The sequence below is a fragment of the Gastrolobium bilobum genome, unplaced genomic scaffold (assembly GCF_033153095.1).
Source record: "Gastrolobium bilobum isolate Gb01-03AN ecotype WA unplaced genomic scaffold, APGP_CSIRO_Gbil_v1 utg78613, whole genome shotgun sequence".
Classification (NCBI taxonomy): Eukaryota; Viridiplantae; Streptophyta; class Magnoliopsida; order Fabales; family Fabaceae; genus Gastrolobium; species Gastrolobium bilobum.
The window spans coordinates 27,077-93,679 of record NW_026899788.1 but is presented as its reverse complement, the minus strand read 5'-3'; the positions used below and the strand labels follow the sequence as shown (position 1 = coordinate 93,679).

The following is a 66,603-nucleotide window of genomic DNA, read 5'->3' as shown; positions in this document are numbered from 1 at the left end:
ATAAATATTTCAATAATGTTGATTTTGAAAAAAGTGGATATATACATCAATATGTTATGTGCAAGAATGAAAATAGGGAGTTAGAAATGAATATGCCCCTTTTGTGTCTTAAAATGGTTAATCCTAAATTGGATGAGTCTAGTTCTACAAATCAACAGGTTATTCTATCAAGGTGTGTGATCAAAGTGTAGGTGTTGTGTGTGGAAGGAGCATACAAACCTTCACATAAACCTAAAACTACCCAATCTGCAGAACAATTGAAGAAAAACAATACAATTATGTCAAAAAGTCCTATACCCTAAGATTGAAACCAATTATCACATCTTTCACATACATATCAAAATATAAGAAACAGGGATTTACAACAATAAAATTAGAGAAGGAAAGCGAAACAAAATAACAAATGAAAAGGGAGTAAAACAAATATATAAAAGCTATTAATAAATTGTACAATTAATTAAAACAGGTCTGACTCTCTAAAGTCCCCAGTAGGTCTGACTCTCTAAAGTCCCCAGTGGAGTCACCATCTGTAACGACTTGAAATTTTAAAGAATTAAAAACAATGGAGTCGCCACCAATTTTATTTACATTGGAAAAATTGGAAAAGCTTTATTTGCAAACTGGTCTTTAAAATTATAGATCAAAGGTTCAAGAGTCTAATTATGCACAGGGAAGGGTGAAAACTTAATCCCACTGCACCCCTGACACATCCGTTTAAAAACGGTTACCTTAAATTAATTATGCGAATTATTAATAACTTTTAAAAATATTTGTTTTATCCCTTAAAAAAAGAAAATATGATTGATTAGGAAGTAAGAAGACTAAATTATTAAAATTTTATTTTAGCTTGACGGAAATGGTTCCGCTCCGACGTATCCTCTGGTGCAGTGAGGAATTCAAAGCTACGTCGTTCTTAAATAAAATATTTATGTGTTGGCTAATTTTAATTTTTGAAAACAATTTTAAAGAAATTGATTTGAAAGTTTTGGATTTAAAGGTTTAGGATTACCAAGCTTTAAAATAATCTGAAATGATAATCGCAGGATTAACAAGTTGTCTCAACTCAGCTAATACTTTATTATGGTAAATAAGTAAATTTTATTTTAGCTCGACGGAAAAAACTCCGCTCCAACGTATCCTCCGGTACAGTGAGGAATTCAAAGCTACGTCGTTCTTATAAAAATATTTATGCATTGGTTAAAACTATTATTTTTAATGAAAACTTTAGTTTTAGAAAATTCATTAAATTTAATTATTTTGAATCATCGAGCTATCGCGGTTAAAATGAGTCTTAACGAAGTGCGCGAAGTTGACAAGCCATCGCGGCTAAACTACCCATTTGACAGACGAGATCTGCATTATTATTTTCGTCACTTATAATTTTACAAAAAAACTGATTATCGAATCACCAAACCGTCCCGGTTAAAATGATCCTAGACGAAGCAAATGGGATTGACAAGCCGTCACGGCTAAATTACCCCCCCTTATTTTGATTTTAAGGTTAAATTGGTATAAAAGCAAGATATGAAAACTTTAAAGAGTTACGAATCATCAAGCCATCACGGTTAAAATGATCCCTAACCGAACGCACAGGATTAACAAGCCGTCACGGAAAAATCATCCTTATGCGTAATTTTAATGTTATCGTATGTTTTAAATTGATATAAAAATATGATAAATTTAATGAGTTCCAGATCATCAAGCCGTCACGGTTAAAATTAGGGCTGGCAAAATGGGCTGAGCCCGCCCCGCCTGCCAAATGGGGCGGGGTGGGTTCAGTTTCTCAACCCACCAGCCCGCCTAACCCGCCCCACCAAACCCATCAGCCCGCTGGGCTCGGCCCGCCAAACCCTTTTTTTTTATATTATCCAAATCAAATAAGATCAAATTATCAAAACATTTTTTTCATACACGCAAATAATCAGGCACCTGGTTATTTTTGCAAGGATGGTCACCGCTGAATGTAACTAATTTTTATTATTCAAATAGAGTAATGTATTTGAGTTTGACTTTTATTTTGTTCTTAATGGTTTCTCATATATACCTTTAGAATTTTTGTTGGACTTTCATATGCACATTAGGATTTTATGCAGATTTTTTTATGAATTTTTTTTATATTTTTAAGAATTTTTTATGCAGAATTTTATATTTTATATTTATTTTTATGAATTTTTTTATTTTAGGCGGGTTGGCCCGTAGCCCGCCAGCCCACTCATAAAACGGGCCGGGTTGCTCAATTCAGCCTATTTTGTCAAAACGGGCCGGGGTGGGCCAACCCATTTTCAGCGGGCCAGTGGCGAGCCGGGGCGGGCCAACCCATATTGCCAGCCCTAGTTAAAATGATTCGGAATGAAACATAAGGGATTGACAAGCCGTCACGGCTAAATTACCTTTACATACTAAAATGATTTCGTTGTTGTTGCTTGTATTGTTATAAAGCTTATGATAAATTCTATTAAATTTTGAACCCTCAAATGTAATCCTTCTATTAAAATAAATTAATTTTCTTTACCTCCCAAATTTTATACCAAATAATAACAACAGTGACGGCGTTTAAAACTAGAGTAGACATTGATTTGAACAATTAAATAGTATTAGTCTACGTAATCAAAAAAGAGAATTTCTATTAACAGCGGAAAGTATTGAAGCATTCATTCTTTGATTGAAAAACTGAAAAGATACATTGAGATTAGCTGATTTATATATCAGCTAGTTACTGTACAATCAACGAAAGAAAAGAACTGAAATAAGCTAACTAATAAACTAACATAACGGTTAACTAACTTATAAATTAACTAACTTATTAATTAACTACAATCTGTTATAACAGAAAGAGAAACTAATAAATCCACGTCAGTGTTTTAGTCTCCTTATATTTTAATACCCCCTGTCAAGTTGGAAGGCAAATGTCCATGAGCCCCAACTTGGAAATAATCGAATGAAAAGGAGTAGGATGTAAGGCCTTGGTCATCACGTCAGCTAACTGGTCCTTGGTGGAAACCGGCAGCAGATGAACCAATCCATTAGTGATCTTTTCGCGGATTATATGACAATCCATTTCAATATGTTTGCTCCTCTCATGGAAACTGGGATTGTGTGCCAAATATATTGCAGATTGGCTATCACAATACACAGAGGATGGTTTGGATGTAGGAACATAAAGATCATGCAACAAGTAGTTCACCCATTGAATTTCACAAGCCATGCTAGCAAGAGCACGATATTCTGCCTCGGTAGAGGATCTTGAGATAGTTGTCTGCTTTTTCGATCTCCAAGTAACAAGAGCTGCGCCAAGGAAAACACATAAACCAGAAACTGATTTGCGGGTATCAACACAGCAACCTCAATCAGCATCAGCAAAACCAGAGAGGGAAAGGTCATTGGTGCTAGGAAAGAATAACCCCTTACTTGGAGAACCTTTAATATAACGAAGAATCCGTTGAGCAGCCTGCATATGAACATCCATTGGGTTGGATACATATTGGGTTGGATACATATCAAGATTAGGACTCTGGTCAGTGTTAAAGATAAGGACTCTAGTCAATTATCCTCGATAAGGAATCTGTTCCACTTTTCTTCATGAAGACTCTGGTCCAGTGTTCTTCACAAGAACTTTGGTCTTTTATTCTCCATAAAGACTATGGTCCAGTGTCAAGATTAGGACTCTGATGCCGAATGCACATAGAAAAGGTGGCTAAATAGAAAGTTAGGATTTTATAAAAGAGTAACCCTGTAGTTTTCAATTATAATTAGCAAAACAGCAAAATTCAACTCCTACAATAAGAGTGTTAAACACCTTTTTATAGACTAATTACAAATTGATTTAAAATCTAAAATTCAAAATCCTGAAATAAATATAACAATAACTACATCTAATATATATATATATATATATATATATATATATATATATATATAATCAATTATTCAAAACACGTCCCAAATCTTAGATCTCAAATCATGCCAAATTTGTTGCTTTCTTTTTCTTGCAAACAAATCACAATCATATTTATTACTTCCTTTTAACTTGGATTTGATCGTAATTTTTTATATTTCAATTTTCTGCTTTTTTAAACATTCAGGTCATACTTATTGGAACATGATTTTGGCTAACTCCAAACTTTTTGAATCAATAGTTGAACCATATTTTATGAGCCAACTGTAAGTGCATCGGACTGATCTGATATAGCAATCCAAGATAAGGACTCTAGTTTATGGTTCTAAGACTGAGGTCCAATGTCCACGATAAGGACTTTGGTCAAATATCCTTGAAAAGGACTATAGTCTAGTGAACTCCATAAGAATTTTGATCCAGTGTCAGGATCAAGACTCTGGTCCATTGTCCAAGATAAGGACTCTCTTCTAGGGAATTTTCTTCTGTAAATCGGATGTACCCACTTGGGTATATCTTTTTTCCAAATAAAGTAAGTTTTCTTCTCATTTAAACCCACAGTTTCATTTTTATTCCATCCTTATCTCAATTTTTTTGCTTTTTTGGGACCGATGCATGGTGCATCGGTAGCACCAAAAGTTTACTCCTCTTCTAGGGTCCTCGATAAAGACTATGAACTGATTTGTCATAAATATCATGGAGAATAAAATTTAAAGTAATTGAATATTACTCTATAAATTATACAAATTTGCCTCTATTTTTTTAAATAATTTAGCGTGATTGGATTTTGGTTAATGTGACAATAAAGATAGCTATTAACTGAAAGTAATTTAATGAAAAAATATGATATTTTCCATGTGCGAATTTTTTTCAAAAATTTATCGCGTTAAAATAATTTATAAAATAAAGAGATGCATTTGTATGATTCGTGAAGAAGCACATTGAAATTACTTGTAAAAACTAAAAATGCAATTAAATTTTTGAAAATTATTTTCAGTTTATGTCTTACCCCTAAAATTAATTAATATCCATTAATTGCATGCATGGATCAATTGATAAGGAGTTGTTATAACTAATTAAAATCATCACTGTTCCTCACCCAAGTGCACTTGTTTCCCACAATCCCTTCACACCAAACAACACAGTAGATTCATAAACATTTACACTAGCATAGCAAGCTCAAAACGAGAGACAGAGAGAAAGATAGAGGAACAGGAAGTTACATCGTGATGCAAGAGAAAGCGAAATTAAAATGATCCCGTATACACCTGCAGGTTTGATTTGACTCCAAATCGAACCATAAGGTGACTAGATTTTCCTAGGGTTTATCGATTCTCCATCAGAGAAATTTTCAGAAGAAATGCTAAGCTAGAATAAAAAGAACGAAAAAACTTCGAAGATGTGATTGCTAAGAATGGAGATTTGAAGAAAGATGAAATAAATTAAGAAATGAAAAAAATGAAAAAAAATGAAAACTGCTCAATTAAATTGAAGAGTGAAAAAAAAAAATGAAAGAGATGAGTTTTTATGTTTTTGGTTTTACTTAGGTCACAAAGCATTTTTTTCTGGGGTAATTTGAGAGGTTAAAAAACAAGAAGTAAAGTGAAGGATATTTTTGTAATTTTAAGATGATTTCATTAAATGTGGCAAAACATATGTAGCTAAAGACAGCTTTTCTTGTAGTGATGGATCAATTGATAAGGAGTTGTTATAACTAATTAGGAGTCTTGAGTTCGAATATCTGATAATGCAACTATGTTAAAACTTGGTTAAGAATCTTTTGTATAATCAACATCAACAACACCTTTATCCCAAATTAATTGGGGTCGGTGGTAGATGAACTCATATGAAAGATACAAAACGGTTGAAAAAAAGTAAAAAAAGTAAATAAATAAAAAAAAATAAAAAAAAAAATAAAATAAAATAAAATAAAATATATATAAAAATATATGTATATATAAATAAATAAAAGTAAAAAAGAAAGGGACAAGAAGAAGTGGGGGGAATGAAGGGGAAAAGGACTAAAAAGGGACCATCTGAAACATAGGAATAACAGCGGGTCTAACTCTCCACCATACTTATAGCTTTTCTCCATTTCGTTCTAAGACATACTGTCCGCCAATCTATATCACACTCCATTAAATCTTGTTTTACTACCTTCCCCCAAGTAAGCTTCGACCTACCTCTGCCTCTTTTTGTGTTTAGCTCTTAGCAACAAACTTCTGTTCTTACAGGAGCATCCATGGGCCTTCTCATCACGTGTCCAAACCACCTCAATCTATGTTCTCTCATCTTCTCGGCTACCGGTACTACTCCGACTTTTCATCGAATATCTTCATTTCTTATCTTATCCATCCTTGTGTAACCACACATCCACCTTAACATCCTCATCTCTGCTACTCCCATCTTATGCTCATGTTGCCTATGTGCTGGCCAGCATTCCGCTCCATATAGCATTGCCGGTCTTACTGCCGTTTTATAGAATTTTCCTTTTAACTTTAGGGGAATTTTGCGGTCACACAAAAATGGAGATGCACTGCGTCATTTCATCCACCCTGCTCTGATTCTGTGATTTATATCCTCATCAATCTCTCCACCTTTTTATAAAATGGAGCCCAAGTATTTAAAAGCATCTTTTTTGGGTACCTCTTGACCTTTTAGATGCACGGGCTCTTGGTCCCCATCTCGTACCAGAGAAAACTCACACTTCAGATACTCAGTCTTGCTTCGACTTAATGTGAATCCTTTGGATTCCAATGTGCTTCTCCACAATTCAAGTTTTCTATTAACACCCTCCTTGCTCTCACCAATAAGCACAATATCGTCTGCAAAAAGCATACACCATGGCACTTCCTCTTGAATATCTTTTGTTAGTTCATCCATAACTAAGGCAAAGAGGTAAGGACTTAGAGCCGACCCTTGATGTACACCTTCCGTGATAGGAAAATAACTTGATGATCCGTTACAAGCTTTTACACATGTAGTAGCCCCATCATACATATCCTTGATTGCCTTTACATACTTTAATGGAACCTTTTTCTTCTCCAGAACCCACCATAAAAATTTTGTATAATATAAAAAAAAAATGTCCGTTCTTTTTTTTTGGGTAAACAAAAAAGTCTATTTTTTTCTTTAATTATTAATCGGTGAGTATATCCTGGCTTTGAAAATATTATCAGTAAATACCTTCTTGTAATTAAAAATATTTATATTATTGTATTTTATAATTAACACTATTTTTTTCATAAACACAATTTAAGTGAATGATGTAATTCAAATTTTTTTCCATTTTTTTCATGTCCAAATTTAAGTTTGATTCATATAGAACAGAATTACATCCATTTTTAAAAAAATTCAATCGCATTAAATTTACTAAGAAATCCAATCATATTTTTGCATTAAATTACTTTCTGTTAATAGCCGTAATTATTTTCCAAAATCTATCGCATTAAATTATTTGTAAAATAAAGCGGTACATTAGAATGATTCATAGAATAAAAAATTAAATTAATATTAATTTTATTCCCGTTATCATAGATGACAAATCAAATTTCAGAGATTTTAGTGAGATGAGTGAATTATATGGTGAGGGATGCTAGGCTTTTGACCCTTTTGCCCCTAATTAAATAATTAATAACCAATTTGCCCCTCCCCCAGAACTTTCCACCATCCTGCCCGCATTTAGTCGATTAAGTTGCACTTTTAATCGACTAAATGGGGTAAACTCAGAAATCATGAAACGCGAATTTTAGTCGACTAAAAACTCACCTTAATCGACTACATTGTTTGCACTTTTAGTCGACTAAGCACATTATTTAGTCGACTAAATGTCGCAGATCAGGTTTTTAAAAAAACCCCCCATTTCGCAAAGGGGGTTATTTTCAAACCCTAATCGACTAAATCGCTCCATTCCGTCCCCTCTCTCCAACCAAGTCCGAATCTCAACCCTTGAAGGTGCGATTGAAGCTTCCTTGGTTCACACTTGCGAAATCGACATTTAGGTAACGTATTCTGACTTGCATTTGGTTTTAAGTTTAGTTTTTTTTTTGTTTTCTCCATGCATTTGATTTCTGTTTGCGGTTTTGTGGATTTAGGTTAGGGGTAGGGTGCTAAGTTTGATGTGAGGGTTAGGGTTAGGGTTAATGGGATGCCTTAGGCTTAGGCTTAGGGTTATGTTAGGGTTAGGGTTAGGGTTAGGGTTTTTGTTCTGTTTTGTTTGGGTTGTAGTGTTAGGGCAAGGAATGGGTTTTTGTGATGTGCTAGGGTTAGGGTTAGGGTTAGGGTTAGGGTTAGGGTTTCTATTTTCTGTTTTATTTTAGGATTAGGTTTTGTTTTTTATATTGAATTTTAAATTTTTTGATATTGTTATTGTTCATTGATTTTTGTTTCCACTTGCATTGTAGGTACAATTGTTCCATGGCTGGCCGTAGAAGATCGTCTAGCACTGGAAATGAGAGGCGACAGAAGCTACGACAAGACCGTCCATCTTCGTCAAGGCCACAAGAGGAAGACCCCGCTGCTGTCGACCTCCCATTCAGATACTTGTTCAAGAATAACCCGGTGGTTCATGAATCTTTTGTCCGTGACTTTGTTAACCGACCGATTTGTGGGGCCAAATAACTTGATACAGCCTTTTTTGAACAAGAAGGTTTTAACATTGTGAGGTGGTTGGAGGAATCACATCTTAGGACCTTGGCTGAACTGTCGTGTTCATATTCTGAGATGCATGTACGGGCCTTCTACCATAACCTCAGCTACCATCAGGGTGAGCTGAGGTCTAGGGTCTGCGGGGTGGAGATCATCATGACGGCTCCGGTATGGTTGGAGTTACTGGGGTATGACTTTGATTCTGCGCAGACTATGGAATATGACACAAACAGCGGGACCATACTTCCAGGATATACACGCGGTGATGCCGTGCAGGAGCAGAGAAGAGTCTGTGGGCAACACATTGCCTATACGGTGGGGTTGCTTACTGTGGAGTCTCGCATACTACACTATGTCATCACCCACATTCTGTTTCCGCGAGCGTTCAATCATTCCAGGGTGTTGGAGCATGACATTCCCATCATGTGGGCTATCCGACATGGTACTTCGGTGAACTGGAGGCACTACATCTATTGGATGATGTATAAGGCCAAACACAAGGGTGCACTTCCATTTGCTTGTCTTGTTCAGAGGATATTGGAGCATTTTGATGTTCCCATGGGTAATGTGACCTTGAAGAAGACCACAGGGTATAATCATAAGTTTGGAAAACGTCTACTGGAGCAATGCAAGATGACAAAGAACCCCCAAACAGGAGTGTGGCAGTTCACAGGTGCGGCTGATGTTGAGGTTCCTGATGTTGCTCCAGTTGTAGACATGGTTGAGCCCGAGGTGGAGGATGATGATGACGATGATGATGAGGGTGACCAGCAGGAGATAGCTGAGCCTGAGGGTGGGTTTTCATTACGTGATGTCATGAAGGGCATAAACGCCACGCTGAAGAAAATAGGAAAAATGGCGCTGAAACACAAAAAATGGAGGAAGAGTCACGTGCAGAAGGGAAATGAAAGATTTAGACATATACAGGGACGGTTCAAGGGTGTTGAATATATGCTTGCTCGTATAGAGCTTGGACGAGGACAACAGATTGAGGATGTTGCAGGGCAGGGGGCTGATGTGTCAGATGAGGATGACGAGGAGACGGCGTCCGAGGAGGATGAGGATTAGATTTAGGGTTTATGTTTCTATTTTACGTCTGTAGTGTATGTTGTTATGTAATTGACTTCGGTCTTCCTATTTGACATTTGTAGTTTATGTAATATTATGGTTATGAAATGAACTATTTGATGTTCCCATCATGTTGTGAACCGTTTACGTAATTATTGCTGTTTTCTTGTTTACCAAATGAAGGAACAAATATATTTTACCTTCTTGTTTTCAATTTGTGTCTAATCACAGTCCAACGGGTCTAAAATGTCCAATGAAATTCAGAACAGGTGCTCATAACAGAGTTAAATGAAGAACACAAGTTTCGGATACCCTAACCTACGGGTGGCAATACGGGTCAACCCGACACGAAACTACACGACACGTTTTTGACCCGTACACTATTTGACACGACCCTGACACGATATGTCCCTGTGCTTTGTAAAAAAAAAGAAACCACATGGATTTATGTGATAAAAAACATACCCTTTTACAAACCATAGAGGAATATGTGATAAGAAAAAAATCACAGGGGCATAAATGATTCTAAAGTAAACCAAAGGGCTATTGGTGAACTTTTCCCTAAAAAAAATCAATCAATCTTACTCTTTTTTTTTTTTTCGGTAGAGATCTGTAACACCCTCTCTTGTAGGCCTCCAAGAGAGTTGTTTGGTAAGCGGAATTAGAGTTCTTTAATAGTATTTTAGAGACTGAAAAAAATTCGCTTTTACCTTGCCAATTAAAACCAAAGAGGGGATCTGGTTAATTACAAAAATCAGAGTACACAAAATTTCTTAAACTTATTAAAAATATAAATTTCCTGATAGACCTTACTGTCTTTAAAAATTCGTATAAAATCCAGTTCAACGATTCAAAAATATATTCTTTGTAATCTGGAAACTAGACATCTGGGGCTTCACGTTCATATAAAATAATAGTGATTTGGAGTTCGTTTTCCCCTTGAAACATAACTCGCAAAATAAGAGAGAAAATAGTGGAAATATCACAAATGTCCTAGCTGGTAAAATTCATAATAAATCGATCTTTCAGAATTTCTTTGCAAGGTTTATATATAATGAAACTAGACACCTGGGGCTACGCGTGCATATAAATTATAAGAAAATCGGAGGTCCGTAGCCTCAGTACGACAACTTACAAAGTGCTCGCAAAGACATTTCAAAACTCAGCATTTAGATAACATGTCAAAATCCTTTTCGCAAACGTTTCAACATCTGTTTCCAAAATACTGGCTGGTCATAAAATCGTAATGCAATAATAAAATCATAGTTCACAGTACTAAAAGCTTCTCAATTTCATACAGTCATCCATAAAATATCACATCAATAGCAGCATGCCCAAACAGTAGAAGCCAACAGCAAATATCCAAGTCCTCAAAAGCTTTTACGTCCTCCTGCCATTTTGTAAAAATAGCAGCCCCAAAGGGGTGAGAGAAAATCCCAGTAGTGTGGCAACAAAACCATAATGCAACAATATTAACTAGGCATAAAATCATAAATAGTCACTTCAAACATTTAATCCTTTTCATCATATATCATAACGCGTATATAACGCCCTTTTTCCTTTACGCTCATAGCACCGTCGTGCGCGTAGCATCACAGTGGGTATTCCTAATGGCTCCCATGAAGGTGAATCCCACTGTGGAACCTATGCGGACTGAAGCCAAGTATCCCCTCTCCTGGTACCAGGCATGCCTATATGATGCATGCTCAGTCACATGTCCTCAATACAAATATATTTATATATATATATATATATATATATATATTCAAGATGTCATGAATCACGTATACATGTCATGTTATGCAATCGCACCCAACAGAAAAATGTATTATGATGTAAAATGCATGCATATATCATATCATCCTTTCATATTCTTACCATTGGCTCATCATCATCATAACATACATAGAACAAATGTGAGCAACACATTACAATTCCATACACTAGCCAATAGTCACATTAGGTAATACCGCCTACACATACCTCACCCGTCACAATTTATTTTTACCAGGCAGCAGCGGATACTCCCAAGTTTCAAGAGTTTTTCGCACCTAATATACAGCGCAACAAAAAATCAGAATACGTCCCATTCATTCCTATCAATTATTGACAATTTCTTTCATGCTTAAAATGCTTCTACACCCATTCGGCCATTAGAGTCCCTTCCCAAAAATATTCTGGTTTCACTTTATCCTTTACCAACGTCTTACAGCAAGGATTCTCAAGTTTCCAGAACAAGGCAGAATCGGTTTTATCAAGGCCAAACATAAATAATAACTTACTTCAAAACTCTATTACTCCAATTATTATGCGCTACAAGGGACCTGTGCATGCTGTCCTATTAAATTAAAAGGGAACTAATTACACAACAAGACTCATCAAAACATAACGGGTTTATCCTACAAAGGGCTCATGATATTTATTAGAAACTTTATTTTAACAAGGCCAAGGGTGTGTGATGGAAATCTAACAACATGCTGAATATCAACTTGGAATAGAGTTTATCTTATATCAAAGTTTTCCAAATCAGAATTTAATTCAATAAAACCAAACCATTAAAGATAGTTCATTCCAACACATCTACTTCATAAAGGTGCGCTAAAAAACCTAAGCATATTGTCCTTATTTTTTGACTCATGAAAATTCAAGTTACACCAACTATAACCAAGCAGTCCTACGATTATTAGAGATCATTTCCTAATTTGTTTTCACGTTTGCAAGTCAAGGTCCAAAGGTTTACAATGACAGAATCAAAAAGTGATAGAATAAATGGAAGGTTACATCCTAAGTGTGCATGACATTTTGAACGGAGTAGGGAGAATGGTTTTGTGCTTACCTCTCTCAAGCACCCAAGGAAAACCGAATAAGACAAGGAGCAACACCTCAATCCCTTAGCTCCACTAAAACGGCAAGCTTCACTCCTCAAGCTCTAAAAATATGATGCAGCCGAGCAAGAGAAGAGAGACAAAATGACGTTCCAGACTCTAGTATTTCCACGAGGAGCTCCACGGTTTTGAGGCAGAATATAGGGAGGAGATGAGACGTTATTGCTTGGTGTTCACTCTCTGTTGTGTCACGGTTTAAGGGGGATGAGGGCGACGACAAGGTTCAGTTTGTTTAGGGGGGAAAGGAAAATGATGAAGTGGTTCAATCTTTACCTCCCAAAGCAATTCTTTCACCTATGGTTCTGGGCATGCACGCTGAATTGGTGAGGATGTGAGGTCTACAAGGTTGATTTAAAACCCAACAACAATCAGAAAATACTTAGACTTCTATCTCTCACTTGGGCGCACAAAGGTGCAAAGGTGTGGTGGCAATTCTGCCCAATATTAAGACATGCAATCTGACTTCTAAGAGCTGGTTGGATGCATGTAAGGAAGGCTGAGTACACAAGGCTAAACTCTCAAGAAATCATATTCCTTTCAGCTCATTTTATGCGCAAGGTAGGTCTAAAGGAGAGGGAACTGTCATGAGGGTTCAAGGCCAATGGGATAACATGCAATAAGGTTGCCCTCCCCTCATTGGTTGCATGGGGAGGCAAGGAAAGAAAAAACTGACTTGTAAGTCCTCAACAGCCACCCAAGATCAGAATTCTGCACCTTCTAGGCGCACATGTGGCTGCAGAATAGGGTGAGGGCTGCCATGTGTTGATCACCACTCAATCAAAAGCTGCCTTGTGGAGATTCTAAGATGAGATAAGGATATGAAGAAACTTGGGCTGAACCTAAAATTCTCCTAAACCTCCCTTTAGGGCCGTCGGCCAACCCATGAGTTTGAGCCCAAAATGTTCTAATCCAATAGCCTACTAATTCAAAACCCAAGTCACTAATTTATGATTTCCCCAAGCCCTTGAAACACTAACGTCTTCTAATTATTATTAGGCATTTTATACTTTACTATCAAATTATTCATATATTTTTCATAAGGCTTCACATGCTTAAATTAAATATTCACCATAGCTATAATTCAACTATTTTCCTAGCGCAATATTAATTCCATTCCTAGTAACCATATAGTTCAAAAACCAAACACATATATTCTATGTAATTCGAATCTTCACACATGCCTTCTTATACCTTAAAGTATATTATGTGTTTTCCTTAGTTACGTGGGATGTTACAAGATCAATCAATCTTACTCTGTTTTAAAAGTATTAATACAAAATTTTAGTGGGGTATAATTTAGGGATTTTTCATTTTAAATGTGTTATTATTGACCCAATTGTGACTAACTTAGATTTGTTAGATTAATCACATTTTCACACGCTTTTATAGTCTCTTAAGCGGTGTGAATTGAGAGTAAACTTTCTGTACAACGGGTTTACATACACCCTGATTAAATGAGAAAAGTTTGTGGGACATAGAGAAGAATATATATATATAAAGGTTAAAATGAAAAAAAAATACCTATTTTAATAAATAGGTGTAGCGAACTATATTAAAAAAATTTCCGGGATCTGATCCTATGTGATGGAGGAAATGTGATAAAATTGTTATATATAATTGTAATCATTCTTCTATGATGTAAGTGCTTGGTCTTATAAAATGACATTTAATACATGTTTATGCATGATTTTAATTAATTTTATATATTTTTTATCAATATTCAATACTTGTTTATGGATGTGTTTAATTAACATTTAAAGCGTCTCACATTCTACAGCAAAAACTAATTTCAAGGGCGGTTTCTTGGAGTCGGTTATACGAAAAGCCGCTGATTTTAAAACTTTATTTTCTAGAAACAATCAAGTAATTAGAAATAGGGGTTTGATTTTCTCATGTCAAAATGAGAATTCAATTCTGTGAGACTCGTGTAGTAGAAAAAATTATATCTAGAACCCATGTTAACACGGAAATCGAAGAGTGTCTAAGAAAATTTAAATCTCATGTTAGAGAATTATAAAACCCTGAAATAATGATAAGAATAATGCATTCCACATTGAAACTCTAAACCATTCCCAACGCAGAAGACTAACTTTGTTTCTTTTAACACACATTGCAAACAGATCTGAAAGGCCATTCAAATACAATGACTATTGTCTTCGTTTCCATCATCTCACGTTTCCAGATCTGAAAAAAAATTATTTTATACTCTCAATCACACAGATCTGAAAGGTATGCATTGGAGACTCTCTCCGTCGTGAAGAATGTGGGTGTCTCTTTATATCTATCTTTCTCTTTTTCGTTGTTTTTCGTAGACAAAATGCTTGTAAAAATGTCTTATTCATTTGTTAATTTTCACACAGTATCACCATCAATGGCACCATCGTATGTCACCGCCGTGCAGGTCGACAATGTGACTTTCCCTCCCACCGTCAAGGTTCCGTCCTCCGCCAACAGCTTCTTCCTTGGTGGCGCAGGGGTCAGGGGCCTGCAAATCAAGGACAATTTCGTCAAGTTCACCGCCATTGGGGTTTACCTTCAGGTACTGTACTCTCTTGACTCTTCTTTTCGGTCATGCCTATTTTGGTAAATTTCATCATCACCGACGAATAAGTGCCTATTTAGGTAATGTGCCCCTGAAATCTATTTAGAATGGCTCTAAATAAGAATGGCTCTTTTTTAGTGCAGTAATAAGGTTCGTATTTTTTTATTAAGTAGAGAATTTAATGTTAAGTTGAAGTGGAACAAGGTCAAAACCATTAGGCTTTAAGAAATTATAACATATATTTCTTTTTTTTTTTCTTATCTCACGCTTAAGGTTGGACACCTGTGTTTCCAAACCATGAAAGTTCACTCAGGTAATGATATATTTCGTGAAGTTAAAGAGTGTTAATGAATGTCAAAAGAATACCTGCCTTGAAATAATTTTGGATTGTTTTTGAAATGACATTTTTTGACCATAAATATAATTGATTAGTAAAGCAAAATCAGGTAATGATAATTCATACTTCAAAAATAAAATAAAAATGAGGGTGTTTATTGAAAAGAAAAACCAAAAGAGGAAAAAGTGAGGGAACTTCATTTTACTCTTTGTGTCACTCTAAAAATTATCAAGATTACTTTAATTTGGAGATTATAACCACCCATCATGAGGGTTGTTTTTGGACTGACTAATCCGTATTGCAATCTAGCTTCTAGAAGTAGGCATGCTGTAAAATGACAATTGGGTTAAATTTTCTGGGTACTAGTAACAACTCATTGGGTTAATTTTTTTTCAATTATATGGGTCAGATATTATGGAAGATGTTTGAATTTAATAATGGTAATGTGAACATATAAACTCGACAAATTACAAGTCTATAGGGTGAGGAAAAGTACTAGTCAATAGTCATATAGTGCATGAGTTTTGTTAGAAGTCAAAAACCAGAAATGTCTTTCGAAACTGCAGTATCAATCGATGTTGGATTGGGGATGATATTTTTCATATGGGGAATGAATATTTGCAGCTTTAAAAAAGTAAAAGGGTGAAACATATATGAACATCATTAAAAGCTGAGAGTACTCAAAGAATTTGGATTGGTCAATTTGATAAAGAGCAACAACGCCCATGTACTTGTGAAATTAACACCATTTCCATTTTATTGATTTGTCATGATTATTTGTTCATGAAAAAGAGCAACGTACGTAACACAGGTTTTGGCTTATCTTAAGAAGATAGATAGGATTATAAAATTATAGGAGTTAGGCCATTTCCATGTGCTCTAACAGAGCTGTTTTTTGACTGTCTTAATTTTGTAGGTGCTACTTGGGTGTTGAGCTACTTATATCTAATAGCGAGGGAAACAAAACTTTACTCAAGTCCTTCTGGCATCACTCAGATGTCACTACAAGAAAAACGGCAAATAATGGCTGTGTTGAATGTTGTGAAGCAAAAAGATCCACTTTCTAGTGAGGTAATTACTTTTGTGCAATCTATCTTTTTTATATTTTTATTAATGTTTGTATGGAGTATTATAATTCTATCTTTTCCATGATCCGTATTAGAGTAGCGTAGGCTGCCATATCTGTGATTGTTGATTTTTAGACTGTATGAATTAGAGTCTCGGGAAAGTTTCTTAACTTTAACTACATGTGCTGTATGTTTTGGTCTCATGCAGGCATCTTTTGTTGGAGCCATGGCTATTGCTGACTTAGTGAAGACTACCTTAGGGCCAAAGGGAATGGTAAAAACTCCTCTTCACTAAATGATTTTATTTTTTACTGTTAACTAATTCATATATCTTGGATGTGATAACTGCAGGATCAAATTTTGCAGTCAACTAGTAGAGGACGTGAAGTTTTTGTCACTAATGATGGTGCTACAATCTTGAAGTCCCTCCATATTGATAATCCATCTGCTAAAGTCCTTGTTGGTATCCTTATCATTTTTTATTGCTATGTGAAATCAGCTTAGAAATTGTTGGATGGTAAAGGATTTTGGAGAGAGCTAATATGAAAGGCCTGAAGCGCACACGCAAAGGTAATATATTTCCTGAAATTTACCTTCCTATGTTACAAGATATTTGCGATTCTGATTGTTTTTTATTCATGTTCTCTGCAAGCTCTCTTTGTTTTTTCATTTCTCACACTAGTTTCATTAAGCCTTCTATGTGTGCGCTCTGTTTTTTCTGTAGTGTGTGTACTTGTTTCAATTTACTATTAGACAAGCATTTTCTGAATTTCATATACATTTAATTTCTCTGTGTGGTGTGGTTGGATTCATAACAGATCAAGAAGTAGAGATGGTGAGAGGAAAGACTCAGATGAGGCGCATAGAGAACGCCACAAGAAGACAAGTCACTTTCTCAAAGCGGCGTAATGGGTTGCTGAAGAAGGCTTTTGAACTATCTGTTCTTTGTGATGCTGAGGTAGCTCTCATTATCTTCTCTCCAAGAGGAAAACTTTACGAATTTGCAAGCTCCAGGTATGGATCCTCAACATTTATTACAAATTCTTTTATGTGAGAGTTAGTTTAATTTTGTCGGCTAGTAAATTTCATGCATACTTTACGAATTTTATTTGATATTGTTATTATTATTATTATATAACCTCTTAAGTACAAGAGCTTATAATATGACATATGATCACGTGTAAATTTTTTTCTATATTTAGAAGAATTTTCCGCTGAATGCTCAAACCCTTGATGAGCTTCACTTTCGACAGAAGAAGAAGTTCGCACCCACCACCCTTGTCAAAGGGAATCAAACTCCCTTTGCCATTCTCTCTGAACAAGAGCGCCAGAAGCTGCAACTACAGTCTATCAGGTATATATTTTTGTCGCTTTTTAAGAACTGCAAATTAGTTTTACTGATTTGATTAAGTAAATCAAATTACTGCAAATCAATTTTCTAGGGTTGATTGAGAAAATCAAATTACTGCAAATTATTTTTATTGATTTGATTGAGTAAATCAAATTATTGCAAATCAATTTTCTTGAGATGATTGAGTTAATCAAATTACTGCAAATAGTTTTCTTGAGTTGATTTTGTATTTGTTTTTTTATAGAATTTTTGTATTTTTGTGGATTACAAAAGTTACTTTTTTTAATAGAAATTAAATTATTGACAACTACAACAGCATGATGGTTCCTGCTTCTGGCCAAAAACCTGCTTTTGATCCAGTTATATCTGCTATACTGGATCCAATAATTCAGGTATTTTTCTCAATCTGGTACCTGTATTTGATAACATGACCATTCTGTGTAATCATGAAAGAGAATGATGTGAAATTGTGAATATTTTCTCAATCTGGTAATTTTTTTTTGGTACCTGCATTTGATAGCATGACCATTTTGTGTAATCATGAAAGAGAATGATGTGAAATTGTGAATATTATTCTAAAATTTGACCTTTGTGATTTTATATGGTTACTTACATAATGGTAGTCTTTGAAAATCTTTGTACTTGGCAGCTATATATAACACTATGAGATGGTGTATCTGTGTAGAACTGCTGCCCTTGGGTTCCAAAATAATGCTATTATTTTTGGTTCTTACCTGAGGTTTTTTAAGATTTTGCGCTAATAGTTTTGCACCTAATTCTCAGATTGATTCTTAGACCTTTGACTTAAAAAGAGATATTGTCTTGATAGATTCGTGGCTTGGCATGGCCTGCGGTTCTTTACGGACTGGTTGCTCAAAGTGCAAGGTGTGCCTCTACCCATGCGTCATCTATTATTCACCTGCAACTCTTGAGTCTGAAAGCATGTGCGGGTTGTTATTTTCTGATGGTTATGAATTTTACATTCGCTGTTACACGAAGGTCAGCAAGGGAGAAGAAGCATTCTGTTTTACTTAGAGACTTTGTGGCTTGAGGTGGCCACGTCATTTACAATATTAGCTGTGTAATTAGGAAGGTTACACGTTGTGTAAACGTGTCAAGTGGGTTCCAAGTATTGATAGCTTGTGTTGTATAGATGAGTATAAATATGGATTGTGATGTAACTAATAGACTACCAGAACATTAATACGATTACTTTCAGATTCTTCTTTCTCTTGTTAGGCATTAACCTAACAAATTGGTGCTTTCATTGTTTACTCACCAACAGTTTGTTACAATGCGCGTTCAGGATCTCGCTGAGGAGTTCGGTGCATTCCAGCAACGCGTTGATGCTCGCCACGATGACCACCAATCTCAGATGTCTCGTGTTGAGACCAGGTTAGACGATTATCAGAATCAAATGACTTTGATTGTGACTCAATTGCAACAATTGAATAACACTATTTTGTCGATTGATGCACGTACTCGCGAGCCACATCCTCGCCCGAGTCAATTTGATGCAACGTCTTCAGGGCACATTCCGCGTGTTGATCCCCATGACAGTAGGAATTTATCCAAAGCGATTCGTTTGGAAATTCCGTTGTTCAGTGGTGTTGATCCGAATAGTTGGCTTTTTCGCACAGAATTGTTTTTCATGCTGCAACAGATTCCCGACGAATTCAAGGTGCCACTTGCAGGGTTGCGCATGGAGGGAATGGCTGCTGCATGGTATCAGTGGATGTATAACAGCGGATTGATTCGTTCTTGGAGCGACCTTTCTAGAGGAATACGAGAGCGATTTGGTGTCTCGGCTTATACAAATCTTAAGGGCGTGCTTTCCAAGCTTGTCCAATCCGGTTCCTTACGTGATTACATCCAACAGTTTGAGGTGATGATAAATCAGGTGCCAGGTCTTGATGATGACCTTTACATGAGTTTCTTTGTCTCAGGTCTTCAAACTGAACTTAGAAGCGCTGTTCAGTTACGTTCTCCTTTAACTCTCCATCAAGCTATGCAACTAGCTTTGGCTTTTGATGATCATCATTCAGAGTTAAGAGCATCATTTAACGTTACTGCTAGGAAGTTTTCAGCGAAACCATTTCCTACTCAGGAGTCTGCCACAGTGGCCTTGCCTACCACTCAAATTCCTCAGTTAACAAATACAACTCCTACATTAGCTTTACCTGCACCACCAATGGCAGCTGTTAAGAAATTTTCTCATGTGGATTTTCATAAGAAACGTGAGTTGGGGCTCTGTTATTATTGTGATGAGAAATGGAATGCCAAACACAGATGTAAAAATAAATTGCTCTTGATGGTGGGGGATTTGACAGATCAGCGCACGGATGCAGAGGAGGAAGAGGAGATAGTTTGGCAATCGGAGGATATGGTTAAGATACCTCATGAGGGAGCCTTACATGCTTTAAGCACTCAGCAAGGTAATAGATCCTTGATTTTTCTCACTGTTATCAATGGTTCTGAGTTACCTGTATTGATTGATTCCGGAAGCACACATAATTTCATTAGGAAGCAGTTAGCTTGTGAGTTGAAGCTCCCTATGACTCGTGCCAAGAAAATGCGTGTATTCTTAGGTAATGGTGAGTTTTTGGTGGCTGACCGCAAATGTTTGAATGTCCCAATTGTTCTTCAAGGTCATTTATTCACTGTTGATCTGTGGGTGTTGGAGTTGATTGAGCTAAGTGTAGTACTCGGTATGCCTTGGTTGGAAAAACTTGGAAGAGTCACCCATAATTATGTTCGAAGATCAATGGAGTTTTGTTGGCAAGGCCAACAGGTTGTGTTGGAAGGGTTAAAAAAACATGAAAGGCCTATGCTTACTGATGGCAACAACAGTGTAGAGACTACTCACTGTTATACCTTAATTCATCAAGGAGAAGAGTGCATTTTGATGCCTGCTCCAGAATTGTTGGCTATGCAAGCAATGCTACCCGAATGTCTTTGGCAGATTTTGCTGGATTTCCAGGATGTGTTCCAAGTCCCAAATGAGCTACCTCCTTTCAGGGGACTAGATCATGCCATTCATTTGGTGGAAGGTTCTAAACCCATCAATGTTGAACCTTACCGTTATGCCCATCATCAGAAGACAGAAATTGAGAAACAAGTCACGGATTTATTGACTGCAGGCTTTATTCAGCATTCTCAAAGTCCATTTTCTTCTCCAGTTCTTTTGGTACGTAAGCAGGACAACTCATGGAGGATGTGCATTGACTATAGGGCATTGAATGCAGTCACCATTAAGGATAGGTTCCCTATTCCGACCATTGACGAACTTCTCGATGAATTAGGAGGGGCTAAGGTGTTTAGTAAACTTGATTTGAGGGCTGGCTATCACCAAATTAGAGTTTTGGCTCAAGACATTCCAAAACAGCCTTTAGAACTCATGAAGGGCACTATGAGTTCTTAGTCATGCCATTTGGGCTAACCAACGCCCCGGCAACCTTCCAGGCAGCCATGAACCAATTGTTCAAGCCATATCTTCGTCAGTTTATCATTGTCTTCTTCGATGATATCTTGGTGTTTAGTAGATCAATGGAAGAACATGTTGAACATTTGCGCGTTGCTCTTAGAAGTCTGCAGTTACATAAGTTTTTTGTGAAGCTATCCAAATGCTCTTTTGGTGCATCTTTTATTGAATATTTGGGACATGTGGTCTCTGATCAGGGTGTGCATGCTGATCCAAAGAAGGTCAAGGCCATGGTTGAGTGGCCTACCCCTTGCAATGTGAAGCAACTTCGTGGGTTCCTTGGCCTCACGGGTTACTACCGTAGATTTGTGAAGAATTATGCAATGTTGGCTGCCCCTTTAACTGATCTATTGAAGACAGCCTTTGAGTTTCATTGGAGTGACAGAGCAGCTCAAGCTTTCATATGTCTTAAAGATGCTATGACTCACACCCCAGTCTTGATCTTACCTGATTTCAACTTACCTTTTGTTGTTGAAACAGATGCTTCCATTAGTGGGGTGGGAGCTGTGTTGTTACAACAAGAGCGACCATTAGCTTTCTTTAGCAAAAAGCTGAGCAAGAGAATGTCAAATGCTTCAACTTATGTTAGAGAACTATACGCTATTACAGCTGCGGTTAAAAGATGGAGGCAGTATTTGCTTGGATCTTCATTTGTGATAAGAACAGATCACAGAAGCATTAAGGAATTGATGAGCCAAACCATCCAGACAACCGAACAACAGAGGTATCTTTGTAAATTACTAGGCTATGATTTTAAAATTGAATATAAGGCTGGTAGCAGCAATGTTGTGGCTGATGCTCTATCAAGGGTGTATGAGGAAGGTGGTATCAATACACTGGTTTCTGAACCTGTTTTTAGTGTCCTGGAGGAGGTTAAAAGGCAGAATTCAGAAGATCCATACTTGTTGCAGTGCCATCAGAAAATTACTGCTAATCCAGGAATTGATAAGAATTTGTCAATTAAGGATGGTGTCATTTTTCACAACAACAGGTTCCTGTTGAACCCCGAATCAACATTGATTCCTATGCTACTTGGTGAAGCTCATTCCACACCTATGGGAGGTCATGCTGGTGTCCTTCGAACTTTTTTGCTGCTTTCTGCAACGTTCTATTGGAGCTCCATGAGAAAGGATGTGAAGAAGTATGTTAGTCAATGTGTGGTTTGCCAACAAGTGAAGTATGAAGCAGCGAAACCATGCGGCCTTTTACAGCCTTTGCCCATTCCCGAAGGCATTTTTGAAGACCTTTCTATGGACTTTATAGTAGGTTTACCTCCATCCAAGGGGTTTACTACTATTTTGGTGGTAGTTGATAGGCTTTCCAAGTTTGCTCACTTTGGAAAATTGCCTCGCTCATTTACTGCAGCTGTGGTTGCCAAATTATTTTGTGAATTAGTGATATCTGTTCATGGATTTCCCCGTTCCATAGTTACTGATAGAGATCCTATTTTTGTGAGCCAGTTCTGGTCACACTTATTCAAGTTGAGTGGGACATCCTTGCATACTACCACAGCTTACCATCCTCAAAGTGATGGACAAACGGAAGTGACGAATCGCTGTCTTGAGCAATATTTACGTTGTTTCTGTCATGAAAAGCCTCATGGGTGGTCAGATTTCATTGGATGGGCTCAATTCCATTACAACTCTAGTGTTCATTCGAGCATTGGAATGAGCCCACATCAGGCGGTATTTGGTAAGTGCCCAGTGTTGATACCTCATTATCCCCGTGGGTTAGTTAAAATAGAGGCTGTTGATTCCTTGCTGGTCCAGAGGAATGAAGTCTTGGCACGCTTGAAGTTGCATTTGTCACAAGCCCGCAATCGAATGAAGGTTCAAAGTGATAAACATCGCAGACCTCGTTCTTTTGAAGTGGGGGATTTAGCTTGGGTCAAGCTACAACCATACAGGCAAGTGTCAGTAGAGAAAAGAGCCAATCATAAGCTTGCTAAGCGATTCTTCGGTCCTTATCTGGTTGTTAAGAAATTTGGAGAAGTTGCATACAAATTACAACTACCTGAAGGTTGTCAAATTCATCCAACTTTCCACGTTTCGTTGCTGAAACCATTTAAGGGAGATGCAAATGTCCAACCTCAGCCACTTCCAATGTTGGCAGTAGAGAATAGACCACTGCAAAAGCCTTTAGCAGTGCTGTCCTCAAGAACTGTATTGGTAAGAGGAGTTCCAAAACGCCAATTCCTAGTTCAATGGACTCATACTGTTCCAGAGGATGCTACATGGGAGTTTGAAGCACATCTCCAAGGTTGTTATCCAGATTTGGACCTTGAGGGCAAGGTCAGTTTTGAAGAAGAGGGGAGTGTTACACGAAGGTCAGCAAGGGAGAAGAAGCATTCTGTTTTACTTAGAGACTTTGTGGCTTGAGGTGGCCACGTCATTTACAATATTAGCTGTGTAATTAGGAAGGTTACACGTTGTGTAAATGTGTCAAGTGGGTTCCAAGTATTGATAGCTTGTGTTGTATAGATGAGTATAAATATGGATTGTGATGTAACTAATAGACTACGAGAACATTAATACGATTACTTTCAGATTCTTCTTTCTCTTGTTAGGCATTAACCTAACATTCGCTCATCATGTTGAGGTTCTATATCGGTCCAGTAGTGTAAGCAATGACCATACAGGATACACAATATATGAAATGATGCATATTAGCATATATGAATATAAGCAAAATTCTTTCTGTAAATGATATGATTTGGTTTTTTTCTTTTCCAGGGCTAGAACGGAGTACTCTCATGCCATCAATTATGAGAGTAAATAGAAAAGAGGTATGTGCTACTTTTTCTTGTTTTGCTTTTTTCCCTTCTTAACACTAAGCATAACTGCTGCATTTTTATGTATTTTTATAGTTTACTATTATAATTTGCTATTAGAAAGGATAAGAACTTAGAATAGATCCACCAACACAGGAAAGGATGAAGAATCAAATGATAAAAGTTCAGTTGGTCTCAGAGAACTGAGTAGGTGGGGGTTGAGAGTATGTGTTCGATCTTTCCTAATACCATCTTTGGAAGGGGTTTAAAACTTTAATTCAGGAATCCGCTATTAGCTTTGAATTATGTATATTTTAATGGTTTGGTTTCTGATTTATTTAGGCTGAGTGAAGTGTGATTTGCATGTATTGGGCCCAAAAAGAGAAATCCAAGGAGGTATTAAAGTCCAGCACAATTGGTAGATAGCTGAGTTCCTTAAACATGCTGACAGGGGTTCGATTCCTAGTCGTGCGTATGGTGGGAGAGGTTTACTCATTTAATGTGATCTCCCGCCTCGAAAGGATTAGTCTTCGGCCGTCGGCTGGAGTATACCTTCGGAAAAAAAAAAAAAAAATTAGCCAATAGATCTTGGGAAAGGATCCTTTTGCGAATTAAAGCAAGAATTGGAAAATTCCAATGAAATAGCATAGTAAGTCGAATTCTGAGATTAAAGTGTCATAGCATAGCAGTGCGATAAATGCAGAAATTCAAACTATTTAAATTTGAATTTTGAACTTGATTAGTACTGGAAGAGTTCAGCATTTAATATTTTTGTAGTGGGAAAAAAATATATAATAAATTTAAATATAATATAAAATTATAGATTAAATGAAAAAATATTTAAAATTATAAAAATATATGTAGAGCTGATAAAAAAATAATTTAAAATTTAACTGCAAAAAAATTGTAGTAATTAATATACATATATTTTTTTTGATAACAATTAATATACATATTACGAATAAGTCTAATTGCTGATGTTAATAATGAGTTGCCAATTTCATTAATAAAAATGAGAAATAGTTAATCCTAAGATGAATGAGATATGAATGAAATCCTTATAAAAATGGTAGTTGTCAATGCTCATAATGATAAGATGAAAAATAAATAATAATTATACGAGATATAGAATTTAAAAACACAAATAAATGAAAAACATTTTATTTCAAATCAAAATTTAAAATATTTAAACTAAATATTAGTGCGAAAAGAGTTTAGTATTAATTAGTCGCGGACAGGTGCATTAATATCCTATTTCGTTTTTGAATGGGAAAATAGTTTAACATCTTTTCATGGGAGACAATTATATTAAATTCTCATTATTTTCTACATGCGAATTAGTGGCAGACAGGTGCATTAATATCTTACTTCTTTTTTAAAATTTGAAATTTGAAGTTGATATAGGTTGGAAAATAGTTTACCATCTTTTAGTAGGAGACAATTATATTAAATTTCCATTATTTTCTACATTGGAATTGTTAACTCTCATTTTAAAAACCATTGAATGCTTTTTCCCATAATTATCAAAAAAACCAAAAGATCCCAAGAAATTTCTGAAGTTGAACATATATATATATAATAAATTTATATATATATATATATATATATATATATAGTAAATTTCTTTTAGCATTTTAAGTTTTTGCACTGGGAAAAATATATATGTAATAAATTTAAATATAATATAAAATTATAGATTAAATGAAAAATATTTAAAATTATAAAAAATAAGTAAAGTTGATAAAAATATTTGAAATTTAACTGCAAAAAAAATGACTTAATTATACTTTAAAATAAAATAAATTAAAAATTTAACTTAAAAAAATAATACAAAAGAAAAGAAAAAATCGTACAAGTATTTTTTTTAACATAACTGTTTTAAATTATATGTATGACCAATATAAAAATTATAAATTAAAAGATAAAATTAATTTTTCAAAATATATTTATAATTAATACAAAATAATTGGATACCAAAAAAATACAAAATAATTCAAATTTTTTATTGAAATAAAAAAATGACATCTATCATTCAGTAAAAAACTAATTATAAAAATTTAATCACTGTAAAAAATGAATGATTCAAAAAGAGAATGAAAAAAATATTTTTGTAGAGCTGATATTTTTGTAGTGAGAAAAAAATATATAATAAATTTAAATATAATATAAAATTATACATTAAATGAAGAAATATTTAAAATTATAAAAATATATGTAGAGCTGATAAAAAATAATTTAAATTTAAAATTTAACTGCAAAAAAATAGTAGTAATTAATATACATATTACGAATAAGTCTAATTGCTGATGTTAATAATGAGTTGCCAATTTCATTAATAAAAATGAGAAATAGTTAATCCTAAGATGAATGAGATATGAATGAAATCCTTATAAAAATGGTAGTTGTCAATGCTCATAATGATAAGATGAAAAATGAAAAATAATTATACGAGATATAGAAATTAAAAACACAAATAAATGAAAAACATTTTATTTCAAATCAAAATTTAAATTATTTAAACTAAATATTAGTGCGAAAAGAGTTTAGTATTAATTAGCGCGGACAGGTGCATTAATATCCTATTTCATTTTTGTTCGAAATTTGAAGTTATATAGATGGAAAAATAGTTTAACATCTTTTAATGGGAGACAATTATATTAAATTCTCATTATTTTCTACATGCGAATTAGTGGCAGACAGGTGCATTAATATCTTACTTCTTTTTTAAAATTTGAAATTTGAAGTTGATATAGGTGGAAAAATAGTTTACCATCTTTTAGTAGGAGACAATTGTATTAAATTTCCATTATTTTCTGCATTGGAATTGTTATCTCTCATTTTAAAAACCATTGAATGCTTTTTCCCATAATAAAAAAAACCAAAAGACCTCAAGAAATTTCTGAAGTTGAACATATATATATATATATATATATATATATATATATATATATATATACATATATAGTAAATTTCTTTTAGCATTTTAATTTTCTGCACTGGGAAAAATATATAAATATAAAAAATTTAAATATAATATAAAATTATAGTTTAAATGAAAAATATTTAAAATTATAATAAATATGTAAAGTTGATAAAAAATATTTGAAATTTAACTGCAAAAAAAAAAAAGACTTAATTATACTTTAAAAGAAAATAAATTAAAAATTTAACTTAAAATGTACTAATTTAGAGATTAATTTTGAATATTTTTTTAGAGATTAATCAACAACAAAATTTTGATTTTTTTTTTCTATGGATCGCATGAATAATGTACTAATTTAATATAAATTTAATTTAGCGGAATTGAAGCAACAATCCAACTACTGAATATAAGTATTAATCCAATACGTTGACCAATCAATTAACAATCAGAATTTAATAACATTGACAGAACATGTGAAAAAGCTGTGACAGGAGTCCATTGGGTACACATGTTTTGGTTTTCAAAGTTGCACGTGCACAAATAACCTAGGACTGTAAAAATATGCTCAGGATATAGATATATATGTTAATTTTATATAATATTTCAAATTTCAAATTAATGTTAAATATAAAAAGTTAAATTAAACAAGAGTCTTAATTACTATAAAAGGATTATAATATATGTTCTTTCGTGTGAAAGGCGGCATTCTCAAAACTGAAAAGTATCCAATGGCTGTAGAGGGAGTGATGGATTCTCCAAGCAAGAAGCCTCAAGGAGGATTCGCCAAAAAGAAAATGTTCTTTGGAATCAATGAACGTGTTGAGGTAATCAATTTCTTGACAAAAAGAATGTTCTTTTCGTTATTGGAATTTCTGGGGTCTTTTTTAATTTATTTATTTTCGCAATTCTTTAACTTTTGTACGATGCTGTTTTTTTTTAATTGTTTTTCTATCCTTGTCAATGTGTTTCAGTTTGTGAGTATTTGGTTTTCATTGTTGTTGTTGTTAATTCTTGGGTTTTGATTAGTTTCAACGATTGGTTGTCACTGTATTTTGATGGCTACATTACACATACCATTGATGTTTTCATTATTAAATTCCCTTTTTTTTTATCTACCAAAAAAAAAAAATTCCCCTTTTTTCACGGTTTATTGTGCTGTGCATTGTTCCCTTTGTCGTTCTTGCAAAGTACTTTTTTGACTTGTGGCAATGTTTATGGTAATATAATATTAAGTTTTCAAAAATTTCCATCATGATCACTATGTTTTTTTTTTTAAAGCTACTTTGTAGTTAAAATTAGTGTGTATTTTTTTTTTTATCTGGAATTTCCTTTTCTAGAATTTGAAAAGTTTTGACTTTTGAAATTTTCAGTTGAGGAGTGTTGAGGATGGGTTTCTGGGGTCATGGCACCCGGGGATAGTTATCCATTGTGAGAAGCTAAAGCGCCTTGTCAGATATGATAATATCTTAGATGATGATGAGATTAATAATCTTGAGGAGTTAGTGAATGTTTCTGAAGCTTTGGATGGTCAAAGTAGCTCTTCAGATTTCTATAAGCGCGGTTTCATTAGGCCAGTGCCTCCTTTGATTGAGTTTGATAAAAGGAACCTTAAATTTGGTGTGTGTGTTGATGTGAACTATCAGGAAGCTTGGTGGGAAGGTGTTATATTTGATCACAATGATGAGAAGGAGGAGAGGAGTGTGTTTTTCCCTGATTTGGGTGATGAAATGAATGTTGAAATTCACCAACTTCGGATTACTCAGGACTGGGATGAAGTTGCAGAGAAGTGGGAGCAGCGAGGGAAATGGGTGTTTCTTGAATTGATTGAGGAGTGTGAGAGGACATCATTTGTTGGAGTTTCAGCAAAGCAGATTTGGTATGATGTACGGGGAAAAAGTGATTTTAACAGGATTGGGGAGTGGACATTCAATGTGAAGGACTTATGGAGAGACATGGTATTGGATGTTGTTGATGAGTACTTTTCTCTTACTGCAGAAGAAGTTTTCTCAGTCTTAAACCTTCCAAGGAGTTTATTCAATGAAACACCAGAGGTGGAGTCTGTTGAACCTGTAGCTAATGGGGACTTGAACACAACATTACCTGAAAAGGAAATTTTGATGCAGAAAGATCCTCTTCCTCCATTTGAAGAGGTCTTATCAGAGTTTCAAACTGAAATCCCCCCTGATGATGCTGGTGAAGAAGTTTCAGGTTCTAGCTGTTTTGAGAATAATAGAGAAAAATATATCCTCAACTCGTTCAAGGTCCGGGCATTGGAAACCTCTTAAGTTTTCTGAAGTTGAATTATGTCCTGATGCTGTTAAGCAATATGCACTTGGTTCTAAGAGCATAGCAACTAGGAAACTTTGGACTAAAAAAGTACATAAACATCTTGCATACCTTGGATGGAAAATTGAGTGGACATCTAAATTTCGTGGGTATAAACGTTACAGGTACAAGTCACCTGATGAACAGGACCAGAAGTTTTACCTCTCACTCACTAAAGTTTGTAAAGTTATGCAAAATAACTCCAAAACAAACTTCTTGATGTCCCAAAATGATGAGAGTATAATGCATCATACCTTTGACTCCCATCTTTCACATGTGCCTCTTAATCCATCCGAAAAGATTCAGGATCCAGATACTTCTCTTGCAACTTTGCCACCTCCTCCTGTTGAAGTTGTAGATGAACCAGAATTTGCAGATGAACCGGCGTTTTGTCCTCAAGCTGTTGTGGAATATTATAATGCATTCAAAAAGAACAGGACTGATAAAAGAAAATGGATACAGAAAGCAAAGAAGCATCTGCTAGCAGAAGGATGGACTTTGGAACATCATCCAACTAATAAAAGAAGGGGAATTAAATATATATGTCCACAAAAGAAAATTTTTCTGACACTCCATGCAGCATGCGGATTTTGTATCAAAGAAAGCATTCCTAAATGGACTAATTCTGGCATGCAACTTGTAAATGAAAATGACTCAGTCATTAATGAGGAAAATGTTGATCAAGTTCAGAATGGTTATTTATTAAATAGAGTATCCCAATTGCCTCCGGAGAAACCTGCATTACATGGCATAGATGGCGTAGCTGCAAGTGGATCTACTGCAAATAGGAAGCGGAAACGCTTGAGTAATTCAAAGGCTAGCCTACCTAAGCGCCAAAGGAATGGATTACCTGTACGGGTGCTTAGATCAAGTAAAAGGGTGCAAGAGGTGTCTACCCCTTCTCTGTCACACCAGAAGCCACAAAATGTTCTGTCTTGGTTGATAGACCACAATGTAGTGCTACCAAGGTCTAAGGTTTATTACCTGGAAAAAAGCCGGTACCGTGCTATGGCTGAGGGGCGAATAACTCGTGATGGAATCAAATGTAACTGCTGTCAGACAGTTTACAGTCTTGTTGGCTTTGAAAAGCATGCTAGTGGTAGTAGTACCCCCAGACCTGCTGCTAATATCTTTTTGGAAGATTATGGTAGGTCACTCTTAGATTGCCAGATTCAAATAATGCAAGATTATAGGATAAGGGAAACTAAAGAAAAACCATGCAATGGTTTGTTTCAAGGGGAGAATGACTACATTTGTTCTGTTTGCCACTATGGTGGTGAACTTATTTTATGTGATCAATGTCCGTCTTCATTTCACAAGACATGTCTCGGTTTGGAGGTAGATTAGCCTTTTCCTTCTCAATCATGCAATATTTATTTAATGCTATCTTGTTTTTACTTATTACTTCAATTTACGTGGGCTGGTTTCATTTTTCCTCTATAGGATATCCCTGATGGTGACTGGTTTTGTCCATCGTGTCGTTGCGGGATTTGTGGCCAAAGCAAAATCAATGGAGATGAGGATGGACATTTCCTTGCTTGTACTCAGTGTGAAAATAAATGTAAGTACGCTAATATGTATGTTCACTTTAACATTTCGTTCATGCCTGGATATCTTTTTGAGCGTATTTTTCTACATATGTAATAATGTAAATCAACATTGCAATGCTTATGGTGTCATCTTTGTCAATCTTATGTAGATCATGTTAGGTGCGTGAAAAGTAGAGCTGTGGATGAATCAAGAAGGTATCAGGAAAACTGGTTCTGTGGAAAAAAGTGTGAAAAGGTACATTAAATCCACCTCCCTCATTTCTTCTAGTTTTAAGAAATTTTTAGTCATATTTTGCACCAAAAATTAGCAGTTCCTTTTTATTTACTTCCAGGATTTTCTTTCCCTTTTTTTGTTATTGAATTTATTCTGCTTTTACTTTCATTCGAAGCATTATTTTACTGCTCGTTTATTGAAACAAAATTGTATGTATTGTCAATACTTCTGCATATGTGATTCTGGTCCACAGTTACACGTGATTTCATTGAATTTATGAGGCTTTATTTTCTTGAAAAGCAGAAGGTATTTAAGTTTAATGCCAGAGAAGCATATAAGGCTGTCTGTCTTTGATATATGTGCTGCTAGAAAAGGTTTTTTTACTACACCAGTTCTACTCTACACTCTCATATCTATTTTTTGCAGATATATGAAGGCCTCAACAAACTGTTAGGAGTGCCAGTTACAGTGGGTTTGGGCAATCTAACTTGGACACTAGTGAAGTTCAGCAACTCTGAGAGTTGTAATCTTGGCAGTGCTAAAAGTGAATTGCTAGCAGAAAGTTACTGCAAACTCAACGTTGCTCTTTCAGTGATGCATGAATGTTTCGAGCCCCTAAAGGAACCTTTCTCTAGCAGAGATCTCGTGGAAGATGTTATATTCAGCAGATGGTCAGAAATTCTTATCCTTCAAGATATGCTCATAATGTTTTATTATAATTCTTTGTATATTGTGTTTGTGTTGTACTCATCATATACGTAGTGTGTAAATCATAGGCAGAGGGACCTGCTGACCATAGTTCTATCTTATATTACGCCTTTTAATCTCACCTTTCCTGGGATGTTCAATTGGAGTGGTTCTAGTTTTATCTATAGGGTAAAGTTGTTCATGTGAGAATGTTTCATAAGTCTTATTTAACAAGAGGATCCTTTACTTCCTTTTGATTTGTATTGTATTTTCTGCAGAAAAAATGTATTCCATTTGACTAGTGATTTTTGAGTCTTTTTACTATCTGTATTTTCTGCAGAAAAAATGTACAAATTGTATTGCACAAATAAGTGTTGAAAAAATGTATTTTCTGCAAAGGATATAATTTCTAGGAGTAATTGTTATTGGATAATATCGGGTAGGTCATTCATATTTATGTGGATTTTTTGGCTTCCTACACGGCTACTGATAGAAATTTATTTTCAGTTAGAGACAAGTAATGGATGTAATTCAGTTATGTAATGTGGTTAGTTATTCTTGTAGTATTTAGGAGTTAGTTATTTAAATAAATAATTAGTAATTGTATTAACTGCAATTTAATGGGCAGTTATTGTGGGAAGATCTGAATTAATGTAGCTGTTATGGTTAAGTGCAGCATTTATTTTAGAAAATAACTGCAATATTAGTTAGCAGTGTTTAATGCTCTCTATATATGAAAGTAGGAGGGATGAGTAGCATTATTCTGGTTTTTCATATTGTAAGTTCTGCATAGCAGGGGCTTGGAGAGATCCTCCAATGCTGGGAGCAGTTTTACACTTTTATCATTGCTTGTAATTCTCTTTTAATTCAATAAACTCTCTTTCTTTGTTCACGATAGGAATTTAAACCTATCAGCTACACATTTATACCATTTACTAATGGATTTGTTCACATCTACCATATCTACTCTGACCATATGATCATGATATCTTCTCTAAATTGTGCTACATTATAGTTTAATCTGAGTCAATACCTGATACCTGTACTTTGGAATTTTGTAGGTCAGAGCTTAATCGGTTAAATTTCCAGGGTTTCTATACCGTACTTCTGGAAAGAAATGAAGAACTGATTAGTGTGGCAACCATTAGGTGAGTATAGGATCAATTTCCATCAAGTACTAGGCTTTGTTGGATTGTATGATTCCCTTTTCTATTTGTGCTGCATTTTCTTATGCCTTGTTGTGCTATGCTCATCTTGATTTACTATTTCAATCTTTTAGGATCTATGGAGATAAGGTTGCAGAAATACCTCTTGTTGGTACCAGATTACAGTATCGTCGACATGGAATGTGTCGCATTTTAATGAATGAGCTTGAAAAGGTAATCCACAAAGCACCCATTTACCCTTTTTTTGTCTTTTTCCCTTCATTACTTATTTTTTTCCTGGAATAAATGGTGTAATGACTGCACAGTCTGCACTGCATTGTTTTCTGAAGGCAACTACAGCAAAGCTTTCTCTAGAATAATATACCTTTGAGGCTAAAAGATGTACTGAAACCAATCTCATTCTCTAGAATAATATACCTTTGAGGCTAAAAGATGTACTGAAACCAATCTCATTGTCACAAAAGCATTCTCCCTGATCCTAGCATGACCATTTTTATCCAATAAGCTTTCATTCTTTCAACTTTTTGAGCTCATTTTTAATCGTACTTAATACGAAACTTCCTTTGTCTGTGAAGTCTGCCACATATGTGTTTGTTTTTATAATTCAGAAGAAAATTAAAGGAAATTAAGTATTTATAATGGAGCAGCACTATTTCACCCGAAGTTTTTACTGTAAATCGTCACTTTGAATTTAGGTGTATGGTTGAAAAGCATTAAAAAATTTCAATATTTATAAACTTTTCTGTTCATATTGATGTTAAGACTTCAATCCTAGACTAAACTCAGGTTTGAAGCAATAATCTTCAGTACAACTTTAGCAGAACAATATATTTTGTAGGGACAGGATATTAAGCCTATCTTATTTCATGCCTACTCTACCTATACCATTAGATCACAATCTCAACTTACCTTTATCCTTTCTCTTTCTTCTTGAGATTATGATCTAATGGTATTAAGGAAGAATAGTCATGAAAAAAGGTGGACATGATATCCTATCCCTATTATGTAATATGTAGATTGGCTATGAAAGTCCTATCCTTACTTTCTATTTTAATTAATTCCAATGATGACCATATGATTTTGACATTATGATCAAAATATTTAGTATGATTTTCTTGTCACAATAAAAAAGTCCAGTTTGGCGAATTGTTAAAATTTTATGATAGCTACAACTCAAGAATTATGAAAACTTCAACAAGACAATTTATTTATCAATTAACCAACGGCAATTCGAGGTTGCCGGCAACTCCAGAAATGATAAGAGGAAGGAGAGAATTCAGTTATCAGTACTAAGCTACCTCTACTACAGTTCCTCTCAGCTACTTAAGGCAGAGCTAAATGATAGAGCAACACTTTGGGTTGGTAATAGTCCAGACCCATTACAATAGAAGGAAACTAACAACGGGTAAATGGGCTAACAGTAACAACTCAAGCCCACTAAGAATTAATAGACCAACTCCATCAGCTGATGCCACCAACTCCATCAGATGATGCCACCTATTGTCCACGTGCCCCCATCACAAAGTCTTTGGTCCACCTGGCTCTTACTCTGACTCTCTTCCCTCTTCTAAGTACTTCATCTTCCTTCTCCATTGGTACGCTTCCTTCTGCCTCATCTTCCTCCTCTCTTCCGGTGCTCTCACCTCCGTTCCCTGGCTTGAGGTTCATATCATTTTAGCATTTAGTTCTTAACAGAAGCTACATCTGTGACAGAATTTAAGAATGATTATTTAATCGAACTTTCCATGTTTGATATGGAAATGGATTAATAAATTTGTTTTATTATCGGTTTTCTATAGACCTTTGTTCTACTTTCTCATTTCTGGTATCTCAGCGTGTTTATTTTTAATAGCTTATTCAGTGATCTGATATGGCTAGCAGTATAATCTGGATATAGTAACTAACGATGATTTCGAAAGCATGTGTATTCAGTACTGATGTTGAATTTGTGTAATTAAAGTGATGGGGGTGGATGAAATGTGGATAATTACAATGTCAAAGATTTTTTAAAAATAAAGTCCTACAGTTCCAGCTATTTTTTAAGTTATAATTTTCTAACTTGTGTTTTTCTTTCATCAGAAGCTCATGCAATTAGGAGTTGAGAGGCTTGTGTTGCCTGCTATTCCTAGTGTGCTAGAAACGTGGACAAGTGCTTTTGGGTTTGCAGAGATGACAAATTTTGAGAGATCAGAATTTCTGGACCATACATTCCTAGATTTCCAGGGTACCATCATGTGCCAGAAGTGGTTGGAAAAGATTCCTTCTCCAGATTCAGTTTTGTCAAAAGGTTTGTAACTTTTTATGATTCTTGTTGTAAAAGTAACAATTAAATAAAATATTTCTGCTCTAAGTGGTTTACTAATTTAATGTTTCATTTTGCAGATTCCCAACTAAAACAAATTGATGTTTTCAATGGAAGTTGTAGTGTTGACTTTGATAAGCCTTGTCCAGACTCTGAAGTATACCAAGCTAAAGAGATTGACAAAAGAGGGATGATGGATCAACAAATGAGGGAGTATGTCTCACCTCGGTCTATTTAGTTAGTCCTGACCTTACAAGAAAAACAAGATTGTAATGGCATAAATGCTTCTTAAGAGAGAGAGACTGCAAAGGCAATATAGTATTGTGGTCTTGCCTGAAAAAGGCTTCCTATGCATGAAAATGATTGTATTCTTATCAGACTGTCTTCAAGTCACTTAAGACCATTCGAAATATAAAATCTAAGCATTAAATCAAAGCAGAATAATTTCTCCAAGCCCAAAACGAGCAGGCTTACTTGATATTGAATCCATAAAATCACACTAAAATGACAAAAAAAAAAACTGTATTCTCTGCAAGCAATTGACAATAATCACAAGAAGTTGCAATTCGATAATTGTTCAATTCAGACCCATTACCTATCAGCGGAATCATTTATTTTCTTCGAAAGGATGGCTCCCTTCCTAGGTTTTTTGGTCTGGTTCATCAAGAAAAGTAACAAACATAAATTTAGCACCCAAAAAAATAAAAATATATCGAAGCCTTAAAGAGTACCAAACGAAAGCAAACATTCAACAAAAAGAAAACCTACATCTTGTATTGGAACAGAACGAATCCTCACAGACTCAACCTCACCAAATTGCTTAAACTCCTTCAACAAAGTCTTCTTTTTCAACTTGAGAGGCAAATTCCCAACAAAAATAGTCCTCAAAAGCTTATCCTCATCATCAAAACCTTCCTTTGAAACCAACATATCAGCTGGGTTATCTATCATCTTCCTCTTGCTCCCAACAGTTTTATTCCCAAACCTTTCCTTTTCATCTTCCTCTCCTTCCACCACCACACCATACTTCTTCTCCTCCCACTCTTTCTCAAGCTCTTCCCTTTTCCTCTTCTTCTTCTTCATCTTTCCCTCCTCACCTTCGATTACAACCTCGCCCTTTTTTGTTTGCGTACCCAAATTAAGATCTTTCCCTTCCCCTCCCCTTTCATCGGAACCGCGTTTCCTCTTCTTCTCCGAAGCTTCAGTTACGGAATCCGAATCAAGAATGGGTCTTTTCTCCTTGTTCTTCTTCCTCTTCCTCTTTTTATCTTCGCCGGAATCGTGGCTCCCGGAGCCGCCATTGTTAGGGCTTTGAGAGGGAATGGTTGGGTAAGAAACCGAAGCATGTTGTTGAGGCTTTCTACGAAAGGGGTTGAAATCGGAAAATAGAGAAGCGGTGGCGGTGGTCTGTTCCGGCCCGTTGCCAAAGAGCGTGTTGAAAATACCGGAAGGGGATGAAACAGAGTCGCTTTGAGGGGTTTGTTGTGGATCCTTTGCTTTCTTTTTGCCCATTGTTGATTTGGATGAAAGAGATGAAAATCAATGAAGCAGTTGGTCCCAGACACGGAGAGTTTTCGGGCAGAAACCCTAGGGGGGCGTTTGGTTCAGGAAATTTTTTTGGAATAGTAGGGAAATGAGATAGATAGAGAAATGATTGGAAAGATAGATAAAGTGAGATAGGTAAAAAAATGTAAAAAAAGTTGTTTGGTGGGAAAAAACTTTACTGGGAAAATTAGGTAAAATTAGGTAGCTTTATGAAATCAACAGTGCATTAAAAGCCAGATAACCGGTTTTCCGAAAAATCTCACCTTCAAATTGGGTTTCTAAACAGTGCGGATATCTATGTTTCTCATAAATCCAAACAAATTGGATAGATGGGTTTTTGGTGAAAAACGTTGAAACAAACATGGTGTTTCTAAAAGCCATACTTGAGAAAGATAGATATCCGCTGAAAAGCTCCCAACCAAACACCACCTAGAATCAGTTTAAGCCGATGTATGGGATTGAAATTTTAATCAAAGAATTCACGTGCTCTTCGATTAGAATTTTTAAAAATTGTTTTAGAATTCGTCTAAGCAGTATATTTTATGTAGGATCTAGGTGCCCTCTCTCAGGTATCTATGAATGAGATACCCTTGAGGGTAGGCTGATTACTGTGCACAATAATAATCGACATAGTCAAGGCGTGGGGTGTGTGCACAGTAACAAGCTAAGAGAGAGGTTTTGAGAGTGTGTACCTTATTGGTTTAATCCCTTATTTATAGAAGGGTTACATGATACGAGTGTACTTCTGGGCCTCTTAGGAATATTGGGGGCCCAAGTCCAACTACTTAGCTGTCTGGATAGGATTGTCATTAATAGGAGATTCCTTTCTTTTTGGTGTTGTCCTTTATTGGTCCTTCTAGAATATGGGCCTTTGTCAGGTCCATAACAGTTGCCCCCCAGCCCGGTAGTTTGGTTGTCCAGGCTGCCGGGATGTAATAGCTAGAGCTGTCAAAAAGGGCTCAAGCCCTAGGGCCAGCCCAATGTTAAGCCCTATAAAATTTTAGCCCTCTATGTATTGGGGCCATTTTAACCACATCCTCTTAAAACCCTCTCATTATAGGGTTAGGTTGGGGTTGGCCCGCGGGCTACAATATTCAACCCAATTTACATAAATATGAATCATTTTTAAATGTGACATATCTATCCTTAGCATTAAAATGTGAAAATTACATAAATATGATTCATTTTTAATTGTGACATTATTATAAAAGTGTCAAATACTGACAGAATTTATCGATGAAAAATATTTCGTCGAAAATAGTGACGAAATTTTTTACAAAAATCACATTACGTCAAAAATAGAGACGAAACAAGTGACATAAATTTTTTCGGAAAAAAATTCAGTCAAAATTCTTGATAGAATCTAAATTCTGTTGAAACTTTCAACATAAATATTTTCGTCAAATTTTTCAAGGAAAAATAATTCTGTCGAAAATTTTCAATAGAAAACAATTCTGTAAAAAAATTGTTGAAAAACACTTTCGCCAATTTTTTTTACGGAAAATATGTCCATCAAAATTTTAAACGAAACACATTTCCAGTGAAAATTTTCGACGAAAAATAATTCCGTAAAAATATGTGACGAAATTTTTTTTTGTATAAATTGTTGACATAAAATTTTTTTGTCAAAATTCTTTACGAAATCTAAATTTCGTCAAAATATTTGACAAAAAAAACATATTTGTCAAAATTTTTGACGAAAAATATTTTCCTTTAAATTTTTAACGATACACATTTCCATTGAAATTTTTTTGTACAAAGTTTTGACGAAAAATATTTCTGATAAGAAATTTGACGGAAAAAAAATTCGTCAAAATTCTTTATAGAATCTAAATTTCGTTAAAAGTTTTCGATGAAAATATCTTCGTCATATTTTTTGACGAAAAAAAATTTCATCGAAATTTTCTACGAAACACATTTGCATCGAAAATTTTTGACGAAAAATATTTTTGACAAATTTTTTGATAAAAAATATTTCTATCAAAATTTTCAACGAAACACATTTCCGTCAAAATCGACGGAAATTATTTCTGTAAAAAAATTTGACGAAAAACATTTCGACGAAAAAAATATTTCGTCAAAATTCTTTACGGAATCTAAATTTTGTCGAAAGTTTCCCAAAAACATTTCCCTCAAAATTTTTGAAAAAAATATTTTCGTCGAAATTTTCATTGGGACACATTTTCATCGAAAATTTTGGACGGTAAATGTTTCATCAAAATTTTTGACGAAATTCTTTTTTACGTCAAAACTTTTGGTGGAATTTTTTTTATCAAAAATATTTAAAAATTATGTTCGTCAAAACTTTTGACAGAAACTAAATTCGGTCAAAAATTTTGACAAAAATTTATTTTTGTAAAAAAATTTGTAAAAAATTTCATCTGATAAAAATTACATCGCCTTTCAATGAAATGTATTCAAACGAAAAAATATTTTTTTGACGAAATTTTTTGTTGTTTGCAACGTAGATTTGTTGTAAAAAATATGATCTTTTTTAGTAGTGTAAAAAATACATAAAAAATTTAGAAGGCCCGCGGGCTGGCCCTAACCCATAGGACTTTGGCCCGTGTGGATCTATATCATTGTGGGCTTTTTGACCCAGCGGACTTTTTGGCCCTAACCCACTTGGGCTAGGGCTAAATAGGCCGGGCTGGCCCATTTCGACAACTCTAAATAGCAGTGATCTCTTTGTTTTACTCTGCAAGTCTGATTTCTTATCAAAACTTGGATGTGTTGCTTTCTTAGCAATAATTCTGATTTCTTCGTAAGAACTCTAGAATCTAAGGGCGTCCCCCTATCTTCCAAGATTATTTACCTTGGCTAGAACTCACGTTCTTGCTATTTTTGCAAGACGGGTTCAAATACCTCGGCGTTGTAGGCTGGGCTAGAACTCACAATCTTTCCCTTAGGCAAGCGGGTTCAAATACCTCGACGTTATTGGTCGGGCTAGAACTCGCAATCTTGCCCGTAGGCAAGAGGGTTCAAATACCTCGACGTTGTAGGTCGGGCTAGAACTCGCACTCTTTCCCGTAGGCAAGAGGGTTCAAATACCTCGACATTATTGGCCAGGCTAGAACTCGCAATCTTGCCCGTAAGCAAGAGGGTTCAAATACCTCGGCTTTGTAGGCCGGGCTAAAACTCGCAATCTTGCCCGTAGGCAAGAGGGTTCAAATACCTCGACGTTGTAGGTCGGGCTAGAACTCGCAATCTTGCCCGTAGGCAAGAGGGTTCAAATACCTCTACGTTGTAATATTTAACTCGGCTTCTTGCCAGAGTTTCATTTATCCCGGATTTTTATCCTGGGTCTCTATCGCGGATTGGGGTGTATTCCTTTTCCCGGGATCACATCTCTCCAAACCCGTCTTCATTTTATCGCGGATTGGGGTGTGATCCTTTTTTCAGGACCACATCTCTCCAAACCCGTCTTCATCTTTTTCTTGGAGCCCGAAGCCGTAGCCGGACTGATTTGTATCTCGGATCAATGTCTGAGTTTCTTAATTTGGAGACTGAAGCTCTTGGCCAGACTGTTTTGGAGTATTACAGCTTCTTGCCTTGATATTCAGTTCAGCTCCTCAATATCTTTATTATTATTGGAGCGTTACGAATGTCGTAGTCACTTGGTAGTAACACAACTTGGTTGTCACAATATCCTTTCCCTTTAAACAAAGTAAACATAATTGTAAGATATTCAAAAATGGGAAAGGATATTGTAATAACTAATTAATGTTATTATCAATTAATTTCACCGTTAGATCGTTATGTTGATCCAACGGTTATATTTATTTTCATCTTTGTATGGTTATGATTTCTCATATTTAATATTTTATATTTACTTATACCTTTGTATGGTTAAGATTTTCCATATTGAATGCTTTCACATTAAATATGGGGAATCATAATCATACAAAGATAGAACTAAATATAACCGTTGGATCAAAATAATCGATCTAACGATGAAATTAATTGGTAGTAACACTAATCGGTTGTTATAATATCTTATCCCTTCAAAAATTTGACTATTTTAATAGATTTTTTATTAGTGTAGATTTTGTGATATGTTTTAGTGAGAAATATAAATAGTATGTCTATTTCACAAACTCACCTCAATCTCTGGAATTTTTTAAGATTTTTTTATTGCAGCATCTCACAATCTATTCTAGCATTTTCTCAATTATGAGATATGTTCCTTGTAACATCCTCGTCTCGAGCCGGTTCAATTAACATACATATGATACAAACAAAAACAGCAGAAGACTTAACTTACGCAAATACGAGCTAACTTTTTCCTTTTCTTTAATCCTTTTACACATGACATATCACATTGCATACTTATTCTAATTTAATTCTTATTTGACGGAGACGAAAATCGGACAGAGTAACCACTGTAAATCGGACAACTGGGGATTTGCAAATCCCACTCTCAAGGTACCCTGATAGACAATTTATACAGTATATACTTTCAGAAGTACCAGATATCCACATAGGATCATATACCCATCCATGGGCGCATGCATAACTTGGCTCCATGCCACTACGTCTAACAGCATGCAAATCGAACATATAACTGAATACTGCATCATAATATAAGCATGCATGAATACACGATTGTACATGCATCAAAGCGGAAAACATGTACAAAACATATACAGGCCATATACAAAATAAAGGATCAGACATCATGATCCACAAAATAATGGTATACGAAACAACGTAAATATACTCCAAAATAGCAGTAGCCTACAACTACTCAAAATCCGGTCCGTCGTACACCTCTAACCAAGGGTCGTGTCCCTGCCTCGTGAGGGCTCACCGGGGATCTGAGAACCTGAAATGATGTCCCCAAAAGGGGTGAGATAACAATCTCAATAAGCTCCAAGTTTATAGAGAATTCTCCCTACCCCTGGGCCCACTCCTGCATGAAAGTCAAATACAAAGTATACAAAGCAACATATAACAGATATCATCACTAAACAAAACATATATACATATCTTCAGAGGCGTACACAGTCATTCCCAAGGGAGGACCCCAAGCAGAAATAAACGCACGTGTTCCCAAGGGAGGACCCCAAGCGAAACTAGAAATATCAGAGGCGTACATCGTCAGTCCCGAGGGAGGACCCCAAGCAGACTTCAGTGTACTATACAATCAATGGTCAAAGATCAATACAGAAATCACATCAGAACAATTCATATTATATTATCAAATAGCTCTATATGAATGCATCTATACAAAGCATAAAAAACAATCATACAATCCAACCATAGTTTACTAACCATGGTGGAGCACTCAAGCAGGAAAAGACTCCTTAAACATAGAGCTTACCTCTTAAAGCTTTACCAATCTGCTCACTTGTAACACAAGTTACCTATTTAACTCCAAAGGAAATTCAAACCCTCTCAGTCCCTAAGCACACCTACAGAAAGAATTCAAAATAAAATCAATAAAATGTTACAATGCCATGAAATTTACACAAGGCATACATCTTATTGCTTACTTTCATTTCCTCACACTTATGCCAATTCTATGCCAGTTCACAAGTCAAGACCAATGCCTTCATAATTTTCTTTAATTTACCATTTTATAATTTTTAACGTTCCCTAGCCCCACAAGGCCAATATGGCCGAACCAACATCTAGGAAAAGCCAAGAATTTTGCATCAAATCAATGGATGCAACTCATAGTTCCTAGAACCCACATATAGCCTCTAAATTATTCAAAAATTCTCATAACAATTTTAAGTTTAACTTTGCCTAATTTTTGTTCACAAAGTCATGACAACTCGTACAAGGGAGCTAAGGTGCCTCTTATTTTGTCTTAATCCATTTAACTTCCAAGTCATACTACAACCATGCATTAGGACTTAAATGCATCATCAAAATAATTTTAACATAATATTCCCTAATAATACCCTAAAGGCCGAAATGCATAGGGTAGGTTTTCAAGGGATTTTTCCACAATGTAATCTCACTTTGATACTTAATCTCAACATACACCACTATTTAAACCTTCACCATTTAGGCAATTTAATTTTTTTTGCACATTAAACCCTAAATAACCTACTATAGCTAAATTCTATGGTAGGTTCAAGCGAATTTTTCTTAAATTTTTAAACACATCTTCATGGTTATTCTACATCACAACTTACTACACAACACTAATTCGTCACAACTTTCAAATTTCAAACTCATGCTTCCCACCAAAACATACTTCAAATTTTCAAAACTTAAATCACAAAAACCAAACCATAGAAATAGAGATTTCTTACCTCTAATCCTTTATACCAAACCTAGAGAATAACCTCCAAGCAAAGCTCCATGAAAAACCATCATTTTTCTCTTTGATGAATAGTAATCCGAATTGAGGGAAGATGATAGCTCTTTCTACAAGCACTTTCAGCCCAAAATAGATAGTGGAATGGATTCCTTGGGTGATTTCCTATGAATTTCGTGTAATGCACTTAAGCATTTGGTGGAGTGAGTGAGGAGAAATCAAGGAAGAATGATATGAACTCAAAACCTATCTCCATGGAAGGGGAGCTCGACCTTGAGGAGAGAGAAGAGGGAATTTCTTATGTGAATAGTGTCAGCTTAAGTGACTTGGACTTATATGCACATGTGGCCTTTTACTGGATGTTTTTCTCTCGCGTATTTTTAACTTAAATGGAATCGGAAATAACTTAAAGCTACAGACATATTTTTATTTTTCTGAACTCATTTACATTAATTTTTATTTCCTAAGGAACAATATTTATAATTCACAGTATGGTTTCTGCACTATTTTTGACGAAATGCACTGTAAATCACTGACTGTGCACCGTTTGCATACGAAACTTAAAACTTATTAATTCATTATTTTTGGGTCTATCATGACTTGTTTGGCATATATTGGACTTTCTTATTCTTATTTCATCAATTATTTGTTTCTGGACTCTACCGATTGCTTAAACAGCGTTACAAAATACCCGGTAGAAAACACTATTCACGAGATTTTCACAAAAAGTGTCAGACTATACAATTTTTCGTTCTGAATTCATATTTGGCATCAGAATTGCCAAATTATGTCTCTAAATTCATTTTGCTCATTTAAGTTCTACTGGTTGATTCACAAGAATGTAGATCATCCGACAGAAAGCACTGTTCATGACCTAGTCATGATTACAATCAAAATACTCGAAATCACGTTCTGAATCTAATTATGACACTTGAATCTTTAAATTAAACCTCTAATTATGATTTATCAGATAGGGTCATTATATTCCTTTTTTACTCTTATATATTTTCTCTGATTTTGACATTCCTCCTTATACTATTTTTTATGATTAATTGATGATTTGATGATTTATAGTTGTGCTTGTCCTCTCTAATGACGTGTTACATTTTATTTTATTTTTGATAAAATCATAGCACTGATAATACGTTGACATAAACATGTTTAATAAATAGTATATTGCCGATAAAAATTTCTTAAGACTTTTTATGCAACATATTCAGGGGGTTCATCAACCGATTCAAACCGCGATAATAGAACCAAAAAATCGATAACTGAAAAATAAAAAATAAAAAAAATACAGCAAATTTTAATTAGATTGGATCAATTTTCAGTTTGGTTGGTGAAAACTGATTCAATCTAATCCGACCCAATATATTAATTTCCCTCTACCTACTCGCAATCATAGCCCACATAATTATAAACTCAATACCCATTAACCCATAAACTAAACTCAAGAAAAAACCTAGCCACATTCCATCAACAGAATTTCATCTGTGTAGAGTTTAATATCTCATTGCCCGAAAAAATTAGATTATGCTTCTGTATTTCAAAAAAAAAAAAACTTTATAAAGCCAATACATACAAAAGATAAGTTACCAACGACTTCTACAAACCATAATTCATTTTAGGGAAAAACATTTCTCATGTTGCATGAGAAGTCTCCTCTCCTACCACTCTCACTTCGATGTCTGTGCCAATCACTTTTCTATTTTTTATTTTTTTTCTTTAAGGTGGGCCCTACCCCTTTCTCTCTCTGTAGGAAAACTTGAATTTCTCATGCAACATGAGAAATTGCAAGCCCTTCATTTTATGCCTAGCATTCAGAGTTAACGAAGCATTTCTGGTTAAAAATTATACGTTCATGAACAGGATGACAGCGATGAGCTTATTTTATCCATGCATTAAGAGTCTGCACATTCAAATTCCCATTGGGTAATAAATAGTCCACCATTTTTTATTCATTTCTTCAATAGGCACCGTAGCTGTGGCTTTACCAATGAGATTACATTCATCATCTAACCATCTATCTTACCAAAAAGAGATTAACTATCCATTGCCAATATCCCATGTGCTGTTTTCATCTAGAGTGTTCCACATTTTACATATATTCAGTCATAGTCGCGAGTCACCTCTTGAAGAAAAACTCTCGTTTCCCCTGCTGCATCCACAATATTTGTCGTTTAAAACTTGGACCCAAAGTGCTTCTTTTTTTTAGAACACCTTCCAGACCAACTTAGCTAAAAAAGCATCATTCAGTAAGGAAAGACTCTTTATCCCTAAACCTCCATTCTTCTTTGGTTGAGAAATAATATTCCAACCTACTAGATGCAATCGACGGTGACCGGGTCGATCCCCCCAAATGAAATCCCTTTAGAGCTTTTCAATTTGATTACAAATTGTTAAGGGAATTTTGTTATTATGCATATGAAATATAGGAATCGAAGATATTACCGTTTGCGATAGTGTGATACGGCCTGCTTGAGACAGGCACAAACCATACCATCCCTTTAACCGATCTCTTACTCTTTCAACTACCCCAACATAATCTTGTTTAGTGGCTTTACCATGAATCATCCATGCACCCAAATAACGTCCCACATTCCTTACACGCTTGAATCCGCTGACATTAGAGATCTCTTCAGCAACATGTTCCAAAGTATTTTTAGAAAAGTTGTTCGATGTCTTTTGAATACTAATTTTCTGCCCCGAAATTTTAGAAAATAATTGAAGGCACCGAAAAATTATTTGAAGTTGATCCTGACTGGCTTTCGCAAATAGCATGAGATCATCTGCAAAAATAAGGTGTGAAATATTTGGACCATTTTTCCCTACTCCAATTGGTTTCCACAATCCTCCATTAACAGTTGTATTAATAACGTGTGTTAATTTTTCCATAGCCATTACAAATAAGTAAGGCGAGAGCGGGCCTCCTTGACGGACTCCCCTCGAAGGCTTAAAATCACAGGTAAATTCACCATTCCATAGCACATTTATGGTTTGTGTGCTAACAGCTTGCATAATTAAAATGACTAGTTGAGGGGGAAGGCTCATTTCTTCAATAGTATTTTGCAGAAAATTCCAATTGAGTTTGTCATACGCTTTCTCCAAATCAATTTTGACTGCTATGAAAGTCCTTTTCCCCTTTATTTTATGCATAGAATGAATAAGCTCTTGCATAATTATAATATTATCCTGAATGTGCATGTGAGGGACAAAATTGGCTTGCACCGGAGATATCAATTTGGTCATAATTGGTTTTAGCCTTTGAACTATCACTTTTGTCACAAGCTTGTATATTGTCGAGCATGGTGAGATTGGCCTAAGCTGAGTAATACTATTTGGATCCTTCACTTTCGGAATTAGGACCAACAAGGTTGAATTCACCCGTGAAATGAGAGTAAGGTCATTCCAGACATCCTTAACAAACTGAAAAATTGGATTTTTCAATGTTAACCAATTTCTTTGAAAAAAGATAGCTGGAAAGCCATCTACCCCCGGAGCTTCATAGGAGCCCATATCAAATAAACACTGTTTGACTTCTTGCAACAAAGGCAACTTTTTTAGCATCTCCAATACTGAATGATTAATGGTAGGCCATTGATTGACTGATGACAACTGTTAAATCTCATAGATACAAGAGGAAATGATAGTAATCCTTGTTGTATTAAACTACACAACATTGGTGCTATTATATAGCAAACCAATTGAAGAATACAAAGAGACACACTCAATGTGGGACTTCTACACTATTAACACTAACACTCTTAACACTCCCCCTCAAGCTGTAGCATATAGATCATATGCTACAAGCTTGATACATAAATAATACTCCCATTAGGAACCAAAAACAACAATGCTACATCAACGAAATGAAATGACCAAGTACAACAAATCAACTGGAATGACCATCAGTCTGAAGAGCTGATAAAGAGACAGTGCTGGAATGGACATCAGAGCATGGATGGTGCCAGAATTATCATCGACAAGACAACTGAGCTAACCAGAACATCAGCATCAAGATCTCTCTCAGAGATTTCATTTAACAGTTGGTGAGCAGCCGTGGTTTCCCCTTGACTATGCTACAAGCTTATTACAAGAAAGACCAAGTAACATAACATCAAAATAAATCTCCTAAATGAGAAACCAAAAATCAACAATGTGCTAAAAATGGTGTCGAAATGAACATCAACATGGAAGATGCCGGAATGATCATCGGCAAAGACAATTGTGCTGGAATGACCATCAGCAACATGGACGGTGCTCCCCCTCAAGAGGAACTTCTAAACAGTGTCGGAATTATCATCGGCAAAGACAATTGTGCTGGAATGACCATCAGCAACATGGACAGTGCTCCCCCTCAAGAGGAACTTCTAAACTGTGCCGGAATTATCATCGGCAAAGACAATTGTGCTGGAATGACCATCAGCAACATGGACAGTGCTCCCCCTCAAGAGGAACTTTGGTGTCAGAATTAACATCAGCGGAGACAACATCAGCAACTTGGACAGTGCTCCCCCTCAAGATGGATGATGAAAAGTATAAATACTCCATCTTGGGAAGAAAGAAGATTAAAGAAAAACAAAGCTTTGCGGAATCGGAAAAGTCGCCGGAGACGGCGGCGGGTCGTCGGAAAAGTCGTCGGAGACGGTGGTGGATCGCCGAAAAAGTCGCCGGAAAGTCATCGGAAAAGTCGCCGGAGACGGCTGTCAACAGTGGACGACGCGGTCAACGGTGGTCGGTCAACGACAACGGTGGTCAACCCAATAACTTCCCAAGGATCATTCTTTTCTGATGTGACAAATCAGTCTAAGCTGCAGTCACAGAGCATACTAAGAAAAACCCGAAAGAGAAATAGCAACGAGAATCCCTCAAGGAGGGTGATATCTCTCTATAACCATATTGAAATTATGGAAAATAGAACTAAGTTAAACGGATTAAGATTCCTCTTGTTAGGCTCTGATACCATGTTAAATCTCATAGATACAAGAGGAAATGATAGTAATCCTTGTTGTATTAAACTACACAACATTGGTGCTATTATATAGCAAACCAATTGAAGAATACAAAGAGACACACTCAATGTGGGACTTCTACACTATTAACACTAACACTCTTAACAACAACCAACGTCTATGGGTGCAATCTTCAGAAAAAAAATATGTATAGAAGCTGCAAGCATGATCTCTAAGAGCTCCTTCATCTTCTATCCACTGGTGATTATTGTCTTGCAGCCTATGAATCTTGTTTATGCTACGACGAACTATTGTTTGGAGATGATAAAATTTTGTATTCTTATCACCGTCAACTATCCATTGATGCCGGGACTTTTGAAACCAGAGAATTTCTTCATGTTTGAGAATAGCTTGAAATTGATCTTGAATCACCACCTTTCTTTCTGTTAAAGCCTCTGTGTCATTCCTCTCTCGTAGAGCTTGGGCTTTATTTATTTGAGTCATCAACTCCTGTTTTTCTGATGAATATTTCCAAAGACTTGTTTATTCCACTTTTGAAGGGGTGGAACAAACTTTTGAAGCATATGAGGGATTGTTGATGAAGAATCCCATTCTCTTCGAAGAAGATTAGGGAAATCGGTATGATCCAGCCAAGGAGCAAGAAATCTAAATGGCCTTCTATCTCTGAAACCACTTGCCTTAGAGAGTTTGAGAAGAAAGGGAGAATGATCTGATCCAGTCCTAGGCAGATTTGTGACATTGGCATCTTCAAAGTGCAACCTCCAATCCTATTCTATCCGGTTGATTTTTCTTGAAATATTCAATAAAAAAAGAGCAATTTTTTTTATCTTTTTTTGTTGAAAAAATAGGTTTAATGTGTGTATATATATTTATATTATTATAACTAGCATGATGAGAAGCACATTAGGTAAAATATGAGATTAAGCCACTAGGATTGATATAACGGTGAAGAATTTTGATAGGTTATATTAAGTTATGTCTTCAATTCTAATTAATGTATCAAAAAAATTGAGATTAATATTGGTTTCCCTTCAACATATATAAAATTAATGTAACTTTTATGAATAGAGTTTTAATTATTTTTTACTTTATCTAGGAAAAAAAATTAAAATGGAGTAAGAGACAGTGTTGATAAACCCGGACCGATTCTTCTAGGTCGATCCAGGAACCGATCATATAACCGGTCTGGGCGAAGTAGCGGATCGGTCAAGCATTGGAATTGCTGCAACCCGACTGATTTTGTTGAAAAGTGAAAACCAGTGACCCGATCGGTTCAACCGGTGACCTAACCCGATTCTTAAGAAAAACTCATAAAGGATATCAATTTTTTTTTTAAAATTCACAAATTGTTTGTTTTCTTTTGAAATGTTCGAGTAATTTGTTGCTTATATTAACTTACATAGGTTATGTACCTACAACATTAATATTATCTTGGTTATGCACTATGAATTTTGATTTAATTTATAGCTAGAGATGTCGTCTACTGAACATGAAACACCAATATCATAGACATTATATATTTGTTTGATCCTTTGTTTAATTAAATTATAGATTTGCATATACTTACCGCATCATGCAGTTGAATCAGTGACCCAGTATCTCGACCGGGTCAATGACCGGACCGGGTTTAATAACATTGGTAACAGGTGACTACTTGCATAGTGTTTTAAAAAATTTAAATAAATAACATAGAGAAAAATATTTGTCCTTTTGAAGGATAGTCATTTTAGTTAAAATTATTATTATTTATTTAAATTTAAATAAAAAAATCTCTCATCTTCTCCTATCATAATTTTTATTGTGTAACTGTTTCTCTCAATATAAAACACATTAGTTTTAACAGATTAAAATAACACAATTTTATATTTTTTAAAAGTACAAACATTAATCTCAAAAATATATGACAACGGTAAATCTAAAAATTTAACTTTGATATTTGACCTGTCCAAATTCTATCTCGAAAGTAAAATATTGTGATTATTGGATTTTTCAAATATAAATAAATCAAATCAAACAAATTAAGATGTGGATGGTTATATAATTGTTTGGTTTTTAATATTTTATTTAAATAAAAACAAAATAAAATCCTAAATAGTATTTAAAAAGGCTTTAATGTTTCTAAAGTGAATGTAGATAAGTTATCTACATTTGTTGCTAAAACGACGTCGTTTTGAGTTGAAAAATTAAAAAAATATAATGAAAAAGACTATTATAATCCTGAAATGAATTATAATTACAAAAATTCCTTGATTTCCGCCTCATAACGACGTCGTTTTGGACTAAATGTAGATAAGTTATCTAGATTGACCGTAGAAAAGCTGAACTCATTTAAAAATGTCAAAAAATGGAATTGGACGTTTTTTTTTTCTTTATTTTCTTTTACCAGTTACTTATAGATTCGATTTCCTTTCCTTGTTGCAGCCAATTCTCTTCTCATTGACTCCCCCATCAGCATCAATTTTCTGGTCCAATAAACAAGTCATTACTGAGATTAAGAGGAATCAAATTACAACATAGGGAATTTTCTGGTCCACTTCATAAATGAAAATGTGATACAGTAAGGCCAGAGTGTAAATCTCCATGGAGAAAATGAAGACGGGAAAAGCTATATTGAACGTAACAGACTATGGGTGAGGACTCTTCATCTTTTTCTTTTCACAGTTCACATGATACTTTTCTGTATTCAATCTGTTTTACCTCATACTTTTGCCTTATTAAGTTGATTATGTTTACACTATACATGCCATGCGAACACATTCTTCTATCTGAAAATGGAACATATTAAGTAGGGTCATTTGGGTTCACTGACAAGGTGTAGGTTTGGTGTGCTCAGGGATATGTCATTTTGCACTGTGCATCTTCATTTTTGCTTCAAGCTGATATTTGGATAACTCATTTAAAATGAATTTGGATTTGGTTTCCGACATTCTGAACAAAAACATTTTATAAACCTGCTAAAACTTATTCTTTCAAAAATATTATTTATAATTTATTTAAAATATATTCAATGCAAAAAATAAGAGGGTGAGCCTCATCCGTTCAAAAAAATTGTTTTTTTATTACTGAAAGGTGATTGCATCATCCCACCCTGGGGATTTAATAGAGAGTGGATATGAGTTCGATTCTATCAAATACATATTTTAAGAGAAAAGAAGAACTTTAATTGTAACTAAGTCTCGACACGAAGTCGACTTAAAGTTTTGAAAATATGGTGTATGACTCGCCTATAAAGTTGTAATTAGGGGTGTGCATGGATTAGGTCGGGTCAGTTTTTTGTGTCGACCCGACCCAATTTGATTTTTATAAGTCAGGTATTTTGACCCAACCCAGTTTAATTTGATCCAAGTTAGGTCTGATCTAATTTGAATTTTTTTGAACTAGTTCAGAACCGGGTCGGATCTTACCTGACTTAGTTTCTGAAGTGGGTCTGTCTTGATTTCAAAATCGAGTCAAATCTGACTTGACTCGTTTTTGACTTGATTTCAAAACATGTTTTTAATTTAATTTTTTTGTATAGTTATTGATTTAATTTTTAAACTCATATAATTTAATTATCTATTTGTTTTAAAATATATAAATTATATAATAAATTTGATATTTATTTAATAAATAAAGGAATTTAATTTTTTTAACAAAAAAAAAGTTATTTAATTTTAAAATCCAAATGCAACGAGTTGCATCAGTTGCATCGGAGAGAAGATGAACAACAAAATTCAAGAGGAAAAAAAAAGCCACGATGTAAAAATCATTAAAATAAAATAAAAAACGAAGAAATAAAGAGAAAGAAAATCTATTGATTGTTATGAAAATGAAGGAGGCGATGTTGGGAGGATCAGAGAGTTAGATCTAAAGCCAATAACAAAGACCATTATAGCAAAACATGGCAGGAGTAACGTATTCAGGCATATCATCTCATATGGGTTTAAATCAATCAATCAGCTCGTGATTGACCACAGGAAAAGTCGAGAAGCATACATTGAAGTGCTATTGTGATTGCGGTGTGTAACAGCCCGTTGTACACCGGTATTGTTAACATTAATTATGATATTAAGCGCAGTTACAATCACAGCAGTTCATTTATAAAAATGCGAATAAACTTTTTCCGATTATTACGTGAGCATTTAAAACATAAAAAGGCGTAATAATTAAAAGCTGTGACCGTAACCGTAAACTCTTGCGGAAGACTTATTTAAACTATTTTTATAACTCACACTACTTATTATAAGTTACTAAGGAGTTCCCATAAACTCACTTAGCCAATTTCCAAACTTTACGTTTTTACCTATTCGGACATGTTTCACTCTTAATTTTTCTGTGACCACACCGCTCGCAACAAAGCCTTCTTCTCGGATTAGATCTTTGTCTTACTTAATTCCCTTTTCAACAAGCTATCATATGCTCAATTCGGAGCTCATTAGCTCTGGTTATCGCCGTTTGAAGTTGGATCAGCAAATAGCCAAACAACCCCAAAAACAGCACCAAACCACTCACCTTACTCGATTTACTGCACTCAATCCATTCAACCATTTGCTCTCAAATTTTTATCCTACAAACTAGACATCTCAACCTTCATTTTGATATATCACACGCTTAATTTGACTGAGAAACGAAGCGGGAATTAATTTCCCAAATCCGGTCCAGAATCTGCCCCAGGTGCAGGGGCACATGAGCAGTCCGTGTTTCTCTATTTTTTTCAGGCCGAAGATCAACCCAGAATTTCCTCAAATTTTGACACAAGGTAGAGGACATCTCAAAATTCAAAATGGCGTATGGCACGTCCCTATTGGACCTCTATGGAGGGAGATATGCTCTCCCGAAGTTCGCCTAAAATCTGCCAATTCTACAGAAATTTCGCCAGAGTTTCCTTTGTTTTTCCAATAATCCCAAAATTGTAAACGATCATTTAAACCTCAAATGTACCTAATAAAATGATAATACAGTAATAATCCAATGGGTGGCACACACAAGGACCAACAACGCCTTGGGGCACTTACAACCCAATCCAGTTTATAGTTATTACACAGTTTATACAATAGAGCTCACATTATATTTCTTACTTGTTTCAATCACATAGGTCCCATTCACATGTAGTTTCACAATATAAGCATGTAATCATAACTCTAACATAGGCCTAAAATCCTTCCATCTTGGTACATCATGCCTCTCTTACATTTACAACATACACTTAAATATTACAACTTACGACTTTAACTTCAAATTGCCTTTTACAATATTACAACACCAATTACAAATTTAGACATAAATTTAAATGATACAAACTACTAGACCTAGGCATGCCAACATGAACAATATGCCAAATACTGAAAATGTTCCTCTATCACCCTGCGGGCCTCTTGCCCGCTGCTCCAACGCTACAGGTACATCCTGAAATAAATGCCCCGAGACGGGGTGAGATATACGAAATATCTCAGTAACCAAGAGGTTCTGGAGAAAACTCCACCCAATGGTTCACTTCGATACATATCAATAGAATAAAACAACCACTTTGAAAACGGGATATAGCAAGGGATTTAGAGAAGTGGGGAATATAAAGAAACAAACTACGATGATACGGGATGGTAACCCCAATTCCACGTACGCCCTGGGCATATATAAGCCTATGGGTATCATCCAAGGTGTGTTCACAGAAACCACAACCATGATGCCCAAACCAACCAAAACGCCAAAGACATTCCTAGTGTGCTCCTACCCGGATCACACACCATGACACGCAGTCAACTGGAACTCCCTCCTGGAGACCTATCCAGCGGAAGTCCGAAAATGCCCGAAGGCTAATAAAACTGTCTACTGGCCAGAGACTCGGTACTGCAGTACCCATAGCAATAATGCATGCATGCTCATGTGTTCTATACTATTCATACACACTTCCTACCGTTGCCATCAACTGGCAAGGTGGAACAGAAAAGGGGAAAAAGCCCCAGTACCAAGAGGTTACCTTAAATGTTGTTTTCACAAGCTCCGCAGCAGCTTATCCCACAACTTGGTACACAGTAGAATGCCTACACAGAGGACATTCCCAATCACTTATAATTCAAACAATACATGCTAATTTACAATTATACATGCATTGAACCAATTACATACCTCAATCCACTTGGTCCAGGACCAAGGGCAACTCCCAGATTCAAGTTTCGGGGTTCAAGTCAACGTACGGCAACCTATACAATTACGTACATCCATCAGTACGCGTCAAATATTATCAAAACGCAAAATCACAAAAATCCTCCCCATCCTCCCTTGATGGTTCGGCCAATGAAGTGTAAATTTGAGATTTATTTTTCTAAATTTTCTTTCTCATTTTGTTACGTCTCATTAGGTTGTCAATAGGCCAATTCAAGTGCCGGTTCGTCATTTTCGCGTCGAATTACATCAGAACGCGAAAACCGCAAAATCCCCCCTTTTTCCCTTGGAGGTTCGGCCATATAGGTGTTAATTGGGGATTTATTTTTCTAAATTTTCTTTCTCATTTTATTACACTCCCTTAGGTTGTTTAGAGGCTAGTTCAACCGTCGTTTTTTCCGTTTTACGACATTTACGCATCGTTTTGCGAAATATTTCACTTTGGGCTCATTTAGGTCTCTAAACACAATTTAATTTTCTCATTGATTCAAACACTTGCCAATCACAACACAACCCATCTAAGCACTATATAACTACACAAATCATCATCCAATTCATTTTTCAACATCAATTCCTCAATTTTTCCTCAAAGGTTCGAATCTTGCCCTATGACATTCCAAGGGATTTCCATTCAATTTTAATCATTCCAACCCTCATACAACCTATTATATCATCATATCATCATGCCACAATTTATCAAACAAGTCTCAACACCAAGATTCACAAGTCCAAAATCATGATCATCAAATCTTTCTAAGTTAAATTCATCAATTTTCACCAATAAATTTCATCGCATTTCTAGCTTTAATACATCATTCTAACACATTATCATCTAATACACATTTTCAAATTGAGCTCTCTAACACAACATATCATCAATCAAAGCTTTAGGTCACAAAATCAATTCATCACAATCAACCGTTTAAAATGCAAGAACACTCACCCAAATGGAAGGTACAAGGATCCTCCTAAGCATACTCCACCATTGGAGCATTTAAAAGCTCCAAGAACACAAAATTCCTCACCAAAACCGCAACTGAAACAGGGCTGTATCTCCTCACACGCACAGTTTCAAGGCTCAAGAGTGGTACCAATGTGTTTAGGAGGTGTTTTCCATCAAGATTCAAGACAAAAATCGTTGGATTCGGTGGAGAAATGGCTAAGTTATGATCAAATGAAAATTTGCACACCAATGGGGGAGGAGGGGCTGTTTCACGTTGAAGAAGAAAGGGGAAGGAGAGAGAGTGTCGTGAGTGTGAGGGGAAAGTGAGGTGATTTAAGTGAATTTGAGTGGGGCGGGTCCCACACGCGATTTAACTTTAATCCAATCATCAATTTCAACCACAAATTCATGACCTACGTATTTTTCTTGTTCATGTCATTTTTTTTCCTAAAAATCTGATAAAATTTTCACGCTTATCGGTACAATTATACCGCAGTATTTTTACACCGAAAATCACTATTCATCAATTTTTTCCCCAAAATGACTTAATTCCATCAAATTTTATCAAAATCATATTTCCTAACTCAACAACCATTTATAACTCATATTTGAAACCTAGAGCTCAAAATTCAACTGGCACGTTTTACGGTGCAATCGTAACGCGATATTTTTACCCGCGAAAAACACTATTCACTGATTTTTCTGAAACTTGCCTATCCACTCAATTTTTCGTTCTGAATCCATTTCCAGGGTTATTTTTATCATCGGAGACCTTCTGCTCAATTTTTATCTTCCTAGGGTTGCGTGTTGGCTAATTACCGTTTTGCCCTTTCTTTGTATTTTGGCCTTATACTCAGGATTTTCACTAATCCTTCTCTTTAATTCTCATTTAATATTTTAAATATTATATTTTAGAAATGTGAGGTGTTATACGGTGGCTGATCCTCTTCGGTGCAGTGGAAGAATGTCTACAGAGAGAAGTGAGAACCTTAAAAGCGAAAATTGCATTTGTGATTTTTTGTTCTTTTTTTCCACATAATGGGTATGAGTAACTTTTGGGTCAATGAGTCAATTATTAAAATAAGTCAGGTCTAAAACTAACCCAAATAAAAGTGGATCAGTATTTAAAACTAGTTCAAAAAAATAGGTATTTATGAGTCAGATCAAGATTGATCAAGGCAGGGCAAGTGAATCAGTTTTTTTGCACACTTGTAATTAGTAGTCACATAAATGTTCCATATTAGAAAAATTATTTCACGGTAGATATTAGATAGTGCTTTCAAAATACCATCTAAAAGAAGGGTTTCATCCCAGAGTATGATATTAGGGCATGTTTGGTACATAGTATAGGATAAGGTCTGATAGTATAAGACCTGATTGTATAAGACCTGATTCAATTTTAATACTATCCTGTGTTTGGTATGGTATTGTATAAGATAATATCCTCCAATATTTTAAAAATTAATATATTAAAAAAAATTATTTTAATATATTAATATTGAAATGATATATTAGTTCTTGGGAATTGTACTTTTAAGTAACATTAATACATCAACTCCTTATCAGGCATAATCCTACCCCTTATGCTTGATTAAGTTATACATCATTTTAATGTATAAAGGGATCCTGCTGTATAAGCTTATACTATACGATGGTCACACCAAACAACTGAAAATGTCATAACGTATAGTATAAGCTTATACTATCAGGTCTTATACGTCACACCAAGCATGCCTTTAATGACTAAATGAATACATTATATCAAAATTGATATTACTTTTCATCAACAGCAACCGACAAAACCGTAACCGTCATTTATTGTTTGAGGTAATCCATGGAAGCAGATATTATCTCATTGGATTATGTGGTATTCTCCTACAATTATTTGTTTAAACTATGGGATTTACTAGTGTCCTATAACAGTAAAGTTGGTACATCATGTCACAGACACATCAATTATGAGATTAATTGTTTTTTTAATAAAATAAAAACTGAAAAAACTACTTCACACTAATCGAAGGGTCAGCTGGAAGGAAGCTAAAAATTCTATAACATGATACTTGATAATCCCTTAAACTGTACACTTTATTATCAAATTGCATCAGAGTGGAAGATACAAAGGAAATAAACCTACAGATGGATTTGGCTAAAAATATAGTTATTTCAACACATTACAGAAACAGTTTCACAAGAATCAAGAAAGTAGTTCCGAGTTCGGACAAAATTAACCTTGAAACGATGGATTTGGCTAATGAAAAACGATGAAAGCATTAGTAATCGAAAACTACGAAGAAAGTAAAGCTGGGTTTGGGGTTACGATGCGATTTAGCTGGTTTATAAAAATCCAGAGCAACATGAACATGACACTAACAGAGGCGAAGAAAATTAGTACTGCATTAACAAAAATTTACAACTCTATACCCTCTGAAAAAGGGTATTCTAATATATTATAGAATTGTAAATAATCTGTACAAAGGGTTCTCTATTTATAGAGAATACTTGACCTAATTTTGACTTAATGGGCTTGGCCCAATACAACAAATAAATGACTAAATAATAACTAAATAGTAACTAAATAATTATTATTTAATACACTCCCCCTCAAGCTGAGGAATAGATATTTATCATTCCCAGCTTGCTAGTAAGTTCTTGAAATCTGTTTGAAGGAAGCCCCTTTGTTAATAGATCAGTTAATTGACGCCCAGTGGGAATGTATGGAGTGGTAATCAACCCGCTATCAAGTTTCTCTTTGATGAAATGGCGGTCAACCTCAATATGTTTAGTCCGATCATGTTGAACTGGATTATGAGCTATACAAATAGCGGACTTATTATCACATAGCAGCTTCATAGGTCCCTCACATTTTATTTTGAGATCATCAAGTACAATTTTCAGCCACAGTAACTCACAAATGCCTTGAGCCATAGCTCGAAATTCAGCTTCTGCACTTGATCTGGCAACCACATCTTGTTTCTTACTTCTCCATGTCACCAAGTTACCGCAAAGAAACATGCAATAACCAGTGGTAGAACGACGGTCAGTCACGGATCCAGCATAATCAGCATCTGTGTAGACTTCTAAAGATAGATTGCCATCACGTCGGAATAACAATCCTTTACCAGGAGTACCTTTAAGATACTGAAGAATTCTCTCTACTGCCTGCATGTGTTTTTATCTTGGATCGTTCATAAAATGACTGACAACACTAACAGCATAAGCTAGGTCTGGTCTAGTATGGGCCAGATATATCAATTTCCCAACTAGCCGTTGATATTGTCCTTTATCAACTGGAGGACTCTCTTCTTCATAGCCCATCTTATGATTCTGCTCAATAGGAGTATTAGAGGGTTTACACCCGAGCTTTCCTGCTTCTTTGAGAAGATCAAGAACATATTTCCTCTGGCTGATAAAAATTCCTTTGCTTGAATGAGCTACTTCTATCCCTAGGAAATATCTCAATTTCCCAAGGTCTTTGATTTCAAACTCAGAGGCAAGCCGTGTTTGCAGATTCTGTCTCTCCACAAAATCATCACCTGTGATAATAATATCATCAACATATACAAGGAGCACAGTAAGCTTCCCATTTTGGGAGTGCTTGAAGAAAAGAGTGTGATCTCCTTGACTCTGTCTGTATCCTAAGGTCATCATAACCTTAGTAAATCTTCCAAACCAAGCACGAGGTGACTGCTTCAATCCATACAAGGCCTTTTTTAATCTACAAACTTTATTTTCCCCCTTCACAGACTCAAAACCAGGCGGGATTTCCATGTAGACTTCTTCTTCTAACTCACCATTGAGGAAAGCATTTTTCACATCAAATTGATTTATATCCCAATTGTAATGGGCAGCAAGGGATAACAAGATTCTCACTGTATTCATCTTTGCAACTGGAGCAAAGGTTTCTTCATAATCAATGCCATAGGTTTGAGTGTAACCTTTGGCCACTAATCGAGCCTTATATCTCTCAAGAGTGCCATCAGAATTATATTTCAGGGGCATAAACCCATCTGCACCCTACTGCTTTCTTTCCGTTGGGTCTATCAATAACCTCCCATGTTTTATTTTCTCCAAAGCATTCATCTCCTCTTGCATGGCTTGAGCCCAATTCCTATCTTTCAAGGCTTCATGTACTGATTTTGCGATTGCAATAGAATCTAGTGCTGAAACAAAGCTTTTGTGCTGCACAGAAAGATTAGCAGAGGAAACAAAGAGGGAGATAGGGTATTGAGTACAAGAGGGACAAGAGGAACAAGTTTTCTTGTGACAAGATCTTTTTCCTTTTCTAAGAGCAATAGGTAAGTCATCAGAAGTAGAAGCAATGGGTAAGTCATTAGAGATATCAGAAGAAATAGACAAATCATGAGAGGAAATAATATTAGAATCAGAAACAGGAGATTCAGGAGACTCAGAAGAAATAGGAGATTCAGAACTTACCAGTGGTTCAGACGATTGAGGTTGCTGGTGAGACAGTATGGGTTGTTTCCTCCTCTGATATACCAATTCAGGTGTCAAAATTTTCCGTATCTCAGGTGTATTTGAAGGTTCTGACACACCAGGAGCAGACACACTAGGAAGAGAGAAGATTGATCCAGACTCAAAGAAGGAAGGGGACGAGTCTTCTGAAGAACTGTTCTCCCCCTGACGATGAGGACCCAGGAAATAAGATTCAGATTCTTGAAAGGTGACATCCATAGAAACAAAAAATTTCCGACTTGGTGGTTGATAACACTTGTACCCTTTTTTATAAGGGGTATAACCAAGGAAGACACACTTAAGAGTCCTAGGATCCAACTTACTCCGATGTTGTTTATGAACATGGACAAAGGCAACACATCCAAACACTCTTGGTGGAAGGCTCTGCAATATGGGAACAGAAGGAAAGAAGGAAGTCATGGAATGAATAGGACTGATATTGTTAAGGACCCGTGAAGGTAAACGGTTGATCAAAAAAGTTGCAGCTAACACTGCTTCTCCCCAATAAGAACTAGGAACAGATGTCTGGAAAAGTAGTGCTCTAGCAACTTCAAGAAGGTGACGATTTTTCCTTTCAGCAACCCCGTTTTGTTGAGGGGTATCAACACATGTGAGCTCATGAATCATACCTCTGTCTGAAATGAATTGTGACAGGCGTTGATTGACGTACTCAGTACCATTATCAGATCTGAGTCTTTTAATACCCTTACCAAACTGAGTCTCAACCATGTGATGAAACCGAATAAATATCTCTGGTACTTCAGACTTGTCTTTCATCAAGTATATCCATGTTATCCGAGTACAATCGTCAATAAAAGAAACAAACCACCTTGCACCTGAAACAGTCTGCACTTTAGAAGGGCCCCAAACATCAGAATGGATAAGAGAAAAAGGTTCCCTGCTTTTAATAGTGCTAGAAGGAAATGACACTCGATGGTGTTTTGCAAATTCACAAACATCACAATGAAAGGTCTCAACCGACTTATTGAGAAACAGAGAGGGGAACATAGACTTCAAAAGACTAAATGGTGGATGCCCCAGACGCTTGTGATGGAGCCAAATCATAGACTCTGCAGTAGAAGGATGACGTGTCATTAATAACTGATTTTTGTTAGCATGGTCTGGAAGGAGATGATACAACCCATCCTGTTCATTAGCAACTCCAATTGTCTTCTTCGTGGTAAGATCCTGAATAACACAATGAGAAGGAAAAAATGTGATAGAACAATTCAAACCAGTTGTAAGTTTTTGAGTGGAGATAAGATTAGTAGAAAGCTGAGGAACATAAAGAACATTTTTAAGAAATAAGGAAGGTTGAATTTGAATGTTACCAGAACCAATAACTGATTTATGGGATCCATCAGCTACAAATATAGTATAACTACCAACAGTAGGATGATAAGAACAAAACAACTCAGTACGACAAGCCATATGATCAGTTGCACCAGAATCCAAAATCCATGAGGTTTTAAAATCAGTGCAAGAAGCAAGAAGAGATATAGAACGTGTGCTCTTACCAGATAAGATCGAAGAACTATCATGCTCGGCCATTCTTTAACAAAAAAAGTTAACAACCAGCGATAAAATCAACCAAACAGAATATCAAATGACCTCTGATCAAAAAAATAATCATAGATCCAGACAGAAGACAAGAACACGAGAAGAATGGTGGTGGTCCGGTCCAAAAACACGGCCGCACGCGCCGGAGAAAGGAGATGCGCGTGGGCTTCACTCTCCGGGAAAGGGGCGGCGCGTGAGTGCGCGTGGAGGGGCTTCTCCGGCTGAGATTTTTCTGGTGTGGTCGTCCAGTGAGCGCGCACCTGTCTGTGGGTGGTCGCGGTTGAAAAGTCGCCAAAAAGTGGTCCAAACGGTGAAGACAGATCTGATTGGAGGCGGTCGGAGGTGTTTGGGTCGTTTGTGGCGGAGGAACAGTGCGTAGAATGATAGAACGAAGGAAAAATAAGGGTAGAATGATAGAACGGAGGAAAAATAAGGTCAACAATGGTCCCCTTGGTCCAAAAGGTCCCCGAAAAGTTTTTCCAGTGGCGGCTGATGGCGGCAAGAGGCAAAGAAATTAGGGTTTTGTTAAAAAAAGAAGATAATATGTGCGGAAGCAAAGCCCTCAGATCGAGAGCTCTGATACCAACTTGAAAAAGGGTATTCTAATATATTATAGAATTGTAAATAATCTGTACAAAGGGTTCTCTATTTATAGAGAGTACTTGACCTAATTTTGACCTAATGGGCTTGGCCCAATACAACAAATAAATGACTAAATAATAACTAAATAATTATTATTTACAACACATATATGTCACCAAAATACTAACAAGAGTTGATTTTACATGGTAGGACAAAAAGAAGGAACAAAAAAAGAAAAAGAAAAAGACACACAAAGGTTTCCCCTTCAGTCTCTCGTCGTCTTCAAGGGTTGGACCTTTCAGTTAGACACATCAAGTCAAACTAAGTGTAACCTTCACATCCAATTCCAGTTAGAAATATAACACAAACGGCATCCTCAAACCCTCTAAATTGCTATTAAAAAGCAGCGATCAGTTCCGCAGCCGATTCCTCCGCTTTCCCCATTATTCCTCCACCGTTAACTTCCTCTTCGTCCTCCTCCGCGTCCCACATAAAGTGTGCATAGGATCCCAGCACCGTGCTGCATATAATAAATTAATTAATTAATTAATTATTATTATTATATTTCCCTGTTTGGTTCTTCAGAAATTGTGAGATAGATAGATATATACCAATCATCAGGAGCAGCTTGAATTGCCTGATCAAAGTAAGATTTGGCTCTTTCTTCAGCTCTCTCTGTTTCCCATATCAGCTTACCGTACAGAGAAAGCCGCTAGTCTATGAAGAGTTTTTAAAACTACTGCCATTGTGATTTATTTATTTTTATTTATCATTTATTATCTTACGTTTTTTTTTATCACCTACCAGCTATTCATTACTTGTCACGTCATGCAGAGGTATCGTGTTACTAACTGAGTTCACATGGCTTAGTGATGTTCATTTTATTTTATTCCTTTTTCTCTATTACATTAGATTTTTATCATCATTCATCTTACGTTTGTCATAATCTGTAAGTTTTAGCGTTTTCTTTTATCATCAGCCTAGACAGTTTCCTCTTTTTTAAGTAAATAAATATAAATAAAAATCTGAAGTTATATTATTTGAGCACAAAGATAATAAGAGAACTCATTGTCTCTTTCTTATCAGGATTTTTTTCTTAATGTATGCTTTCATAAAATACTAAATGGCAAAAAGCAATTTCATTTTAACAAGGCTTTTATAAAAACGTTAACAAACATACCAGTTGGTTTGCTGTTTAAGTTGTACTAGCCTACAGATTTAAAATAATAGTCACCGAAATTATTAACATATAAGGAGACTAAAACGCTGACGTGGATTTATTAGTTTCTCTTTCTGTTATAACAGATTGTAGTTAATTAATAAGTTAGTTAACCGTTATGTTAGTTTATTAGTTAGCTTATTTCAGTTCTTTTCTTTCGTTGATTGTACAGTAACTAGCTGATATATAAATCAGCTAATCTCAATGTATCTTTTTAGTTTTTCAATCAAAGAATGAATGCTTCAATACTTTTCGCTGTTAATATGGTATCAGAGCTCTGACTAAGAGCTCTGGTATTCATCTGAATCTTTCTGTTTTCTTGTTTTTCTTCTCTTACCTTTCCTTTCGATTCTTGTTCATCTTGTATCTCTTCAGTCATTTTCCTTCATCACAAAATGGCAAATGCTCCTCCAGATTACTTGACAAATCCAGAAAATCTGTTCTTCCTCCATTCTGGTGAAAATCCTGGATTGATTCTTGTTTCAAGTCTTTTCGATGGAAAGAACTATTACTCATGGTCTCGTGCTATGAAGATGGCACTTCGCTCGAAGAACAAATTGGGATTTGTTGATGGTACAATTCCAATTCCCAATCCTACGGATGCAATGTATGATCCATGGCAAAGATGCAACATGATGGTCTTATCATGGATCCATCGATCAATAAACTCAAGCATTCTGCAGTCAGTTTTATGGACAGAGAATGCAATAGATGCATGGAATGACCTTTCTCAAAGATTTTCACAAGCAGATGCATTCAGAATTTTAGATCTTCAGGAGGAGATCTATCGCTTTTATCAAGGTGAACGTTCTGTATCTGATTTCTATACTCAAATCAAGGCTCTTTGGGATGAGTTTGAGACTCTGCAGCCTCTCCCAACATGCATTTGCACTGTGCCATGTGGATGTGGCTTATCAAACCGAGTAAGAGAAAGAAGGGAGAAAGATCGTGCCATTAGATTCCTTAGAGGACTCAATGAACAGTTCTCAAATGTATGATCTCAGATTATGCTTATGAAACCATTTCCATCTGTAAATGAGATTTTTTCTTTGGTGAGTCAGCAAGAAAGACAGCTTAACAATGAATCACAATCTGAGTTGAATGAAGGTCATAAGATTCTCACAAACACTGCAGTACAACAAAATTTTGTGCCTCGTGGTGGGTTCAACAACTCATTTCGTGGCCATGGACGTGGATCTAATAATGGTAGAGGCCGTGGAAATAGGTTATGCACATACTGTGGGAGAACCAACCATACAGTGGAAACCTGTTTTGAAAAACATGGTTATCCACCAGGTTTTGAAAGGAATAATTACTCATCAGGTTTCAAGCAGCGAAATCAAGTGAAGGCTGCTAATCTGATAATGCAAGAGGCAATGGGTGATGGAGCTGACAAAGAAAGCAGTAAAGAAGCTGATGTATTCTCTCAAATGCAGTATGAAAGGATCTTGAATATGATCCAATCCTCAATGAATGTTCCAACTGATACACATGTATCTAATCTTGTTCATGTGAACTCCTCACATACAGCCTCAAGCAACCACACTGCCAATCCTCCCTCTGCCAATCCTAATATGACTTTATCAGGTAATCTCAGTACCAGATGGGTTATAGATACCGGAGCAACGGATCATATAACTCATCTTTCCTCGCTTTTCAGTACCTTGACTCCAATTAAGCCAATTCCCATAACACTGCCTAATGGTTCGAAGGTCTTTGCTAAATCAACTGGCACGATTCACCTAACAGACAACATTACCCTTTATAATGCACTATTTGTCCCTGAATTCCATATAAACTTGATATCTGCTAGCAAATTATCACACACAGTACCTTGCTCTTTAACTTTTACTAACTCAAAATGTTTCATTGTTCAGATGAATACCAGGAAGATGATTGGTATAGCTAAAGAAGAAGATGGCTTGTTCATCATTGAGACTCCCAATCATACTAATAAAGCTGTTTTCAATTCCATTTCTCAAAATAAAGATTCTGTTTTATGGCATTTTCGCCTAGGACACATATCTGAATCTACTTTGAAGTCCATGTCATGTAAATTTCCCTTTATTCCAAATAAATCTGTAACTCCTTGTGAAATTTGCCATTATGCTAAACAAAAGAAATTACCATATGTTTCCAGTGTTACAAAATGTGTCCATTCTTTTGAAATGATTCATGTAGATATATGGGGACCTTATAAACCCCCCAGCATCCAAGGCTTTCGTTATTTTTTAACTATAGTCGATGACTATTCTAGATTTACTTGGATCATCTTCATGAGAAATAAAAGTGAAACTCGTGGTCACTTACAAAGCTTTATTACCTTAATTCAAAATCAGTTTAATACCACTGTTAAAATAATAAGAAGTGACAATGGTATTGAATTTGATATGCCTACATACTATCAACATAATGGCATCATACATCAAACCTCATGTGTTGAAACTCCAGAACAGAATGGAGTTGTTGAACGAAAGCATCAACACATCCTTAATGTTGCAAGAGCTCTTCTCTTTCAAGCAAATTTGCCTCTTCAACTATGGTCATACCGCATTTCACATGCAGTACACATAATCAACCGAACTACTACCTCTCTTTTAAATCATAAAACACCTTATGAAGTGTTGTATCATTCCCCTCCTATCTTAACTCATCTTAAGGTTCTTGGCTGCTTATGTTTTGCTAGCTCTTTATCAAGTCATAGAACAAAATTTTCAGCTCGTGCTCATAAGTGTATCTTTCTTGGATTCAAGGATGGAACAAAGGGTATGTAGTTTTGGACCTTTCATCTCACAAGATATTTGTGTCTCGAAATGTTGTATTTCATGAAATGAATTTTCCTTTTCTATCTTCTAAAGATAATTCAAATCATGATTCTGTTTTCCCACTTTATTCTGATTTCAATGATCCATTCATTACTTCATTGAATAATTCCAATCCTACTGTCATATCAAACCATGATTTTGTTCAAATTCAAACTCAAAATGCTATTGACTCTCACAATCCTAATGTCAATGACTCTCATAATGTCATTGAAAAATCTGTAAGACAAAGACTTCCACCTTCATATCTCAATGATTTTTACTGCAATTTATCTTCTTCTACAGCAATGCAATCAGCTCCCACAGGTATATCTTATAACACTAAAACTCCATATCCCATATCCTCTATTGTCAATTTCAATAAATGTTCACCTGCTTATACCAAATACTGCCTTACCATTAGTGTCAATTCTGAACCAAAAACTTACAATGAGGCTGTTAAACATGAATGCTGGCGCCAGGCCATGGATGCTGAGATCTTAGCTCTTGAACAGAATAAAACTTGGAGTCTGATTGATCTTCCTAAAGGGAAGCAACCCATTGGCTGCAAATGGGTATACAAGATTAAATACAAATCAGATGGAAGCATAGAGCGTTATAAAGCCAGACTTGTGGCTAAAGGGTACACTCAACTTGAGGGTGTCGACTTCTTTGATACATATTCACCAGTTGCTAAGTTGTCCACTGTCCGCATTTTGCTTGCCATTGCAGCAGCTCGAGGCTGGCACTTGGAGCAATTGGATGTGAATAATGCGTTTTTACATGGCGATTTAAATGAAGAAGTCCTCATGGTATTACCTCCTGGAATTTCTGCCTCCAAACCAAATCAAGTTTGTAAACTTGAAAAATCCCTTTATGGTTTAAAAC

General features: G+C 35.5%; 3 protein-coding genes across 3 annotated transcripts; 2 read left to right on the top strand and 1 right to left on the bottom strand.

Annotated features, from left to right (window-relative positions):
- Positions 1-18,617: 18,617 nt before the first annotated feature.
- Positions 18,618-35,585, top strand: LOC133293509 (uncharacterized). The gene is made up of 12 exons (XM_061492084.1): positions 18,618-18,674; positions 24,003-24,055; positions 27,663-27,787; positions 28,334-29,113; positions 29,163-30,626; positions 30,732-30,849; positions 30,988-31,073; positions 31,479-31,723; positions 32,801-32,887; positions 33,019-33,118; positions 34,985-35,192; positions 35,288-35,585. The coding sequence occupies exons 3-12, from the start codon at positions 27,692-27,694 to the stop codon at positions 35,443-35,445; spliced, it is 3,342 nt and encodes a 1,113-aa protein (XP_061348068.1). The 5' UTR covers positions 18,618-18,674; positions 24,003-24,055; positions 27,663-27,691; the 3' UTR covers positions 35,446-35,585.
- LOC133293510 (uncharacterized) lies at positions 19,084-21,210 on the top strand. Its single transcript, XM_061492086.1, has one exon. It carries the CDS (start codon positions 19,084-19,086, stop codon positions 21,208-21,210), a length of 2,127 nt encoding a protein of 708 aa, XP_061348070.1.
- Positions 35,586-35,927: 342 nt separating the features above from the next.
- LOC133293508 (uncharacterized) lies at positions 35,928-36,719 on the bottom strand. The gene has a single exon (XM_061492083.1). The coding sequence runs from the start codon at positions 36,717-36,719 to the stop codon at positions 35,928-35,930; it is 792 nt and encodes a 263-aa protein (XP_061348067.1).
- Between the last annotated feature and the right edge of the window lie 29,884 nt (positions 36,720-66,603).

Excerpts from the sequence above, each read along its gene's own strand:
- LOC133293510 (XM_061492086.1), top strand. The coding sequence starts at position 19,084 with ATGCGCGTTCAGGATCTCGCTGAGGAGTTCGGTGCATTCCAGCAACGC.
- LOC133293509 (XM_061492084.1), top strand. The coding sequence starts at position 27,692 with ATGGCTGTAGAGGGAGTGATGGATTCTCCAAGCAAGAAGCCTCAAGGA. Across the intron at positions 32,888-33,018 it reads ATTAGTGTGGCAACCATTAG|GATCTATGGAGATAAGGTTG; the intron begins GTGAGTATAGGA and ends TCAATCTTTTAG. Across the intron at positions 33,119-34,984 it reads TAATGAATGAGCTTGAAAAG|AAGCTCATGCAATTAGGAGT; the intron begins GTAATCCACAAA and ends TTCTTTCATCAG.
- LOC133293508 (XM_061492083.1), bottom strand. The coding sequence starts at position 36,719 with ATGGGCAAAAAGAAAGCAAAGGATCCACAACAAACCCCTCAAAGCGAC.